Below are 72,089 nucleotides of genomic sequence, written 5' to 3' on the forward strand. Positions count from 1 at the left end.
GGATGCAGACTTTTACCGTCGATTCGAATGATCAAAGTGTTTTGGACCTTATTATAAGACGCTTCGAGAAGAAGTAACAATGTTTACAAAAAACATTTTAACGAACTCGTACCAACCTGATATAGTTCAACCCAATATTGCTTGTCAATTAATTCCCTCAGACAAAAATCCAGGTATTTTTGTCATAGGAATAGAGGAAGTGTTACAAAGGATTATTGGTAAATTTTAAGCCAACACTGTCAATAAGAAATCAAAAAAGCAGCTAGACCACTGCAAACTTACGCAGGACACCGTTTAGGAGCAGAAGCTGCAATACCAGCCATACAAGAGATATTTCATCAAGAAGGTACAGATCGGATTTTGTTGATTGATGCCAAGAACGCATTTAACTGTCTAATTCACTTTTTTCACAACACAATATGCAGATAACTTGTCCAATTTTACCCATTTAGTATTTAGTCAATATTTACCATAAACCCGTAAAACTATTCATCTACGGCGGAGAACACACAAGGTGACCCCCTCACTATGCTATGATACCATCTTAGCACTGTGACACTCATAAATGCATTGAAACTAGTAGAGCCTGAAGTGAAACAAGTATGATTAGCCGACGATGCCACAGCTGCAGGAAAACTGAAGTCGTTAAAAAAGTGGTATAAATGCTTAGAGGAAGTTTGAGCTATGCATGGTTATTATGTAAATCAGTCAAAGTGCTTGTTAATTATAAAATCTGATAATCAAGTTGGAAAAGCTAAATTTATATTTGGAAACTTTATAAATAAACTACCCAGTGAAAAAGGCATTTAGGAGCCGCTCTTGGTTTGGAAGCATACAAAAAAGCGTATAGTGAGGATTTAGTGAATAAATGGTCTAATGAACTTAATAACCTCTGCAAAATCGCTAAGACACAAACACAAACAGCTCATGCAGAATTTGTAACATCAGTTGAAAAATTATTATCAGAAAATTTTTTGCGTGTGTTGTTTGAAACTGAGTGTTCCATTATTAAAAAGAACAGGGAGTTATCGGCTCTGAATCCATCAGAGAGAGGGCTTAGATTTTGAAATTTATAGATAAATATATATAATCTTTTCGTCAATATAAATTTTTTTACAAAGTTGTTAACGTTAAAAGTTGACTGAAGTAAGCAGAAGACGATGGTGTGATCATCTTGCCCCGTTAATTTTAGTTATATTTTACAATAAATATCAATAAAATATAAAATAAAAACAAATTATAATATATTTATACCACAAATATAATATAATATATATATATATATATATATATATATATATATATATATATATATATATATATATATATATAAAACTTGTTTAATGAAAATAGCCTAGTAAATGTATCTTTATAAATATAAATACAAGTAAATGCATTTTTATAACTATAACCATAAAAATTTCCAGCTAATGTGTAAATGAGAAAATTTCGATACGTGTAAAAGTTTTAAAAATAAGAGACTGTATCAGTAATGTTGAGGTCAAGTAACTATTGTTTAACAACGCATTTAAAATAGTGAATCGAGTTTATCGTTTTAATATCATTTGTAAGAAATGAGTTCCACATTTGTGGTGCTTTTCTAGTCATTGAGAGTTTGAATTGTCTTAAAAACACTTTTGGAATATAGAAGTTCTGTATAGAATGTTTTGTTTCGTATTTGCGATCAATAAGTTGGAAGTAATTTTGGAATTTTTTTTGAACCAAATTATTTTTTAATTTAAACATAAACTGAAGGATGCTAAAGATAGTTATAGTTTTGTTCATAAATATAAGGAACTCTCAGCTCTTTCATTATTTGTTTAGTACTAGCATATTGTTAATTAATGGTAATATGCTATGTTGATAAAAAATATTTATAAAACGTTTAACTTTATTATCAATTTTATATCTAAAAGGTTTATACCGAAGTTCCCCGTTAAGTATATATGTTATTTCTTACAGTTTCTAAATATTATTCTAAATAATTTATTTCTAATTATATTACCGCTAGGTGGTCTATATATTATATTGTGATTTGTGTACATTTTTCTTATTACTATTCAGTTCTAAGATTAATGATATTCTGCACTATGACGGCTAAGACTTTCTGCTATTTTAAATTGCAGTTTTTTGTGGATAATAAACATATTCTGCCGCCCATTCCTTTATCTCTGGTTTGGTTAATTGGTTTTGACACTCTCAATTGAAGATTCGAATTATTAGAATCTTCATATTGACATCAAGTTTATATAAGGCATATTACCTTAAATTCATAGTTTATTTTTTGTAATATAGATATAAGATCTCAATTTTTTTTTCTGACTTCTAATGTTTAAAGTTAATGACGTAATTAATGGTTGCGTTAACCCATATCGGGTTAACGATATGGGTTAACGCAACCACTATTACTTCCTCAACATTACAGTAACAAAACTCAATATCAATATCCTCAAAAAGATTTATATCAGGATCATTATTTTTATTCATTAACTGAAATTAACAACTTTTAATAAATTTAATAACTGAAGCCAAAAAACAACACGCTGCTTCCAAGAAAATAACCAAGTTGCAAGTAGAATTTATACTTGATTAGTTAAAATTCATGAAAGAAAAAGATGATTTTGGTAAAACGGTTTTAGAAATAAAAAACAAAAACAGACATGGATAAATCAAAAAAAAAAAAAAATTAAAACAATATACGCTTCCAGAAAATAATACAAGGCTTCCAGAAAATCTTAAATTACTGGTTGAGCAGGCCTGGTTGATAAAGGCACCAGCAGCTGGTGAAACACTTTACCAATTAAAGGACAAAATCTAGATCTGAAAAAGGAAGAGTTTAAGGACGCACTTAGATTGAGATACAATGTGGCACTTGCTAATTTACCATCCTACTGTGTTTGTGGAGAAAAATTAGACAAGTTACACGAAATTTCATGCAAAAAAGGTGGCTTTGTGTGATACAGAGACTTTTTAACTATTTGGTCAACTAAAGCTTATACTGATGTTCAAGCAGAGCCGCATTTAATTCCGTTGACAAATGAAAAATTTCATGCCAAAACTGCCAATGCAAGCGACGAAGCTAGGTTGGATATAAAAATAAAAGGGTTTTAGGGGAAGGGAGAAACTGCATTTATTGATGTTAGAGTAACGCACGTAAATTCCAAGTCTTCCAAAAACCAACTAACAAAACAGATATTCCGAAGTTACAAAAAAGCGAAAAAACGTGAACTCTTAGAACAAGTTCTAGAAGTTGAACACGGTACTTGTAATAAATTGTGTAAATTTGGTGAAATAAATGGTGACACTGATTCAATTAATAACAGACTTTTGGGTCATAGTGTATTGGTAAATAACACAACGATCTTTCAATGCTATTATTGATGCTGGTGCCTATAAGTGCTTAATTTGTCATTATAAACATTTTCAATTTCATGTTCCAGAAAACTTTTTATATTGATCTATAACCTTGTATTGTGGAGTAACAGTTACAAATTATGTATTCTCATTTACATATTACAATTCCTTATTTACAATTTATGTATTCTTAATTACATATTGCGATTTCTCATTTACATGCTGTATTTCTCAACTACATTTTGTGATTTCTAAATTTCATGTTGTTTTTCTCAATTACATATTACCATATCTAAATTAAATATTGTATTCCTCAATTACATATTGCGATTTCGTAATTACAGGTTTTATGTTCTAAATTACATGTCAATGTTACACCCCTTCTTACAATTTTTTTTTTTGTGGTCATTAAGGTGCTCCCAGAAAGTCCTTATGGTCTTATACAAGGTTTACTACTACGGTCTTTATATTACATTTTAATGCTAAATCTGTATTTACACATCGTCATTATTTACACAATGTGTAAATAAAGACTCTCAGATTTAGCTATTTATGCAAATGATTATGAATTAGTATATCACACTTATTTGAACAATTTTATTGAAGTATTTGTTTTTCAAAAAGCTAGAAAAACTTATTTTATTCTGATTCCCTTTTAAACTATTAAATGTATTTCCTTTGTATGCTTAATTCCTATACTATAACTCCTATTGTCCTTACTGTTATATACTTTGCTGACCAGGGCATAATTAAACGATCTAGTCTTTAAATTATGACAGAAGTCAAAAGTTTTTAAATAAGTTCATTTTTGAATGAGAAATAATTATAGATATTTATTTTTCAGATTTTGTTTTATTAAAAAATAATAATTAGCAAATTTCGTATTTACGTTGAGTATTTGACGTATCGTAATATAAAAATGGAAAACCCTGACCGCTGATAAAAATTTTTAAATTAAAACTCTCAAAAATTACGATCGCTTGTCAAGATAAAATAAAAGTTTTTAATAAATTTGTTATTTAGCTGAAATAAACATTGCAGTTTAGTAATATAATCTGTTCTGATAGGTCAGTAGCAGTTTTTCTTAATTACAAGCTCTTTCTTGAAAATTTTTATTTTGACAAGTATAATTCAGTTTGACGAAAATAATATTCAGTTAATAGGTATAATAGTATAATTTAGTATAATACATCAGAAATTTAATCTAAAGTGGATTATGTTAATTTACAAAAAAAAAAAAATATATATATATATACACACAAAAAACAAACACTTTAACTAGCGTCTATTTAACGCTATAAATCTTAAGATTCCAAAATGGTATTAAAAAAAAGCTTTAAAATTTATTAAAAATAAAGAAAAGTTTTGTTAAATATTAGGATTATTAGAAAAATATTAGAAAAACCTGGCACAAAAAAATTTATAGAGCTAAAAAAAATAAAAATAAAAATTTAGTCAAAAACGTATGTTTGAAAATAATAGACCTGTCAAATCATGTAAAATCTAAATTTTAGAACTCGAATAGTTTATAAATCACCTTAATACACCGAGTTAGTAGAAAACTACTATTAAATATTTTTTGTTTACATAAGCAATTAAACTCTATTACTAAATATTATTAAATGTTTACTATGCAATCGGGTTTAACAAAGAAATAGTAATCTTGAATTGCATTCGTTCTTAATAAATATTTTAAAAAATCTTAGAGGTGATAGTAGCATCAATTTGTTTAAACGTAGCTTATTATTGCGAATGTTTACTTTACATTTGAACACACAAAGAGAGTTTAAAGGTTTTTTGTTTGGTTTTTAGAAAGGGGTTGTCCATAAGTTGTATCACACTCTAGGGGGAGGAAAAGTTTTTGATTTTGTGACGACTCGTACGGGACTTGTTACTAAAGATGTTTTGACGAGGGAAGGGAGGGTGTCAAAAACGGTCTATAATTTATGGATGCCCCAATGCCCTTTATTGTTTTATTCCGGTTTGTTTCACTTTTAGCCGGATTAAAAAACCTTTTTGGACCACAAGAGAACAAGAAAAATAAAAATAAAAAACAAATTCTTTTAGTTGATTAAGGTGATTGTTTAGCAATATGGCCGAATCTTCAGACTCTTTACAGAAAGAAAGAAAAATGACGTCTGGGCCTAACTTTTCAGCTTCTGTTGTAAGAAAGTCAGCAGCCGCTGCCAACATACCACCTGCAAATAGTTCAATGAAGGTACTATTCTTAGATTCATTTTATTAATATACTGTGGTTGTTGCTGTGAAGTATTATTATTTAAATATTAAGGCTTTATTGTAGATATGTGTTTTAATCCAAAAAAAAATTCTGTTTTTAACATTATTTAATCTATTATGATTATGTAGCTTGAATTATATCTTTATTATAATAGGGACCTTAAAATCAATTTTCAGTAAATACATCAGAAAAATTAGGATAAAATAATTGTCTTTACATGTTCTGATTTTTGCTTATTTAGATGATGTCATTTGAAAATAAACAACGACGCCCTAATCGTATTCATAGACGTTCTGTATCCGTATCATCAACAGACAGTTACAGTTCAGGTTTTATGACTTTTTTAATTTTTTCTCAATTCAAATTTATCATTTTATTAATGGAACACATTTCTTGGAAATAAATTTTATTTTATTTTGAAAAAAATGTCCATTAAATATCCAACATTTTGCTCATTACACTTCTGACATGCTCTTTATAGGTAGTGAACCATCACCTGTCATGTTTCTTCGTTTACGATTTTTTAATTTATTCAAAATTTGTCTTAAAAGTTCGATTGTTAAACAAGATGTATGGGAAGTAGCACCATCTTGCGGCTACCATTCCTCTGGCATGTCCCTAGCAAATTCCTGCACTACCTTTATATTATAAGGAAGGAGTTTTAGAATCCTTTGAATCCTCTGGAGTGAAGGTCAAAATACTCCAAACTCTTGGCACCATCATCATCTTCTTCCAGGCTTTCACCTACCTGCTGAGTATTTTCCTGTGTCCCCCCTGAGCATGGTCTCCCAGCTTGTAAGAAATATTAACAGATCTGTAACTTTGAAACCACCGGACCATCGTTTGTTTTTATGATAATGTATATATATATATATATATATATATATATATATATATATACACACACACACATATACACACGCACACACATGTGTTCATGTGTATATATCTATATGTGTGTATGTATGTGTGTATATAAATTAGTAGAAAATCACTTAACGAAAACTTTTTATTTAACACTGTGTTTCATCAATAAAGACTCATCAGAAACAAATGATCAAATTAATAAAACTTTAATTTATGCCAAAAATTAAATTAAAGGAAGTCATAAATGTCTTACATACTATAAATTTTCACATTTGTGGAATATGCTGATATGGTATAAAAGGAATTCTTTAGAATTGATTACCTCTGCGTTTTAAAAAAAATATTTATTAAAGGGGGGATTTAATGTAATTATTATTTGAGCTCACTTATTTTTATAGTTTTTTAGGAGAAACTTGTTTTGATGTCTGCATTTAGAAATCATTTTCTATTTTTTGTTTAATAAACATTCTTGGTTTGCATGTGTAATTTTTCTTGTTGGCATAGTATGTATTTTTTGGAAATTTTGTTATATGCAGATACTGTTTTAAGGGTAGACCAATTCAGTATAAAATCATCAATATTTTTATCTTTTAATTCCCATATGTATTTTGACAGCATGTTGTCTTTTGAATACTTTTTATTTTTAAAGGATTGCTTATGGTTGGCAAAACGTTTTTTCCATTCACCCTCTGTTAAGCTAATATATTATTTATCAGGTACATTCTTGGAGGAAACAACACATTTATATACCACGTTTTTTGATAATTTCCACTCATTGGACAATTGCTTTTTTGTTTACAATTAAGTTTTCTGTTGTTTTTTCATTTAGGATTTTTTTTTGTTTAACAAAGTATTATTGTGACCTTTTATAATTCTTTCCATATTTTTTGTGCAACTGTAGCTAACTTTAATTGTATTTCGATTAAAAATTTTATGTAATTTATTAGAGGGCAGGAAATTCTCATTGACCAATTTTAAAAACACTTTTCCTATGTTAGTGGAAACATTTTTGCTATATGTCAAATTGAATAAATGTACAGTCATTTTTATTTTGGATTATGGAGAACCAAATTATAACCAGTGGTATTTTTCCACTGTTGTAAATTTAATTTATTTCTCAGAATGTTATTAATTTTGTCCAATTTAATTTTGCTTACATGTTTAATCTCACTTTTTGAGGGAACCAATAACCTACAAGGAAGTTTGTTTTGAAAATTTAGAGGAAAATTTTTAGGGGCTTTCTCTAAAGAACTAGTAATATTGTCGCGTAAAATTTTTTCATGGTTTTCTGTTTTAAGTTGGTAAATGTTATTTTTTTTATCAGCAAAAACCAAAATATTAGGATTTGATTTAATTTTTTTTAAATCTAACTTTAATTCTGTTTGAAATTTATTTTTTATAGGACGAAACTTTATTGTTTTAATTAAATGCAATAGGTCATTTTTAAAATTTTCCACATCAGGTATAAAAGGTGGAGTGTTTTTTGTTTTAATTCTATAATTATCATTATCTTGGTTATTATTAAATACATCATATGTGTTTGTTTTTGGTTTTAAGAAAAAATAGGCTTTCCAACAAGTTCTTTTAATAAAATGCTCAACTTTTTCAATCAAAGAAATAGTATAACTTTTTTTTATCTAGTATAGGTAGGTTGTTCAAAGTAAGTGAAATTATTAGTTTCCATATTTACACGAAGTGGTAAAATATAATTAAGAGTACTCAACAAATGTTAATAAGGAGCCAAATATATATATAGAGTATGTAAAATGGACTTAATTTTGTCTTGTTATATGTCCAAGAGCTGTTTTTTACATAGAGCATTAAGAGCCATTATATATATATATATATATATATATATATATATATATATATATATATATATATATATATATATATATATATATATATATATCTCAGAATTGGTATATATATATCTCAGAATTGGTAGATCCACTATTGCCAACAATACAGTTTTTAGATTAGCCAACACTAGACGAAAGAATGAAAAAATGAGTTTTTTCTAGAAAAAAGTCACTCCCAGAAAAGAATTTAGGCAATTTAATATTTCAAAAAAGCAAAAAAATAATAAAATAACAAAAATAAGAAAAATTAGGAAAAAGAAAAGAAGCCCAAGAAAACCATTTAATTTGTGGTTGACATTTGTATATGTAATTTATAAATAATATTTAAAAGGATTTAGATGATAAATAATATTAAATTTTAAAGAATATAAATTTTTTGCATGAAAATTTAAATTTTTAGCAAGTTATTCAGATGCAAGTTATTCATCAGATGATGAGGATGGTGGTTTAAATCCAAGAGAAAAAGAACAGGTAAAAAGCATTTTACTTTGTGGCTAAGTTACATATACTTAGATACACGCTACTAATATAGTCTACAGTTCTATTAGTATTCTTTTTATATATTCAGACACCTGTAGAAAAAAAAGTTAAAAAATAGTTAAAAAAAAAAGATTGTTTTGAACTGTAGCCTATCAAAAACATAATACCTTTTGTGTCCTTGCTTGAAAAAAATAACTTATGTGTGTAAAAACTCCTTGCCTAAATTTAATTTGACATATATATATATATATATATATATATATATATATATATATATATATATATATATATATATATATATATATATATATATATATATATATATATATTTTTAAAAAAAAAAAAATTAAAAAAAAAAAACAAACAACAGAAATAATATGAGAGTATAATCTATATAAATAATGTGTGCATTTGTATAACCATTATGTTTTATGTTTTTTTTGATTCAGGCCCAAGCTGCAAAAGAAATTTTTTTTTTGTACTTCTTAGGTTATTTTTTAAAGTTTCTTACTTTTTTAGCATTTTTTACTTTTGAAGAGACTTTTAAGTATAATAAATTCGTTTCATAAAATTAGAAAAAGAAAAGTTCAAATCATATTTACATTCTTACAATTATATAGATATATAGAAGTTATAGCTTATGCAAGTTAAAAGGGTTTTAATAATTACATTTCAATCAAATAGTTTTATTATTTTTAACTAGAAAATTGGACAGTTTGAATCATTTTACCCAATCTTAAGAATTTTTGGAGAATTCCTCTACTTTACGCTTGTATTTTGAAAACTAAAAACATTGCAAAGTATCTTTTATACTATCTTATTTAACATTTTTTTAAAATTAAAATTAAAAAAAAAATCTGTTCTATTCAAAGTGTGTCTATTTTGAAAAATAAAGCTGCTATCATTTTAAAAACACTACATTTAGTCTAACTCCAGTGGACATTTGAATTTTTGCAAAATCAAAAAGATTTTGACAAAGAGAAACTGAAATAATAGAACAATTTTTTAAGTTTGATTTTAATTTAATATATATTTTTTTGAACTGCTTACTTGGTCACACAACTTTTTTATACTAAGGTTTAGTAACTACTAAAAGTACTACAAAATCTACAAAATTTAGGACTTCTTATGTGCTTAATGGTCATTAATAATGGATCCATTCACTGCTTTTATGTCACTGGACATCCAATCCCTGTCATAAAATAATCAAGCTCAGAAGACGCAACCTAAATTGTAAAATGAATTTAGTGCTTTGAGTTTTGTTTGCCAAGATGAGATCAATGGTTACACTCTGGCGTTGCAGATTAAGGTTGATGGTGATGATTTAATGGTTTTGTCACTTAATACTACAGAAGTGGATTTAATTGTCTATGTATTTTCACCAATGTTATTTTTATGACCAGGCTTTTTTAGACCCTTTAGTACCTAATTTTTAGGGCAACCGAGCTAGGGTTGCAAACTTAAGGTGTGGGCAGACGTAGGTAGTGTAAAGTGACTACCAGAGAGAAAGCCTGTTACTTTTAAATGTTTTATTAAAAGTACTCAACTTGTTTTAGCAGCTGCTGCGTCAACTTATTTTTTTTTTAAGATCATCAGAAATCAGAACTCTTCTTTTAAATTCAGATATACAATATTTTAAATTCTTAAAGATTAGAGGATTTTATCAAATGCTTTATGCTTTATTAAATCTCCAAGTCAGTGTACACTATGTCAACTCGATAATTGTCTTGCATGGCTTTTGTAAAAATGTGCAGAGTTTCTAACGCAACCTTTTTTTAAAATAAAACCGTGTTGGGATTTTAACAAAATCTTGTTTTCACTACAGCAACTCATAATTGCTTTAGGTATAAGATTTTTTAGTACTTTACTTTCAATAGATTTTAACTAAACTCCTCTGTAATTCAAAACTTCTAATTTACTGTATTTCCTAAAAATAGTAGTCATTTTAGCCATTCTCCATATATCAGGAATTTCACCACTTTTCAGTGAAAGATAATAGATAATAGTTAATAGAATCGCAAAATCTTTTGCACATTCTTCGAGAATTCTAAGATGAATGTTGTCATATCCTATTGATTTTTTTAAATTCAGTTTATCAATGCATTCTTCAACAATTTCTTCAGTTATTAACAGCACTTTTACTGTGTTGCGAAATGCTTCTGTTTGTTGGTTAAAATCTGGAAGAGGACTAGAATCTAAGGGCTAGCTCTTCAAATACTGAGTAAAAGTTTAACATAAAGGTTTAATATAATGCATGTCTTATTATTATCAATAATAGTTCTATTTTTTTTGTCTTGTAGAACGCAAGTTGTTGATCTTGCTGTTTGCTTTGGATGCATATGCGAAATATTTTTACATTTGGCTTTTTCCACTAGCTGTTCCTCAAAGTTGTGTGTTTCTCTTTTTACAATTGCTTTATTGCTTTTATAAGCTATTTTATATTTAGATTTAATATTATTTTTTTGTGCACTTTTTCCTAGCAGAGATATATTTTGCTCACATCCATTTCTTAGCCTATATTTTACCTCTGGCCTAATCCTTGGATCATTTTTTTCACAGTACTTCATCAGTTTTTGTGGAATGAATTTGCTGCTAGCTTTTTCATAATTGGTAATTAGTAATTTGTAACATGCATTGACTGATACATCTTTAAATAATTTAACCTAATTGACAAATGAACAAATGACAAGTTCTAAATGCCTTTTAACATGGATATGCCAAGTTACATCCTAAATATGGACATGAAGTATGGTTGCCATAGTTTTAAAAATAAATGTCAATTTGTTTTTTATTTTATTATTTTGGCATGTAATTAAGTATTTTAAAAATTGAAAATTTTTGGGCTTTAATTTTTTTGGCTACGATTGTTCCCCATGATTCCTAATTCCTTCCTGAAAGTATATTTCATTCAAATTACTTGTTTTTTTAAAAGGGTATAAAAGTCTCAAAAGACAAGAAATTTTGTTTTGATTTTATTATCTCTAATAAAACTAGACTTTTTGCGTTTTGTTGCAGAAAGTATTTATTTAGATTTAAATCTTTAAAATTCTTATTTTTTGATATTTTATAAAGTTCTTATTTTTTGATATTTACATATTACATTAAGTCGAACTCCAGTGGACAGTCAGATTTTTGCATACGTAATATCAAATTGTCAGATTTTGGGCGAAGAGAAATTGAAATAGCAGAACAAGGTCCAATTTATTAATTTTTTTTTTGTGTTTTTTCTTTCCTTTTACTAATTTAATTTTTTGTCAAGTATTTATTTCATTATAGAAATGCCTGGAATTGTGCTTTTAAGAAAGAGAAATCATAATGAAAAGCCTCTAGAAGGAGCTCGTATTGTTGGTTGCACACATATTACTGCTCAAGCAGCAGTGAGTATTTGTTGTAAAAAATCCTTAAACTTTTTCAGTGTTTTTATTAGTTTAACTGTATATGCAAAATTAACATATACTGTAAGAAAGCACCCTACTCTCCTGCTACCTTGTAACCATCCTACTCTCTGTATGCTCCCTACTCTCTCTTTTTATGTATTAAGATACATCTCTGTTAGTGCTTATTCAATCATTTATTTTAACTTGATTTTACTCAGCTAACTTGGTTTGACTTATTTGTCTAATTTGATTTTACTTGAGTCATTTGCTAACTGGTAGTGGTGTAATGATAGTGTGTTTGCTCTGCCAAGGTGCACAGTTTAAACTCAGCTATTTTTCTGGTATCAAACTCAACTTATTTTCCCATGCAGCGACCTTGTATGTAAAGAATTGTAAGTCAGGACTATAGGGTTTAAAGAGAGCTTTAGTAACAATGAATTAAAATAATGAGAAAAAAGAAGCCCTAATGTCTAGTTCCCATAGTTTTAGTTGAATTTATCTCCTCCCAAGGGTTTATGTTTTGTTAGAATATTTCCCAGGGGAAATATTCTAACAAAAAATATATAATTGAATATATTCAAACAATAGTACTAACATGGTTTCTTATTTTTTTGTTCAAAAAAATAAGAAACCATGTTATATAAGTAAATTATGCAGATATATGTTATATGTGTAAAGTATCCAGCGCACAACCCTATAAAACAGTTCTATAGAAGCAGTAGTGGTTTAGCAGTTTGAGCTCTTTTTCGAAGAAACAGGTCATAAGATTAACCCATATTACATGCTTGGTAGTTCCATTCTAAAATTATTCCTCCTTAAAGATTTTTTTTCAAAAAAAAAATCTTGAGTGGAAAATGAGAGGGAAATGAAAAATAAAGAAAATAAAACTTCTCCCTAGTGGTGTCATTAACTTATTCAAAAAGTTGGACAGTTACAGTTTTCTGAAAAAAATTTTGACGCAAAAATATTAATTTTATGTTTACTTTAAATAAACATTTTAACAATAAATTTTCAAATCAAAATAAAATGCCTAATACTATTAAGGTCTACTTTTCATTGTCTTGTTGGCACCACATTGAACATTGTAAAAAATATAGTAGATAAATTGCAGTAAAGTATATATGACTTTACGATCTTTTTTTTTTTTTTTTTTTTAATTTTTTTGTTAATTCACCTCCCCAAGGCTCAGAAGGCCACTACAGACAAGAAGGCTACTTAATTGTGGTTATAACTGTCTCTCAACTTTATAACTCCGAAACACAAAACATGACAAACAAGGCCGCTGCGCGGAGAAACAAGTTGATCACAGTATTACCAGGGACGTGGTGGGGATCGAACTCAGAACCTCTTGCTTAGGAAGCGAGTGCTCTACCACTACACCACTACCGCAGTAGTAGTGTAGTGGTAGAGCGTATATAGTAGTGAGAATCCATGAGAGACATAGATTCATAGAAGATGAAAAGCATAAGTAACCTCACAATCGAAATAAGATAATCTCAGTTCTTAGGTTGAAGCATAAGTCAAAAGTTCTAAAGTTGTAACATAAGTCAAGGAGTCTCTGATAAAAAAAAAATGTTTTTTATATTTTACATATTTATATGCACTTTAAATATTTGTACTGCACAACTGTAAAGCAGCTTTTTCTGTCTAGAATTGCATTTCAGAGTGTAGCATGAAAAAAAGAAATTTTTAGACTACAACAATCTTTGCATGACAAAAAAATGTTTTTTTAAATCTTGTGGGAAATTATTATTTTTAAAATTAAATATTTTGAGTAATTTTTTTTTTTTAGGTTTTAATAGAAACACTTTCTGCACTGGGTGCACAAGTTAGATGGTGTGCTTGTAATATATATTCCACGCAGGTGAGTGGCTTTGTACATTTTAACAAAATGTCAATAGGTTTGTGTCATGTTGCTGCTTATAGCAACACAGTTACAATAATAACAACTATTGCAAATAATTGTTTATTGCAACGCAGTTATTGTTATTGTAGCACAGTTTTTATTGCTATTGTTATTAAGTTGATTTTGCAATACAGTTTTTATAACTGCAAATTAGTTACTTTTATTTCATCACAGTTGTTGTTAATGCTGTGCAATTACTTTTATTGTTATTCTTGCAACACAAGCTCAAAAAATTTTTAACTCAACATTTTTAAATAACATAAAACACAATTTTACATGGAAAAAAGTTATTACATTAAAGTTACGCTTGTTTTTGTTTTTTATTTCAGTTTTATTGTTTTAGAATGAAGTAGCAGCTGCGCTCGCTGAAGCAGGTAAGGGCTTTTTGATTTTAATTTTGATAAAGTTTGCATAGATTTTGGATATTGAGGCATGAATATTAAGGGCAAAAAAAAAATCATTTTTTTTTATGTTCATGCTAGTATGGAGAAAGTAACTTACAAAAAAAAATTAATAAAAAATAAAAAAAAACATTCAAAATCTTTAGCTTTTGCCATACTCATTAATACTTCAAGTTGCTGCACATCAAATTTACTTTATAAAAAGATCTTTTATTAAATTAACTGTAATTAGTTCTTTTTGCATAAATTTTTTTATTTTCTAGATATTGGAGCCTATTATATACATTCATTGTTTACAGAATTGTTTTTTCAAATGCAAAAAATTTACATAATGCTTTATTATTTGACATAATTTAAGAATAAAACTGTAAGAAACTGCCAAAAAAACAGAATTTATTTTTTTTAATTTTGTTTATGAACTAATTAAATATATATTTTTTGTTTACTATCAACATTCTAGAATTTTTTTTTTAAACAAGTTATAATAATACAAAATAAAGTAATAAAAATAGAAATAAATAATAGAAATAAAGTTTTTTAAAAATGTTACCAAACTTTCCAATGAACTTTCTTTTTTATATCATTTTGTTTTGTATTATATTTGTTTTATCTTTAAACTAAGCTTTATTTACTGCATCAAAAGGTTTCGTCTTTCTAACTTTTTTATTTTATTTGAATGATAAAAATTTCTGTCTGATAATGAGGTTTTTATACAGATATTTCAGCCTATAATTTTTAGCAGTGTAACATGTTAAAACATTTATTACTAGAAGTCTTTACATGGAATTATGCTAAAAATAAATATTCGTTAACAAATTTATTTACATGGAAAAATGTTAAAAAAAAATAGTTATTACCAGAAGTTTTTACATGGAAAAATGATAAAAACAAAGCATTTATTACCCAGAAGTCTTTACATGGAAAAATGTTAAAAACAAAGCATTTATTACCCAGAAGTCTTTACTTGGAAAAATATTGAAAAATATTGCTCTTTTTTTTTTAAACCACCAGTATAAAAATTTCAAGTATGAATGTTTGAGCTTCAATTTATGAACTTTATTCTTTTTATACAAGGTATAATTTTAGGTAAAGTACACATTATGATTATTTAATGTAATAATGAATAAATTATGAAGATAAAAAGAGATGAATTGTAAATTTAAAATTTTTTGTCAATAAAATAAACTTCATCAATAATGGCAGTTTACATTTTATAACACGTTTTGGAAAGTGTTTTTCTTTTAATCTTTTGTAGATTTGCAACTTTATAAGTTAAATTAAAAAAGTTAAAATTAATGGAATTGGCTTTTACAAACTTTTTATGTTTTCTAATAAATATTTAAATGAATTTTTAAGAATTTTTATTATTTCAACATGTTTACCTAATAAAAATTTTATAAAGCTCAATGAATTAACAATAAGTTAATTTAGTTAATATAATAAAGTGCAAAATTTGGTCTAATAATTCTAATGGGCACAGTCAAATAAGTAAATGGTATAGTTTAAAATAGCAAACATTAAACTTTATTAATAATAGTTTATTAAAATTAATTTATAAAAAATTTAATAAAAAGAAAATTTACAAAAACTAACAGTCTATTCAGGATATTTGAAATATGTTCAAAAATTCTTAATAGAACAAAGCATGTTTGCTGGATTTATCTCATTTAGTACCAGTGGTATCATTTATACTTGTAGCCAATCTGTGACTAATGATGCATTTTTTGCTCTGGTTAAATCAGTCTATAGTACATACATATCATTTCTGTAATGTTTCTGAATGAATGAGACCAATTACTTGATTATACTTTTTTTTTTTAATTTTTGGTGAAATAATGAGCCAAACAAGAACACTCAGTGCATTTTTTGCTCTTCTTCTAATGCTTGACATCATCAAGTTTTTAAGTTATTTGAACAATACTAGTCATTATCAGTTTGGAGCAAATTTGAAGTTTAAAAGCTTAATTTGAAATTTAAAAATTACAAATTTAAGTATACATTTTAAAATTAATTGGTATTAATTGCATGCTCCCTTTAAGTTCCAACTCTAATAGTGGTTACTTGCAACGTTGTTGGAAGAGAAGATAATTAAAAAAAAAAAAATTAAAGTTTTCTTTTTGCATGTTTTGTTTGGCTTTTTGTTTGTTTATAGCATAAAATTGGCTTTTCTATATTCTTCAATATTTTTTGGTCTTGTGGCTACAATTATTCTCCGGATGGTTTTTGTAACTACAAATGTACTTTTTTGCGACTACAAATGTACTTTTTTGCTACTTTTCTAGGAGAAAGATTGCTTTTAGATTTTATATATTTTTTGGATTATTAGTTAGATAGTTTGTTTCTTGACATTTGCTGTTTCTTGATTTCATATATGATGTTAACAATCTGTAACAACCTTCAATTAACAAGTGGTTTGCCATCAGCGTGTATATTATCAATGAAAAATGTAAAAATTTGTTTTCATTGTAATAAAGGTAAAAATCAATATTTAATCACAAGAATGTAAAATAGTTGTATAAAAAGTTTTTAATAAGGATTTTATTTTGGATAGATCTTATTGGGTAATGTTAATTTAATGTCCACAGTTATTGGATAATGTTAATTTAATGTCCACAGTTATTGGATAATGTTAATTTAATGTCCACAGTTATTGGTAATAATAGGTATTACTCCAGCGAACACAAAAATACTTCTCCAGACCACACATATAAAAAGAAAAAAGCCTAATTTGAGAACATAGAATTGGTACAGCTTGCAATTAATCCTAAAGGTATAACTATACCAGTAACCAAGCTATCTGGGTATTCAGTTAACAAGAAAGGTTAAAAAAGATTGTGTTAAAAATATTATGATTTGATACATGAACAATATCCTGATGATAATTATGTTTTTTAGGCCAGACTTATCATTAGCTTATTATGCCAAAAATGTTATTGAAATTTAATTGAGATTTAGTGAAAATGACAATTATTTTCTTATAAATCCTGCCATCTGTCCTCAGATAAGACTTTTTTAAGGTTCAGCCTACAATGGAAAGTGGAAAGTTAGAAATGTTCAAAATTTAGTAGAAAAAATAAAGCCTTGTTTGACAAAAGTCACCTTCTAGGTAGTACACAGTTTGTGAGCTCGATACATAAAAGATTAAGTGCAGTTTATTTTAAAGCATTATCAGAAAAGAATTGATTAATTTTAATTAGTCCAGCAAAGTAAACCTAATTTAATTTAAAAAACCAAGACTAAAAAAGGAAAGCATGTTTGTTCTTGTTTCTTAACATTTTGTTGTAGTTCCTTTCCTGAGGGAACACCCATTATAAATGTTTTTTTATTTTGATGTCAACATAATTGGTTTTTGTTATTATTAAGGTTATCCAATTTTTGCATGGAAAGGTGAATCTGAAGAAGATTTTTGGTGGTGTATCGAAAAATGCATAACATATCCAGCCTGGACACCAAATTTGGTAATTTTTTAATACTAGTTTTATTTATTTTAAATTGTTACTTAAATTTTATTTTAGAAAAAAGTAAAAAAAATAAAGTCAACCAATAACATTTTTTTTTGCTTATGAATTAATAGTAGGAAATAAAATAAAATAAGGATAATTGATCATTTTGGATTTGCTCATTTAATAGGCACAATGTGTTACATTTTTTATATAAAATAATAATTTTTTTCAAATTAACAATTTTAAATAAAAATATATTTTATATAGATTAAATTTTTACTTTTTGACTGTATGTATAATGAGAAGTCAAAATTTTTATTGCCTCCTGAATATATAATCTGATTTGCTTCAATTTTTTTCAGAAATTCTCTAATGATAATTGAAAATAAAGCCCAAACCCTCAATTGGTATATCTATTAAAGCCCCTATTTTTATTTCATTAGTAAATTTTCATGCTGAATTTAGAATGCTCTATAAGATTCAGCTCTATTTATTCAAAATAAAAAGTAACCAACACTAATGATTAGTCCACAACATATGTGATTGGTTGATTGGATTGTTTTTTCTTAATGTTTTAAAATACTTCTAGCTTAGAATTTCAGTTATCTGATTATAAGTAGAGATGGGCCGATTCTGAAAAATACCGATTCCGATTCTCTGTTGCGATTCCGATTCTTTACCGACTCCAATTCTTTTGCGATTCTTATTATTTTAATTAAAACTGGTAGTTAAATTAACAATTTAACCATTATATCATATTAATTTAATACTTATGCAGATTTTAAAAGTGAAAACACCAAAATTAGTTATACTGGTACAGGTGAAACAGGACCAAAGACACCAAGGCCCAGGGGCATGCCCCTTTTTAAAAAAATTGACCTATAAATAGACTTTTTTTTTTCGAAATAAGGGAGCGTTCCCCCTCTATGCTAGTTTTTTCATGTTAAGAAATTTGGATTTCCTCCAGTATTCAAAGACATCCTCGTGACTTGCAAGTAGAGGTTCTTTCAAGTACACTGCTACTTCATCTGACATTGTGCAATGCGCAGTATAAATCTAAAACATTAAAACAATTTATAGGCTTGCAATATTTAAAGTACAATACTAATATAGAAGCACAATACTTACTACAGATTTTGTGTTGATTAATTAGTTATATAATGACCAGACAGCACCTGGAGCAGGTGTGGTAGGTTCTTGATTTTCAGCAGCTTTAATTTCATGACCCTCGTCTATGTCCAATGCATTTAACTCGCCAATTAATAAAGTAACAGCTTTCTCAGCCATTGTCCTGCTCCTAAAAATCTTGTTTTTAAATCTGGGATCTATTATTGCTGCAAAAGCATACATAGGTTCGTTCTCGCAGTCTCTGCAACGTTGATGCAAAGATTGACACAGAGATTCTTTAAAATTTCTGTAGTCCTTGATGCGATCAATTGACATGTTAACTGCATTTTTTATTGGGATAACTTCTGATGTGGTCACTTTTGATGAACTTGCAGTAAGCGTGAAATCTTCAAACTTTTTTAAAGCAGCAACGAGAGGAACCAAACTATCCCATTCTCCAGTTGACAACTCCTTGTTTTGTCGAGTAGCTTTTGGGAAATGTGGCATTACCAACAGAATCGCATCTTTTTGTTCAATTAAATGGTTCAGCATGTGGAAGGTGCTATTCCATCTAGTTGGCTCATCTTGAATAATGCTGTGTTTAGGCAGTCCCAGAATCTCCTGAGATTGTCTCAAAAGTTTGTATGACTTAACCGAATGTTTAAAATGTCCTACTATTCTTCTTCAGGTAGCAGTTAGTAAAGATATGCGTTCATTGTCGAGACAGCCGTCTTTCACAACCAACTGAAGTGTATGGGCAAAACAAAGAATATTTGTAAACTTCCCGACTTCCATAGCAGAAACAATATTTCTGGCATTATCTCTTACTACTACATTGAGTTTTTCAAGTAGTCCCCAACGCTCAAGTGATTCATTCATAAAGTTAACAAGATTGGTTGCGGTGTGAGACTCATAAGGAAAAGGTACAAGACAAATGTGAATTTGTTTCATATCTTCTGTGAGGAAATGTGCTGTTAGGCTCATGTAATCAACATTGGCTGTTGAGCTCCGCATGTCTGTAGCTATACTAACATGATTAGCTTTTTTTGCCAAGAACTGAATTTTACGTGATACCTTCTGATAAATGCTAGGAATTTCAATAGTCGAGAAGTATTTTCTGCTTGGTATCGTATACCTTGGCTCCAAAAACTGTAGTAACCTCTTGAAACCGGGATTTTCTACTATACTAATAGGTTGGTTATTTGTGCATATTATTTCAGCAATAAGCCTTGTAATTTTTATTGCCTTTGGATCTGTAGATGTGAGAGGCCTGGTCTTTGCAAACACTTGGTGTATTGTTGGTTGTTTAGTAGATGAAGATCTAGGCTTCATTTTTATAGAACTAATTGTGGAAGAAGAGCTTCTAGTATTGATCTCCCCATCCTCAGACTTAGGGTTGAGACTTTTGAATGGGGATGCGAGTGTATTAGATCGAGGTTCCCTTGACATAGGAGTTTCAAAAGCAGGGTTAGGACTGGATTTACAAGATGGTCCTGCGGTAGAGCTATCCTTGCATATATTAAAATCGATAATGCTACCTTTATCATATTTATGAAAAGTTTTTAAATGCTTTAGCATGTTCAATGTTGTGTATGACTGACAAACTCTGCCACCACCCCTGGATATAACAGTTTTGCAAAAGTTGCATATTGCAGAGTTAGTGTCATTTGAATTGATCACAAAATAGTCCCATACCTCTCTTTTTTTACGTTTCGACATGATAATGACACTATATATATACGATTATATTCTGAAATTAAAACTGCATTTATAATAATACAAAATAATAATACTAACAATAATAATTATTATAATAAAACAAGCAAATAAGATTTTTATGATAATACTTACCGTCAGTAAATTGATTAAAATTGAAAAAAATAAATCAATTGAAATTTAGAGTATAAACTTTTACTTTTATTTTCAACGTTTACTGTTGTTAAGGTTTTCCTTCACAGTTACTTAACTTCAACAATGATATTAAATGCGAAAGTGAAGATTTAACGTAAATTAAACAAAAAAAAATCTCAACGGCAAAGAGTGTATATATTAAGTTAAATTATCAAGGGAGTAATAATAAAAGAAGTGAAGTCGTTAAAAAGTCTTTTAAAAAAGAATCGGAATCGTTAAAAAAAGTTGAGAATCGCGATTCTTACGATTCCTTGAGAATCGGAATCAGCCTATCTCTAATTATAACAATCACATATTAACCATGGTTTCTACCTAATTGTTGAAATTAAATATTCTGATTAAAATATTTACAAAATAAGTTTTTAATTTAATTTAAAAATTCGATTTTATCATATCACCAGAGTGTCTTTCCAATGCATTCATTAAATGCTTCAAAAAGAAAAAAAAAAAAAATGGTTGTATTTTTATAAGACAGTTTATCTTGGGCCTTAAAATTGGCTTTTGTTTTGCTAATCACTTGTTTATTTATGGTAAATCTCTTTCCCTGGAAAATTTTTTCCTTTTTGAAAAATGGTAATAATCGTTAGAAACAATATCCAGAGAATATTGTTGAGAAACAAAAAAACAATATGTTAAATTTTAAAGCTATTAATTCAATTCTGATGGTAGAAAATGAAAAGTTATAAGGTAACTTAGTTACAATTGTTTAAAAATGAAAATTTATCAGGTTGCTAAGTACATTCTTTAATTAAAATAATTTATAGTATGTCTTTATAAAGTAACATTTTATTGTTTATGTGACTTATTTTTTTTATTAGATTTTAGATGATGGTGGAGATGCAACACACTTGATGCTTAAAAAGTATCCTTCTATTTTTAATCAGTTAAAAGGAATTGTCGAAGAAAGTGTTACTGGTGTTCATAGGTAAGGTTCTAGAATTTTTTTTTAACCTGACTTGTTAATTAGTTATTTGAAAATTTTTTTTGGCTTGGCTTCAACTTTTTTGTTTGTCTGAGTTGTTATTTGCAACATCTGTAAGTCTCATATCATCTGCAACATTTTGTGTAAAACAAAAATCCAATTTTTTTGTAAATCAAAACTCTACTCTTTAATCCGTATTTATTTGAGTCAATAAATGAAAGACATCATTAAATCATAGGTAAACAATATTTTCATTTAGTATATGCATTTTATTTGATATATACATGTGATATTATTACCTGATATTATTATATTTATATTATATTATAATTTTATAATTAAAGTATTTTTTTAATATATTTATATTGATATTATTATTAATTTATGTTTATCATTACCATTAAAACTTTTCTTTTTGACATTTAGTCTCTAATTATCTTATAAAATTAAATTACATAATAAATTTGATGATACATGGTTGGAGCAAATAATGTTTAATGAATCAAGTGAGATTAATACCCTGTTAACACTGATAATAAAACACATTTTATTTTAATAGTGTTATGTCGCTACATTGACTAAAGGTTAGGACAACAATATTTATTTTCATTATTCTGTTCGGATTTAATTCATCGTCATAAAACTTTATGTGTGCAAATTGTATCAAGACTGACCTTCTAAAATAATCAGTGGCATGTTAATACCCTTTTGTACTTTTTTTTTTTTACAACTTATATTTACTTCTACCCAATTATTTTTTGTATTAAATTATTTTAAATTTAACAACTTAGAATTTATTTTTAACTATATTAATATGGTATATAGTCGACATACAAATTCATTCCCAACAAGGCAATATTAAGCTAGGGACTAAACAGAAAATGAAACAGAAAATTTTTTTTTTTCCTTAAACCGCTGAGACATGTGTTTATATCAAAGAGAACGATAAAAAAAAAAAAATGTTTGGGCTGAATTTTTTTAAATTTGATTAAAACAAAAGAATAAATGCATACCAAGAAAAACTAACTTTTTTTTTAGTTGAAACATGCCTTCTCTGTTTTGTACAAGGCCAAACATGTCTCAGTGGTCTGGGATCCCTTTAAATTTAAAAATTAGATTTTTAACTTTGAATTAAGGAAAAATTTTAAAATAGGGAAATTTAAGAATGGAAGAGAATTGCAAACTGCAAATTTCAATAAATGAGTAAAAACCACTGCCTTATATTATGCTAGGCCTTGACATTTGTTTGTAAAAACTGAAGGCTGAATAAACTTTCATTTTTACTTTTACTGATATGTTTTTATATAAGGTAGGGTTTAATGATAGTCTATGTTTTATTGATATGTTTTTATATAAGATAGGGTGTAATGGTAGTCTAAATTCAACTTTAATTACTTTTATTGATATGTTTTCATAAGGTGTAATGGTAGTTGCCTAATAAAAATCTCTAATAAAGACGGAAATATAAAAGGAAAACAAAATAATTGTTAAAAGATATTTATATTTTTTGTATTTCAAATTTCATTAAGAATATTAATTAAATAATATCAATAACAAGTAGAACCATAACAATGTGTATATCTATATATTGAAAAAATAACTGTATTTTTTTCTTTTTATTGCCTACAGGAACATAACAAAAAAAGGTAACAATGAAATTCACCAACTATAAAAAACACCAACAAAAATTGATTCATGCAAAAAAAAAGTTTTATCAATATATCTCAACAGAGTAAATATTTACAAATCCAAACATATTCAGAGACATAAAGGCTACAGAGGAAATAAAAAACATAACAGGAAAATAGCATGATAAATTAAAAAACTAATTTTTACATAAATTATGATTGCTTTGGTATTTTTGTTTTTGATTCTTTGCTACTGCTGGGAGTGCTGGGAGATTTGTACATTATTCTTTAGCAAATTATTAGAATATATTCTGCATTGTTTTTTTGTGATTTTAATTTTATATTTAGCTGCTATGAACTGAAACTGAGTAACACAAAATGTTCTCCATAAAGGGCCAGTAGCACTTTGAAAAAAATAAAAAGCGAAATATTGATTATTGGACAAGAGTATCAGAAAGAATTTCAAGTCCGCCTCTGTTCAGGCTATTCAGATAACTTCCATATTTATAATAATAATTGGTAGTGTCATCATTAATTTTTATTTCGCTTTTTTGTACATAGCCAGCTATGTAAACTATAGCCACTAATGGAGATTTAATAACTGAGCTTTCAAGAGCATGTATATTATCCAGCAGTTCTTTTTCATCAATAGAAATATCTCTACAAAATGTCACAAGTATGACCATCTATACCATCAACAGGAATGTCAAGTTGTAATATCAATTTAGTATGTTGAATATGCTTTTTTTTAATTACAGGTTTAGCATTTATAAAGTAAGTACCTACAGATCCTTTTCAAAGCTTAAAAAAAGCTTTTTCAAGTAGATCTGTTTAAAATCATCCTTATAAGACATACTTTGCTCCATTACTCAACATAGTTTCTACGAGATCAATTAAGTCATAACATGTATGCGCTATTGCATTGCTAGTATCTAACCTAAGTTGTTTTACATGCTTACCTGTAGGTTTCATAAAATTTGATAGTTCAGCCAAATCTCGTAGCAGCAGTAACTCTTGATCACCAACTGTTTGGATTTCTCTACATATTGGATTTCTAAACTGAATGCCAGCACCAGGTGCTTTGACATTAACAAAATTAAAAAAAAATAATTTGTTTTTCAATAAATACAGCAGTACCTTCAAATGCTTTAATTTCAATCTCTGGATGCGTTCTTATGGCGTCTACTGTTTCTTCCCAAAAAACAGGCAAACAAAACTTTACAGATTGTCTCTCTATTGGTTTCGGATAAGCTGATTTAGGTGTAAGTTTAGAGAGTTTAAAAAGACTATTGCACTCAGTTTTATATAAAGTTTCCAAATCACTCCACTTAGCCAAATAGTATACTTGGCAGCTTGTAGTCAACACACAAACGATCATATAAACTTCATCGCATAGCAAAATACTCATATACTCTACATATAATATCTGGAGTATATAAAACTTCACCTACATTAACTTTTCTCATAGCATTAAGGTTCTCAAATAGAATATTTGACGGATGCGAACTTTCTTTATTTATTAAAAATCAAACTGCTTCTAATAAAGCTGATTTTGTTTTTATTAATTTTAATTTGTTTACAGTTAAAGATGAAATATTACAAGTTGTGCCATCATGAATAATCATCGAAAATTTATAAAAGAAATAATGGAACACTAAGTTTGTACATTTTTAATTGTATGTGTAAACTTTTTTTATTAAGCTGGAAAACAATAACATCGTTATTATCACTTAACAAAGATTGAATATCATCAAATAAAAGTTTATCCTCTTTTAGAAAATCATTGAACTCATCTGGTAGAATGTTTTGAAAACTGCTTGAAGTTACAGTTTCTTTTAACTTTTCTTGCTGGTGTGCGTAAACAATTAGGCGGAATATTTTTAAAAACAGATGGTGGGTTTAAAGGTCGTTGCTTTCCATATTTGCTTTCAAAAGGTGCATTATCCGGTCAATGCAGTCAACATACTGTTGTATAATCTGAAACAATAAAATCTGTTCTTGGGATAGCATTGCTCCATCTTTTTCTCTCCTCTGGGTTCTTTGGGAATTTATAAATTTATATTTTTGTTGTTGCGTGATAATTTAACTTGCAAAGAGGTACACAGCATTTTAAAGGTATCTTAATTAGTAAAATATCTTATTGTTAGTTAGAGAATATTATATTACCTTACAATGTCAACTTTTATGTCTTGAAGTTGTGCTATCTAATTTATAAACCAGTTGTGAATTCAGGCTGGCATAGAATCTTTTATTCCCTCTCAATGATTCTAGGTCAAGCCTTTCTCTTCTCCATGGTTTTCCCCACATTATGCTGCTGCAATTTCCAATCAAAACTGTTACTTCCATATCTATCAGCAAAACAGTTGTCCAGAAAACAGGTCTCAAGTCATGAAGTCTTGTATTTCATCTCACAAATTAGTCCCTCGTGACTTCTGGAGAACCTTTAACAGTATCAATAGTAAGGGCAAATTGGTTATTCCACCTCACATGTATGGTTCAGACTTTGTTGCCTCAACTAAAGACAAAGCTGAATTGTTTGCTAAGAACTTTTTATTAACATCATCTCTTGATTCCACTAGTTGTGTTCAACCTGATATAGCCATCAAACAGGTTGATCCATTGCTTGACATTCGTAACACTCCAGCTTCTGTATGTAAAGTGATTTCCTGCTTAGACTCTTCTACAGCTTGTAGTCCGGACAACATACCTGTTATAGTCTTGCAGAAGTGTTCTCCGGAGCTGTCGTCTATAATTTCAAAACTATTTAACAAGTGCTTAACAGAGTCTTGTTTTCCAGCCTTCTGGAAAGCGGCATCTGTTATTCCTATTTTCAAAAATTCTAGAGAGCGATCTTATTCATCTAACTACCATCCCATTAGTCTTCTTCCTATCATAAGCAAGGTTTTTGAATCTTTAATTAACAAACAACTAATCTCTCATCTTGAATCTAAAAACTCACTTTCTGATCATCAATGTGGATTTCGATCTTCTTGTTCTACAGCTGATTTGCTAACAGTCATAACAGATAGGTTTTATCGTGCATTAGATAAAGAGGGAGAGGTTAAGGCTATTGCTCTTGACATTTCTAAAGCTTTTGATAAAGTTTGGCATGCTGGTCTTCTCCATAAGCTTTCTTCTTACGGTGTATCTGGTAACATCTTTAAGGTTATTAAATCCTTCCTTTCCAATTGTAGTATAAAGTTTCTCCATTGCAAAATTAGCATCGCTAAGGTTGCATCTCTTTATTTTGCTCGATACTTTCTTACATCGGATTCTATTCTTTATTTCTATAAATCTCAAATCCATCCTTGTATGGAATACTGTTGCCATATCTAGGATGGATCTTGGAATGATGCTCTTTTGCTTTTAGACAAGGTGCGAAAATACATTGTAAACATAGTTGAATCTGCTCTTGCAGCCAACCTCTAACCATTATCATATCGTTGTAATGTTGCTTCTTTTTCTCTTTTCTGCAAATACTTTAATGGACACTGCTCTAAAGGGCTAGCGTCTCTTGTACCATCTACTAAAATTCATTCTTGTGTTTCTCGTTATTCAATTAAGTCTCATCCTTTTTCTGTGACTGTTCCTAAGTGCTCCAAAAACTCTTTTTCCTCTAGTTTTTTCCTCAAACATCAGTTCTTTGGAATTCGCTTCCTTCATCTTGCTTTCCTGATTCATATAATTTGCAATCTTTCAAGTCGTCTGTCAATCGTTATCTTGCTCTACAATTTTCATCTTTTCTCTTCCAGTAACTTTCAACTCTAATAGTGGTTGCTTGCAGCCTTATTGGAAGCAAAGATTAAAAAAAAAAAAAAAAAATGTAAAAGATTTATTAAAAAAAGGCCAATGCAATTTTTCATTTAAAGTTAAAAGATGAGAATGTAAACACAGTATTAGAAAGCGGCTTTCGTAATGTCAAGGCCTGTTATTATAGAAGGCTGTGGTAAAAACTAAAACTGAATAAATGAGTAAACTAAATCTAAATCATGAATAATGAGAATTAATTTTCATGGTTAAAACAAATGGTTTGAACATTAGCTAATTATCTAATATTGTATTTTGCATTATGTATTTAATACAAAATGCAAAATACTGTTTGTTGCGGTAATATAGTATATGTTCGAGATTTTTTTAACTGCTCAGAAAGGTTTCAAAAGTATAATACAATTAATTATGGTCTTGTAAAGACAATGCAAAAAATAATCGTAAAATCAAACCTTAAAGAACTCCTGTTGGTAAATGTAGAAAAATCAATAAAAATTGTAGTGTTTCAATTTAGTTTTGTGTTCCAGTATTGGTTAAAATTAAAAAAAGCAACAATGTTGATTAAAATTAAAAGTAGCAAATGTACAAAATGGAGAAACCATGTAGTGCAATGAAACATACAATTGATTTGGCAATAAAGAATAAAAAATTTGTATAAATTTATACAAATGGTTATATGTATAATGATAAAAAAATTGGATGTAAAAGGTGATATGATGTTAGGGAAGTATATGATGATGAAATTTGATTTAAAAGTATACCAAGATGATAGTGATGATAGTGAGAAATATAGCAAGATGATAGTAAGCTAAAAGATTGAACTACCTAAAAAAGTATGAAGAAAAAACAAATACCAATAATGTTAAAACTAGAACCATTAGTGTTAAATGACTCAAGCATTAATGAGTAAGTATTAAATTTGCAATTTGCTGTTAATGAAGCCAAACCTATACCAAGCAGTCCCTGATGTGATCCATATAAAAAATATTTCAATAGAAAAATCACCAGTGGGTAACACTAGTGCTAATACTGTTAAGTGTTGTGTTACCCACTGTGCAGGGAAACTCTACTCTAGTAGAGTTTCCCTGCACAGAGTCTATCCGCGTGGTCACAATAAAGGCATTAACTTAACTTTCCTTTTTTGAGCTTTCAACTTAAAGTTAGCAAAGTTGTTTTTTCAAATTATGCTATTGCTATCATTTACATTGGTAGTTACAATTATTATTAATAAAATTACAATTACTATTGTAATATAATTTTAATATTATTATTAAATAAATTACTATTGATTAAATTAATGTAATTTAAATAAATTCTACTGATTTAGTTTAGATATTTTAACTTTTTTTGTAATAAGATTTTTTACAAAGAAGTTAAAAAACCTCTGCAAGAGATTTATTATGTTACTTAAATTGAATTTCTCCTACTCAAAGACCCTTTTATGATTTATGCTCACAGCATCTCCTGTAGGTTACTTCTGTAACAACACAGCATCTTCTGTAACATTAGAAACGGAAAAGGGTAGATTATCTTATAAAAAAAGGTAATGCAAAACAATTGGGTTACAAAAAGGGGTTATGTAACAAAGCAGGTGTTTTACATAAAAACTTAAATTTTTAATATTACCTCCCCCGTTCCCCCAAGGCTTGTTTTAACATTTTTTATGCATTACTTAGTTCTGGTAGTCATAGTTTTTTAATTTAATATAATTTTCAAATTTAAATTTGCATAGTTTTTTAAATAATTCTTTAAAGTTGCTTTATTTTTTTAAAAGATTTATAATTTTATAGATTGTATCAATTATCTAAAGCACAAACATTGTCGATCCCAGCCATGAATGTTAACGATTCAGTGACTAAGGTTGTTGTTGTTTTTTTTTGTAGAAACTTATAAACTTTCTGTCTTGCTCCTTTTTTTTTTCTTTATAGAGAAGGCATATTTTAATTTTTTTTCCACTTAGACAAAGTTTGATAACCTGTATTGCTGTCGTGAATCTATACTAGACAGGTAAAAAAAATACTTTATTGTCATTTTTTTAAATCTATTTTTATAGAAAACAGGGGATGGAAAGAATGAGGGATAGAAAGGCTTCTTAACTATGGTATAGGCAACTTATCAACAGAAAACCCTCACATAAAACCCCCAACTTAACTTTTGGTTAGAGTAGCCAGGAGGGTCTTGGATAATAACCTTCCTTGTGATTGCATTGCAATAAAAATACTTAAATCTGATTGGTGAACAGGTTAACAGCAAGAAGGGCATCTGCTCCCTAAAAATGACATCAACTCTTAATTACATAAGAAAATAGTAATAATAACCCCTATCCATATCTTTCAAGTGTGATATAAAATTGAAAATTGTTTTCATAAGAAATGTATCTTTGGCATTTTATTTTTATTTTTATTTGTTGATATCGTTTTTTTGTTAATTTTTTAAATTTGTTATTAGTTTAAAGCGCACTACAGATGTCATGTTTGGTGGAAAACAAGTTTTGATTTGTGGGTATGGTGAGGTTGGTAAAGGTTGCTGTCAAGCTCTAAAAGGTCTTGGTGCTGTTGTTTATGTCACTGAAGTTGATCCTATATGTGCACTTCAAGCATGGTTATGAGATTTCATATTTAGTTTTTATACACAAGTAGTTTTTAAATTGATGAACATCTTTCTGGTGTTTATCAAATGTCTCATTTGTCTTATAAATCTAGTCTTCTAAGAAATTTTGCTCAGAACTTTACTTACAGAACATGTTACTTAAGAAGATTTGGCAATTTTTAGTATGGATGGTTTTCGTGTAGTTCGCATTGAAGAGTCCATTAAGATAATTGATATTCTAATAACATGCACCGGTTAGTGTTTTTTTATTATAAATCTATTGGAATGTTATTTTATTAGTGGGTTGTTAGGGTGTCCCAAAAAACAACTTTTTTTAAAAATGTCTGTTTCCACCTTCTAAATGTGTTCTATATAATAAAATAATACTAGAATTTATAAATTTTTGAATTTTTTTATTTTTATGAGTCTCTCAAGACCCTTGATCAGATGGGTCCCTAATATTATCAAAAAAAAAGTTCTTTAAAGTTATATTATGTTGGTTCTCAGAAGAAGCAAAATTATATATTAAGTTTTAAGAATAATCATCATTTTATAAGAAATTATTATTTTAAATTTCTTATAAAATGATGAATATTTTTAAAACTTAATATATAATTTTATAAAAATTTAGAAAAAAAAACTTTAATAAAATTAAAATTTTATTAAAGTCTTTTTTTCTAAATTTTTATAAAATGATTATTTTTGAAACTTTTATATAGTTTTATAAAATAAAAGTTGTTTTTTTGGACACCCTAGGGGTTGCTAATTAAAAAAACACATAAATTATGCGTGTATATATATATATATATATATATATATATATATATATATATATATATATATATATATATATATATATATATATATATATATATACACATCAGGGCTCGAATTAAACGTATCGCGATCCCGAATCGCAATTACTTTTTGCACCTTCGCAATTAGTTTTTTCTTAAAATTTGTTTTTTTGTGATCTTTGTTTTTTTCGTGATTATTCTTTTTTTATTTTAGAAGATTGATACTCTATTCGCGAATATTTAGTGTTCTTTTACAGTATAAAACTGCAGTGACTTCTGCAACGATAATCTTTTTTTTAAAGCAGAACATAAAGTAAAAGAAAGAAAAATAAAAGATTTAGAAAATCAATTAGCAAAAATGTTCAAATGCAGGAAAAAAGACAGACTGTTTATGGAAGGAAAAATTTATAAAAAAACAAACGATTAAATACCTATTTGAATCAAGAAATAAAAGATTTTGATTAAAAAAAGAAATAAAAGTTAATTGATTGAAAAGTCACTTTCTTAACTCGAATTCTCAAGGGCTTTATTCCGATTTAGCTCATTCATTATGAACAAAATTCATGATATTTTTATAAGTTTATTTTGCAAAGAAAAGTGGAAAGCAATATAGACTCTAAATAGTTATTAAAAAAAAACTCTAAAGTTTGTTAGTACACTTGCTAATTTTAAATTAATAGCAATAAATGGATGCAAATAAGGACCACAGATGCAGATTATCTACAGTTAAAAAGTGGGGAAAACATTTTAATTGTGAGTTAGAATATGATTTAAATGGAAATGAAGTTATAAGATTAAGATGCAGTTTATGTAAACAATTTGAAAAACGGATAAGTCAAACAAAAGTCAAACAAATTGTCAAAAAAAAATCAAACAAATCAAAAAGTCAAACAAAAGTCAAACAAAAGATTCACTGGCATCGCACTTAAGCACAGTGCACAACATAAAGACGCCACGCGAATTCATCAACAAACAACTTTAGGTTCAGTTTCATTATCTAACCATGTTATTCATAAAACTCCATTTGGGCATGGTTTACGTAAAATGGCCGTAAAAGATGCTGGCACGGAAAAAGTTTAATATTGCGTATTACTTGGCAAAACTTAAATCAAAAATCAAAAGAAGTATTAGATTGTAAAAGATTCTATTATTTAGACACATTTTTTTCTTTCGCTTTATTTTATTGAATGAAAAAAGTGAACGCTAACTTTTATTAAAAAATATATTGAATGAAAAAGCAATAGATAGAAATATCATGGGAATTTAATAAGGTTACTTAGATCAGAAAACTTACTTAATAAGAATTTAATTATCATTCTTGTTTGTGATTGTGCGGTATTTCGTGAAAATACTAAGTTTTAACATTTTATCACGATAATGTTTTCGTCATTTTTAATAGTTTTTTATAACTGTTTTAAATTTATAGATTGTTTTGTTAGAGTTTTAAATAATTTTTTTTACTGCTAAAAATTTATAGAAAATTAAATATTCTAGTTTTTTAAACAGTTTAAAATATGTAAATAAAATAAAAAATGAAATAATTAATTAAAAGAAGATTATATCAAGTTCATTGAATTTACAAAAATACAGCCGTTAGATTTAATGCAATTTAGTAATAGTAATAATGTAAATTATAACTAAAGCTACATTACAACCGCTGAACGTAAATGTTATGACATCTTATGCAAAAATGAGACTTATTATATATGTTATTACAAATAAGTTTAAATAAATAATGCCCCCTTCCCTCCAGCGGGAGTGGAGGAGGGGTTATGAGCAACAAAAAAATCGCGATTAGATTTTTTTTACGTTAATTCGAGCCCTGCACATATATATATATATATATATATATCAGGCTTTGTTTTGAAGTGTTATGCAGCTCGCAATTTACATATGTGTTAAGCTATTTTACATACGCCTAAAGGGATTTAATAAACAAAGTTAATAAATTAACTTAATTTTTTTATTTGTTACTTGCTAAACATTTTAAAAATAAAAAATCGTTTTTAGTTGCAAAGTTAAAAGAAAAAAACAATAGAAAGAAAATGAGCATTCCATAATAGCATTTCTACATTGTTTTTGTTGAATCTGCACCCAATTAGATGTTTCCCACATGGTATAGCATTTCTACATAATAGCTTATAATATCCCTTCTTGTTGAGAGTTCCATTTACTTTTACAAGATTACCAACCTAATTAGAAGCAAAATAGCCCCACACCATTACTGAATTTCTACCATGTTTGAAAGTAGTCTGTATACACTATGAATGGAATTTTTAAGTGGCTATTTGTCTCAAATAGATTCTTCACTTTGTTCCAAAAACAACAACTTTGGATTTGTCTGTCCACAACACATTTGGCCAGTCAATTTCTGTCCATCTTTTATGAGCTAGATATAAATTGCTTTTCAAATAACTACTCTACCATTAAAGCCAACACTTTTCAAGCTACACCGTACCTTTTTGAAATAATTTTATTATGAGCGGCATTAAAGTTTGATGTTATTTCTTTGTCTGTTAATTGTCCATTTTGTTTACATTAGAGTATAATTGACTTGTCTTCAGCCTTTGAAGGCTGAAAAGACATTCCTACAAAACTTTGCAGGGGCGCCCACTTCTTTTCCTATTTATATTTGTACTAGTATATTTAAATTGATGAATAGTATCACTCACTGTTGATTGCAGTAGATTGACCATCATTTGCCAAAGTGACAATTGTCGAGTGATAAATTAAATTTCTTTGACAATTTATAACATTTTCTAACTTTTTAATTTCTAAAAATAATCAAAATGTATATTTATATATTAAGACGAAAAGAATATATATATTAAATTTAATTCATCCATCAATAAAAAATACTTAGTAAACTAATTTATTAATTCAATTTATTATATTGCTATTGAGAAAAACCAATAAAATTAAATTTTTTCCAAAAAATACAAAATTTGCAATTAAGTATGTTTGAGAAAGTTTATAATAAAACAATAAAGAAAACATATTTTGTATTAATCATTTCAAAAACACGAGAATTTTTAGTTTTATTTGCAACTCTGAACTCTAAACTTTGAAATACGAGCATTTAATAAGGTCGGTGCACAAAGCAACAGGTTGAGTACTTCTTAACTACTTCTAAAGGTACTTCTTAAGGCATAGGATGGATTCAAACCTTGAATCTCTGGATTATGAGCTTTATATTAGGATTGTGAGCTACATTTTTAGTAAGAATATCAGCAAACCTCACTATTTAAAAATAAATTTGATTTAAATGACACACACACATACACACACAGATATATATATATATATAAATATATATATATATATATATATATATATATATATATATATATATATATATATATATATATATATATATATATATATAGTTCTATAGTTTGTTGGCTTTAGGAAGAGCGGAAGGAAAAAAGTGATTCTTACGCCAACACATACGTCACTTTTAATTACTTTTGACTTTCGTCCAACATTTCCGTGTTGGACGAAAGTAAAAACCATTAATTTAATTACAAATTAATCGTTTTTTAAAAAAACCACAAAAACGCAAATTTAATTGACCAGAATGTTTTTAAAAACATTCTGAATGTTTCTATAACATTTTGAATGTTTTTAACAATATAAACAATGTTTTTATTTTTATTTTTTTTAATAAAATGTTTTTATTTTTATTTTTTTTAATAAAATGTTTTTATTTTTATTTTTTTTACTGTAAATCATGCGCGGAGTGTTGCTACATCGACTATCTTATAGCCTGACTCGCAAGGGAGTGCTGCTACATCGACTGACAAATAGCCTGACTCGCAAGGGAGTGCTGCTACATCGACTGACAAATAGCCTGACTCGCAAGGGAGTGCTGCTACATCGACTGACAAATAGCCTGACCCGCAAGGGAGTGCTGCTACATCGACTGAGGGTTTGGTTGGGGCAGGCAGTCTATCATTATTAAAAAAAAAAAATTCCGGTCTTGCATTTTAATTTTTACTTTTTGTCAACAAAATATCGAAAAAACTTTCGGACAACATCTAAGGGTTCTATATATATATATATATATATGTATATGTGTGTATATATATATATGTATATGTGTGTATATATATATATATATATATATATATATATATATATATATATATATATATATATATATATATATATATATATATATATATATATATATATACAGGCCTTGTGATAAAGATAATCGTCAAGCGTGTTATATCGCGCTTGTAAAATTAGAATATGTTTTCATCGGGCGTGATTATGTGCGCTCGAGATAATGTCGGCGAGCGCGATCATGAAAATTGCTAAAGGCGATACTCATAAAAAGCTTTTTTTTTTTTTATATCTTTTTTTATTTGTTACATAATTCTTACGTCAAAAAATGTTTGAATTAGTATCACATTTATGAAACTACTTCGACGAAAGAGATTTTTATACTTCCAAACTTCTTGTGTATTGTCAGATCGCGATTTTATTTTTAACTATTTATGTTATAAAAAAATAATATCAAACAAAAACGCAACTTCTTATTGATTTAGTATTGAAGTATAATTTAGTGACTTAGTTTTGCTTCGTTGTTTTGATATATGTATTTCAAAATGTACTCTGTAAACTTAATTAACAGTTAATGGTTTTTATATTTCTTGATATTTTTTATTCAAATTAATTATTTAATTTTTTTCTAAAATTTCTTTTTTAAATTACGTTTTTTTATCTTAAAAATATAACACAAGAATAATTTGAAATAATAATAAATAAGAATAATAACTTTTCATTTAATAAATATTGACATCGTTACTTAGTTTTCTTTTCGAATGTCTTTAATATGAACATTCTAAACTACAGAATCGTTTTAAATTTGAGTTAAAATCAATAATAATTAATAAAAAATCTATACTATGAACAAAAACTAATTTTAAAATATACTCTATTATTAATATTTATTTTTATTATAAACGATTTGTGGAATATTACAAACAATAAATCAAATAAATTTTTCTTGATATTTTCACAAGATTAAAAATACTCTGCAGTTTTAATTTTCTTATAATGGTTTTCTAATTTTCTATTCTTATTTTATTTGTGCATTTTTGTATTCACATTGTGTTTCCACGTGCACATTCCATTATTGAAATCAGTGACGATAACGACTTTATAGTGCAAAAGAGAACGACGTTGTGCTTTTTATATTTTATATCAGTTGTTTGATAACAGAATATCTTTAATAAAAATCTTATTTAAATATTTTATGAAAATAAAAAAATAATCTTGAACTATTGGACGAGCGTTATTTTATACGCTTGTTATAAGCTAAACGAGCGTTGTTTATCGCGCCTAGAACGTTTGAAAATACCGTTTACGGGCGCATTTTACGAGCGGAGCGCGATCGCGCTCGCTTCATCACAAGCCCTGTATATATATATATATATATATATATATATATATATATATATATATATATATATATATATATATATATATATATATATATATATGTATATATATATATATATATGTATATATATATATATATATATATATATATATATATATATATATATATATATATATATATATATATATATATATATATATATATATATATATACATACAGCACCTGCTCAAATTATTAGACTCAAACTCAATTTTCAACTTTTTGTCTTTTTTGTTTTTAAAAAGTGCACTAGGAGCAATCACAACTTAATTTTTTGTAATATATCTATATATTGATATATACAAAGTTATGATATACAGGAAACTTTGTGTACTTTGTGTTGAGTCTTTTTGATTTTAAAAGAGCTTTAGTACGCCTTGGCATACTATTTATTCACTTTGAGGTTAATGCTTTAACATCTGGATGTCAACACCATACTTCAATCAGTAGTTCTTTGAGATTCTGTTTACTAGTTGTTATGTAAATACTGACTTTACGTTTGGCAAGCTCCCATAGAACTTTAATAGGGTTTATACCTGGGGAATTGCCAGGCCAATCAAGAAGCTGGATGTTCTCATTAGCAAGAAATGTCTTTATGGATTTTGCAGTATGGCATGGAGCACTTAGCACTTAGCAAGTCACTTTTGGAGCACTTAGGAACAGTCACAGAAAAGGGATGAGACTTAATTGAATGACGAGTAATGAGATGGGTGCTTTACAGTATTTACAATTCATTCTGGTTTGTGTTGTTCTCCTGGTCTGCGGCGCACTAATGTTGCTTTGTCTTCCAAAGTCTCAAAGGTAGATTCATCGCTGAATACAACCTGAATAAAGCAGTTGATATTGACATTTGATAATTTTTCAAATATTTGTAAATTTAATCGGGGTAATATATTTATTCAGAAATATCTTTTTGGAAATTTGTAACAAGAAAATATAATTTGTTTAAGTGTATAGAGAGAAAAAATAGAAAATTTACCTTATTCCAGTCATCTTGAGAAAAAGAAGAGTATTTCTTAGCCCTAGCAAGACGTTTTTTAATCATCACAGGCGTAAGTTTCGGCTTTTTCAGTGGTTTTCTACACTTAAATCCTAACTCGTAACTTTACCTTCTTAATAATGCAAGTGAAATGTTGATGCCTTGGTCTTTGAAAATGCTTTTCAGTTTTATTGTTGGCATCTTGCAATTTTGTTCAATAACTTTTTTGATTTTTCTGTCATCTCTAGCAATTGCTATTCTTTTTCGACCACAGTGACCTTTTCTCTGTGGTTCTAATTTGACCTCTATTTTGAGTTTGGAACTTATTCTTCTGACTGTAGCCTGCAAGACTTCGACTATTTTTGCAATACTTCTTTGGGTGCCATCTTTTTCTTGCAGAAGAGCAGCTGCTTTAGCTAATTTATGTGGGGAAGCATCACTTTACCCATTGTTATATATATATATATATATATATATATATATATATATATATATATATATATATATATATATATATATTGTCATGTATATTGTTATATACAATGACCTTGTTTCTATGTTTTATGGTAAGACCTTTGTTTGAAATTTTTTTTGCTGACCTGATGCCAACCTCTAAAAGATTGAGGTCAGCAAATTATTGTCAACCTAATTTTTTCTAACTCCGAGGGTTTTATATATATATATATAACAATTTTTTTTTAACTTTTTGACAAAATGTTTCATCAATATTATTTGACATCATCAGGTATAAAAAATTAGTTATAATTTCTGTATATAAACAATTTTTTTGGCTGCATTAAAAATTTAATAGTTTTTACAATAGTTACCATAGTTATATTTTATAAAATAAAGAATTACCATAAAATTTTACAAAAGATTATACAAAAGGTGTGAAGTAATTAATAACAAACAAAATAGGAAATAAAAAATAAGATAATTGAGAAATTATATTGTTATAGTAATAGTGTATGGTTTTAATTGTGTATTAAGAAGGCGTTTTTCCATTTCAATATGGATACCTTCCTTAATTTTGAGCTCATAGTTGGAGGAAGCTCTGTCAATAAAGGAAAAGCAATCTAGATTTGTTGAGTTTTTGTATTTTTGTGATGAATTGAGGTGTTTGTAAATATGGGAGGCCTTATCTAAATTTAAATGTTCTAAAATCCTTGTTATTTAGTGTCTGGTGGTTTCACCAATGTATCCAGTATTACATGTATGTTCCAGCTGTAATGCTGGATACATTGGTGAAACCACTAGACCATACACAACAAGAATTTCAGAACATTTAATTTAAAAATGGTACTCTTAGCATTTGAAATATTAAGAACTGCTATAATTTTTTTTAATGAAAAAAAAAGCACACTTATCAACTGAGTAACTGAGACAAAGGAAATAGAAGTATTGCATTATTAATTCTCTAGACAAAAATGATTAAAATGAAACTAATCAGTTAGGGTTTAAGGTAGAATGAGGGTAAGGGTTTTTTAAAAGTTCAAATTTGTAATTTTGTTATACTTGATTCACGTAATCTGTATCAAGTATAACAAAATTATCTAGACTGAGCAATGGTAACCCACAGAGAAATTAGAATTAGCTATCAAAAAAATTATTATATCAAGGATATAATCATTTTTTTCAGAACATATATAAAAAGTAATAGTCAACAATAATTTTATTGTAAAAGTATAGCTTAACACAAATATTAAACAAAATAATAAACAATAACAATTAAAATAAACAAACAAAAATAAACAAAATGATAGGGAATAATAAGATTAAAAAAAGAATGCTTTTGTGTAAACATAATTAATGTAGTGATAGTAATAAACCTCTCCTCAAAACTTACTATTGCAAACTTGTAAATAGATGTAAAGTTTTTTTTAATATTATAAGTAAAATTAAGTAAGTCTACTGATATATAAGTAAGTCTACTGATAGATAATTAAGTCTACTGATGTTAATATTATGTTTAAGTAAGCCTAGCACTAAAAAAAAAAAAAATTAATGTCAACTTGATAGCCAAACATATGGGACACCTAAATAAATATTAATTGAATAAAATAATAGTAATAAATTAAATAATAACAAAATAAAAATAAATAATAATTAAATAAAAATAATAACAAATAGTAAATTAGTAAATTTTTTTAACAAGACAAGTAGAAGCGTAGTAACAATAAGTAAAAAAAAAAATATCATAAAAAAAATATAATCATTTAATAATTAACAACTAAAAACTACTAAAACTAAATTAAAAAGTAACTAAAAAAGTTAAATAAAATTTAAACAAAAATCAAATAAACAATTATGAATTAGCAGTTGAAAAGTTTATATATAAAATTAAAAAATAAATAGATTTAAAAATGTATAAAAAAGACATAGTTGTAATAAAATAAGAATTTTAAGATAATTTTATGTTGTGCAACAAGGTGTGCAATAAACACTTAAAGCAACAAATACTCATAGAAACACTGTATCTTTAAACAAATTTTAACACTGCATGAAGTTTTATTTGGTTAAAGTTAGCAGTTATAAACCTGACCTTTTTGATTGATGGCCATCAGTATTGTAAGGATTTTTCTGTTCAATTTTGATGGAATCTTAACAAATTTGATCATTTTTTTTTTTACAGGTAATAAGCATGTTGTTCGAAGAGAACACTTGGATAGACTTAAAAATGGGTGCATTGTTTGTAACATGGGACATTCAAACACTGAAATTGATGTTGTAAGACATGTTCTGTTAGTTTTGTTAGTTAACAATATATGGATTTACTAAAAAAACAACTTTTTTTTAATTTTAAAATAGCTAACTCTGTTGTTAGGATTCTTAATCAATTTATTTGTTTTTTACTTTATCCAGCAGTTTTATCATTAAAAAAATCATATTTTAAATATCTTTTTTTATTTTAATACATATTGTATGCAATATTTAAATATAAGAATTTTTCTTTTATTCAAAGTGTTTAATTTAAATAAAATGTTTAATTTAAATAAAATTTCAATTTTTATTAAATTGATAAGTGTTTAAAAAATTAGTTTTAAAAGAAGTTGTAAACATATAGAATATATATTCTGTGGAGTAACCATGAATAAACATTGTGTCATGCCTCAAAATTTGAGGATGAAAATTTCTTACTTGATTAATGACTATGTGATCAAATATTTTATTGAAAGGTTGGAACTTAAAAAGTTTTTACTTAAAAAAACTTTAAAGTTTGTTCAATAAGTTTTTTTGAATACTTTCTGCAGCATTGCAGTTTTTTTAGCAAGTTCATTTGCAAAAATGTACATATTCTTCGTAGTTTTGTTGAAAATTTTTTTAATGAGTTAATATGCACATACAAACAATATGTATTTTTTTAATGTTGTAATTAGTATGTATTAGTATGAAATATGTTTAGCATTACTTTCCTTAAATCCATTTAGGAATTTAAGTGTTATAGCAAATTCTTTGTAAATAAGTTCATATAACATGTATATATATAATAAAGGAACTTATTACTAATAGAGAAACAGAGAGCCATAGACTAAAATTTGTTATTTGAGTCTTTAATAGAAACATAAAAGTTTAATATTACATGGAATTTTAAAAGAAAATATCGTTTAACTTATCAATTTTCTATTTTTCTAGTTTTCTGTTAAAATTTAAAATTGATAAAATAAAGCTCTATTAAAAAGTTCCAACTTGACAAAGTTACTACAACTGTTACAACAACAAAGTTACTACAACTGACAAAAGCACCAACTTGACAAAGTTACTACAATAATTGGCTGTTTTGTATTTTTTTGTTTTGTTTCAAAGCAATATGTTATTGTACCACTATTGTTTATCATTTAAGTTTGAAAAAAAACTTAAAACATTTAAATATTGAAAGCTGTCTTTAAAATGATATTTGATACTTTTTGTTGTATTAAACTTACAACTGATAGTTTATAAGAAAATATTATTTGTGTGAGCAAAGTTATATTTTTTATTGTTTAATTTTTTGTTATGTATTATCAAAGTAATGGTATATTTAATTTTTAATTTTTGTAAATGGGAATTTTAGTAAATTTATTCTCATGGGAGTCATGTTGTTTTGCTATACTACATAAAATAATTTTCTTACTAAAAAAAAAAGATTGTAACTTTATTTTTGAGAAATTAGTAAAATTTAGTACAACTTGTTTTAAGACATACTTTATACACAGCCAAATATGTTACATACTTTAGCCAGGTGTGTTGCATAAGTAGGCTAAAACTTAGAGTCAATCTGTTATGATCAAAATTTGTAGTTCATCTATAAATTCCAACCTATGTAAACATTGCTGGTTTAAGATTTAAGATCCAAGATATATTGATAAAAAAATGTTGATATGATTTATGAATCTAACTCTTTAAATAAATTTAGTTTTGAAAAATATGAAAGTTTTGTTATCTATTATTATTTATTTTTGTATACTTTACTCTTTTTATCAAGTCAATAAGTATAGATAACAATTTGCACATAAAGTTGCATAAAGAAAGTTGTCTAATACCTCATAGTTTTAGAATATTTAACAACTTTTAGCTCATGTTAATTTTTTTAAAAATAATTTGGTGTCTTATATGCACAACCATGTTGAAGGGAGTTCTTATTAATTATTCATGAGCATTTGAAACTAATGTTTTTTTAAAAAAGTCTAAAGGTTATCTTCTATATTCTTCTTAAGAATTTATGCTTTGCACTAATTTAATTTGTTGTCAGAATCATTTGTATCTTTTGTATTAACGTTTTTTTACCAATGTTACTGTTAAAGAGGTTTGTATCTGATCTAGTTGGTTCAATAAAATCATTAAAATTGTTAACAGAAGGGGAAATAATGTGGGCAATTAATGCTATCTTTTTTTTAATAATGATCTATAGCGTTAAAAATATCACAGCGGACAGTGGGGGGATGCAGGCTGCTACAAATTGAAAAATTATTGGCTTCAACTTTAATTTAACAAAGTAAAATAAAATTTTACAATATATAATAAGAAAATCCCAAAATATTAGTCTTGTTTAATTTGTAGTTCCAAAGATATCATTGTTCAAAGTATTTAATATTTTAATATTTAGATAAAAGAAATTAGTTTTGTATCATTGAAGGTGTTTTTTGGTACATTCTGCTAAGGTGATATAATCAAATGAAGAGTTGGTTATTATATATTGTTTGAAAGCTAATCAAATCTACTTTTTAATTACAATAAAAATAGTTTCGTAACTCTTATAAATTTTTGAAAATCAGCCATCTAATAAAAATTATTGTTACAAAAGCAATCAAAGTCAATTTTGATGAAGCCGGAAAAAAAGTTCAAAACATCTTCATTTTGAAAAAAAGTTAAAGTTTAATATGTCCTTAGTCAACTGCAAAAAAAATAGCTGCCCCAAAAAAAGATAAAAAAAAAAGATAAAAAAATATTGTACTATTAGATAACATGACATTTACTCATTTTCTAGGTATATTTTAAAATGTTAAAGTTTTTTTATGAAAATAAAGATATAAAGAATCAGATTAACAAGTTTCTATTGAAATTTTGTAACAAATTACTTTATTAAATTGCAATATTAAAGACTTTAATAAACTCAACAAGTCAATTCACTAAATAACCATTGTTTGTTTGCTATATTTATTGTCTGATAATGGTGACATTCTTTTCATGCATAAAACTTCTTTTTTTAACTTTCCAGAAATGATAAAGAGTCCTCAAACTTTTCTGCTAATAATAAAATATCACAAAACTGACTATAATGTTGATAGATAATATTTTCAGTCAAATATGTTGATTCAAACCTTGAATTGTTGCATATAGCTTCATATATACTGTCATACATTTTGAATAACTTGTCTTGCTTTAACTTTGCTATTCTTTTCAAAGTTCCTCCTACCCTATTAATCAATTTTTTCTGTAGGCTTTAAAATTCCACCTGAAAGTTGAAATATTAAAAGTCATTTGAACACATTGGAAATTTCATTATTAAATGGTTTTTAAATTAAGAAGTTGGGCCGTTCCCAAAATGTTAATTTGTGTAATTTTTTGTTTTATTTTATTCTGATTCACTCCTAACAAGGCTTCAAGCAATCAATATTAAGTTGGGAGTTACTAGAAAAAAAAGAAGAGAGTTATAGTGCAAGAAACTGTTGACAAAAGACATGAAAAGTTGTTGGCTGTATGATTCAGGATAACATGAAGATGGTAGAGAGTCCCAAAGGTTTGAAGGGCAGGGGAAAAAACTAGACGGATAAAAGTTTTTAGAGTATGCAGTGATAGATACAGTAAACAAATGAGACTTTGCTTTATGACAAGTCAAGCAAGAATGAGTTTTAGTTGATGGAACTAGAGACGATAGCTCCTTTGAGCAGCAACCTTGATAGTATTTGTAGAATATTTTGAATATGTAGTATGGTTGCATATTAATGATTACAAATGTTATGCATTCCTCGAAGGAATATAATAATGTATATAAATGATATGAAAAGTTAGTTATATGAAAAGGTATGTACATGAAAGACATAAAACTATTTAACCTTTAATATTTTTTCAAGGAAAACACTCATGGATTTTTTGCTGTGATCATTTTTATTAGTTATATAAGCAAACATATTTGTAAAATCTATAGTATATACTGCAACACAGAAGATTGTTATTTTGCACTTTAAACTTGTTCTTGATCAATACAGCTATAGGTTTAGGCTTAAATCAAAGTGTTATTAGTTTAACATAAGGTATCATTTTCAAAAACTCTGTTTTTGTTGCATACTAAGACTGTTTGATTAATCCTTTCTGTAGACATTTCGTAACTTCGTCTTAGTATCAATTTATGTAACTAACTTCAACACATTCTTCGTTTTGCTCCTCTGCTGGTGGTTACATTTGATTGGAAGAGCAATCAGTACTTAAACTACATGAGAGTAGGAGGCAATCTGGCAATTTTCATTTGTTTACCAAGTTTATGTTATTAGGCTCATAAAAAAGTTTAAGAATTTGATATTAAAATTTTTATGGATTAGACAGCAGCAGTTTTTAATAGGCGTCTCTGAATATCTGAATATTTCAGTTGGACAGTGCACAAAATTTGGAAAATTTTATTTTGCTTCTGAATTTTGTGCATACATGGCATAACATTCTCTTAGAATAAATAACAAGTAACGCTTTTGTAATTTATTCACCATCAATCTTTAGATAAATCTTTCTTATTTGGGCTCTTTATTTCTATCTTTATTTCACGTATCTTTTTATTCCATTTTATTCTATCTTATTTCTGTTATTTTTACTGCTAACTGTTTTAATGACATGATCTGCTTTTTGTGGTTAGTTTCTATGGTCAGTTGAACACAATTATCAGCACTACTTCCATTTAATTAGAAAAAGAACAAGGAGTACCAATAATTTGTTGAGATTTTAAAAGATCTTTGTGTTTACACTGTCTTAATTTAATAAGTTACTTTTTTTTAAATTGTTGCTCTGGTGTTGAATGTTAGAGACGAATATTTTTTTGTTCTTTTTCTATTTTTTTTTATTCAGTTTTCTTTCTCTGTAATCTTTACAATGTTGTTTGTGTGATTTAGAGATTGTTTTTCTATTTATATAATACCTGTATTATCATGTATGTTATTATGTATTATCATATCTGTATTACCAGTTGCTTTGGAGTGGCTTCCAGAATGGTGGAAGTTTTTTGATAAGCTGAAAAGTTTGAAGAAAAAGTTAAAAAAAACAAAAAAAAAAACTATAAATACACATTTATATAAATTATTTAGGTGATATTTATAAAAATTATATAAGTAATATTTATACAAGTTATTCAAGTAATATTTATAACATATATTTTAGTTTAAGTTTTTTGAATTAAAATCTTCCTAATTGATGCATTTAAACAAATAAGCAACTGTTATGTCATGGCCCTGAATAAAAAGAAATACTATTTTACTTTTTTTCAGACAATAATTTTGTAAAAATATTTGGAGCAGAGCATTCATTTTAACAAAATTAAATGAACTAAAATTATTTCAATACAGACAAAGCATCAGTAATTTTAATAAAAACAACAATTAGGGTTATAAGTCTTGATTTAGACAGCTTCTTTTTAAATCCATAAATATTTTTTTATTATTTAAACAAGTCTAAAGAAATCATTTAAGCCGTAAGATAAAAGAAGTAAAAAACTTTAATATTACCACTTATTAAGTTTGAATCACAATTACGTAAAAAAGTTAGCATAGCAATTACATTTGGATGACTTAGCGTCAAACCAGCCTATACAACGAATATGTTGAAATGAGATAATTTGAAGCAAAGTTTAAAAGTCTTTAACAAAGCTACTAAACTGAAAAAATTTAAAGTAATTGCAGTTCATTGCACTTAAAAATTTTAATTATAGTATTTTGGTGTTTGCAAAGAAACAATACATAAATCATTTTTTAATATAAACTAATTTTTTTTAACTTTGTTGTATAGGCTGGTTTGGCGCTTAACCATCCATTTGATATTTGCGCTATTTACAAACTTAAGAAATAACAAAGAAAATGTTATTTTTATTAACCTAACTTATCCATCAAAAAAAATGTTCAGTAAAAGAGAAGAAAAAAGATGTTGTAGGTGCATAAAAAAGAAATCATAAAACAGCATAATAAAAAAATTATTAGTTATCATTTTGCAAAAGCAAGAATATTTATTTAGACAATTTCTCATAACACACAATAAAAAAATAATTACCTAATTAAAAAAAAAAAATAACAAAAAACAAAAAAAAATTGTTAGCTAAAAAATCATACACATTAATTTTAATTTATATTAGCGCCACTTTTGATATTTAAAATTTTTTTGTTTGTTTTGTTAAAATGATTTTATTAACAAAATTTTATCAAAAAGATGAAAAAACATTATTACAAACTTAAACATTACAAAATCTTATAGAGTATTTTTTTTAATAAAAAAAAAAACAACTTTTATGGATATAACTCTTTTGTTAATTTTTTGCTTGAATTTATGCTTGAAACAATTTAGTTCTTGTAATGTCTTTGTTTATATTTATAAGTTTTATTTTGGGAAAAATAATAGTTTAGAAAAATATTTTATCAACTTTATATAAATAACAGAATGTGCGATATCAAAAAGTAAAAACAGAAATTTCGTTATAATTAAGAAAGTATTTTGATCAAAAAAGTTATTTAAATTAAAAATAAATTTTTTTTTTTTTTCCTTCCTTTTTTTCTATTTTTTACAAGAAATAAAATTCCTATTAAAATATTTAACTTTTTTGTCTTTAGGCAAGTGAAAGCGCATCAGTATATATTTATTAATAAGCTTGAGTTTTTTTTATAGCAACAAGTAATATATATTTTTTTCCTATTCCTTTTGCATTAATAATATAAGAAACTTAAAACCCTCAAACTTAACTTTGATTTTTTCTGTATCCACATCTCTGTCTTGTTTTGCCTTCTAACCATAGTTTTCAGGTAAAATCGCTTGGATCAAAAATGGATAACAGCTGTCAAGATTTTATTTGTTCAAACATTTTGTCAGTTCGACTTTAAACAAACTAAATCTTTAATAAATACCTGTTTCAAAGTTTTTTTAATGTTATTTTTTTTACGTTCAAATAACTTCATGGATGTAGAGATGCTACAAATAAAATAAATGATAAACTCAAGCTTTTTAGTGTATTAAGAAATGTCACTCTGAAAAATATTTTTTTATGATGGCTGCAAAAACTGGAGTATCAATAGCAGAAAAAACATTAAACAACATTAGAATCAAAATTATTGTTATTTTACTTGCTTAATTAAGCCAAGGATTTCTGCTTTTTTTGGACAAGACAATTACAGGCCTAAAAATCTAAATTAAATGTTTATACTCAATATCAATAACTTTATGTATTGTTTCATCTTACAGTCAGCAGTACACAACATTTACTGTACATGCTAGACTATTTTTTGCACAAAGTTCTGGAATATCAGACAAGAAAACTTAGTTAATATAATTGTGCGGAAAATTTTTTTTTTAATTACAGGGTTCTAAAGTGCTTTTTTAAAAAACCAAAAAATAAATACAAGAATTAAATTAAAAGCTTTAAAGAACCTTTTTTTTCATCATCATATTGGAACTGAGCAATGAAAACCATTTTTTTTTAAAATAATTTAACTAATAAAAAAATCCCAAAACTAGACCATCTTTTGTTGTACTTTTTCTAAGATTAATAAAAAGTATATTTTCAGGGAAGTTTGAGAACACCTGATTTAACGTGGGAAAAGGTTCGCACTCAAGTTGATCATATTGTTTGGCCTGATGGAAAAAGAATCACTCTGCTGGCAGAGGCAAAATTTCTATAAAATTAAAGTTTGATTTTTTTTTCCTTATAGAAATTGTATTATTTTTTTATTTTTTAAATTGGTTTTTAGGGTCGTTTGGTAAACTTAAGTTGTTCTAGTGTTCCTTCTTTTGTGCTATCTATCACAGCCACCACACAAGCAGTTGCACTTATTGAACTCTTCCGTGCTCCAGTTGGGCGTTATCAAAATGACGTATATCTGCTTCCGAAAAAAATGGGTTTGTATTTTGGTTCAACTTATGTTTTTCAACTAATTTTTTACAAACATGCCAAGCAACTCTTATTTTTAATGTTTTTATCCATTGACTTATATATAGCATGTTTGATTTCTCTAGATGAATACGTAGCTGCACTCCATCTCCCATCATTTGATGCTCATTTAACAGAGCTTACAGATGACCAAGTAAAATACTCAGGCGTTAGTAAAACAGGACCATTCAAACCGCACTATTACCGGTATTAGGCTTTTTATTTTAATTTATTTCAAATTAGCTAAAGCACCTGGTGCTGCCCATAGTTTTTGTTTGTTTAAAAGCCTATTACAAAGTTAGATTGAAAGAATACCTCCATGTACATATTTATTTTACAAAAAGTAAGAAAAAACTAAAAGCGTCGAAGCAACATTTTTTTTTTACACCAACACAGATGTCTATAAATTCTTATTACAAAATTTAAAGATATTGTTTGAATTTGTACAAAATTAGACAGAACTTTCAACTTACTTAAAATTTGATTTCTGTAAAGCATTTTTTTTTACTACAGGTAAAGATAAAAAACTTTTTTGCTGTGAGCAAGCAACATATAGTTGTTCATGAGAAAAGTATAGACATTTCAGTAAGTTTCAGTTGCTGTCCTTGAGGCTTATTGATTGACATAGCAAATGCAAGCAGATAAGGAATTAGGAATATTTGAAATTAAAATGTATTTTAGTATGATCTGGGAATGAAAAAGTCTTTTTTTACAAATCCAAGATGAATGATAGCTTTAATTATGTGAGGAAAGAGGCTTGATACAAATTCACTTTAGTGAAGTCACCTGCCAAAACAAAAACCATTCCACCTCATCAGTGACTCATTTTCTTGTTTTTAAGCGTCTTTTTTAGAGTATCAAAATCACTATGATGGAACATGACATACTCAAAAAATGATATTGAATTGCTGAAGGACAAAAAGTCTGGATAGGCAAATTTTGTAATACCTAGCTAGCATTTACTCTAATTGTGTCTTGACAAGTTAACATATGCATTGTTTTTGTGAAGAAATTGTCATATCTTTAATTATATGTCAGGTATGCTAGAGTATCTCTGTTCAGCTTTCAGCTTTTGAATCTCCTATGTTTAAATAAATCTTTGTGCCTCTTTTGAATACTGGAATGAGGAACTTGTCTTTCTATTTTAAATACTGGAAAAACGTCTTTCTTGAATTTCCTGACTAGCACCAAAGGAAGTCATCTGAAAGCAGAAGTTGTAGGGGAGACCGGGGCTAGTTGCAACAAAATTTTAAAAATTACATTCATCTCCTATAACTTTAGTATTTTTTGAAATTTTTTATAAAATTTCATAAAATCTTATTGATATATCAATCCAACATAGATTAATATAAAAATTTTATAATTATAATGAGGGAATATAGTATTTTCATTGAGCTGCAATACTTTTATTATGATAGACTTCATATATACCTGACTTTTTTAGAAAACTGATAATTACACTCAAAGACTGAAAAGACTTCAAAGACTGAAAATTAAATAGTGAGGATTATCATTTAAACTAATTAAAATATTTAACTCCTAAGTGTTTTTGAAAAAAAAGCGTTCTCAGTTAATATACAATAAGAAAGTTGATAAAACAGCAAGAGAAGTTTTTAGAATATTTAAGTTCTGTTTTTTCTGTTTCTAGGATAAAAAAACACAACATTTTATTAAAAAAAAAGTTTGAATGTAAAAAAAATTACATTAACTACATTTCAATTTAACTTTAATGTTTTTTTTGTTGTTGTAGAAATATTAGGTTTTCTCTTTCTAAACTAATTTCTTTTTCAGCTTTTCATAAGTTGTTCTTTTACTGGAGTATCTGTAAGAATTTTTGCATGCTTCCTTAGTGAGTATTTCTTTGCTAGGTTGTGCTTTTGATAGGGTTTTACAATCTCTGGGAAAAATTCTAATGATACATCTGAGATTGATGTTGATATCAATACCTGCTTTAGATTGAGTTGCTGAATGATCAGATCACAAACGATGAAGCAAAATCTGCATTTTAAAATATATCCTCATCATATGGGAATATTCTTGCCACTCTGAAACCAGAAGTTATGTTTTGTTGTAAAAGAGAATGCTGTAAAACTATTTTTGCAATTCCTGGTAAATCATGTACACTATACTGTTTTTCCTGGGCTATTTTTTATCCATAAGTTTTGTGCATTAGCTATGCATTTTTTGAAATACAGATCTATCTAGTTGTTGCAACTAATGTGAGCAATGAGGAGGGAGGAAAGCAAAACTATACCATTATTTTTACACAGTTATTAATTGAGTAGATAAATGAGATTCATGGTTGTCTAAAAGTAATAGCACAGGGCTTTATTTTGTTGGCTTGGCATGTCAAATAAAGTGGTTTAAGTAAGTAACAAAACAATCCTCATTCATTCAGCCTAATCAATTCAAAGCACCAATGCAATCATTTGGTCTATCATGAATAAAGTGATCAAAGAATTTCTTTCTTGAAAAAAAACAAACATTGGAGCCACCCTATTGCTACATGCATTTACAGCTAATAATATTGTTACTAGTGTCCCTCATTCTTGAGAAGTTAATGGTCCAACACTATGTCTAATACCTTTACAAGCAATTATATTGTTTGGCTTTTGCACAGTGGTGATACCTGTCTCATCAACATTGTAAATATTAGATGCAGAAAAATGATGTCTATCTAAAACATCTGATAATTTTTGAAAAGATCCACCTACATTAGCATGATTAAAACTAGTTGCAAGCTTTCATGATTCATATGGTGATAATCCAAAATAAATATCGGAAGTTATTGATATATATGAAGCAATAGCTCTTTTTTGTTCAAAAGTAAAAACATGGCGTGACTGGCAAAACCTGGAATAGTCAGTAGCATTCCCATATTAACAGCTTTTTTTTACTTTATTTATGCAACATACTTTTTTGCTGATGCTTGGATCAATATTTCTTTTCCTTCAAGAACAAGATTTTTTTAATTTACCCTTGCTTTATTATGGTCATATACCTTTAAGTTTTTAGTAAACCCCAAAAAAACTTCCAAAATGAAAACTTGAATTTTATATCCAATAAAAGAAATTATCAACAACTTTTGAAATTGAAATTTTTAATCTTTTTACTGTAAGTTTTTTGACATTTTATAGTTATAGTTATATTATGTAAAAAAAAAACAACGTATGAAACCCATTTTTTAAACTTTATTGTTGCAACTTACCTATGTTGCAACTAGCCTCAGTCTCCCCTATTTTCTAATGTCTTGAAAATGTTTTAACGCTGTAGTAGTTCCCAAAAATCAGGGGAAAAAGATGATGTTGTTAAAAGTTAGGAAAATCAGGGAACTTTTTACTATTTTAGTTTAATATTTTAAAATGTTTTACAGTAAATTCAGCTGAAATGCAAAACATGCCATGTTTAATTTAACTTATGAAATATGTGTTAGATAGCTGTGACAAGTCACATAAAGGGGGAAAACATGCTCAGAAGTCAAAGCCAGTTTTTTGCTACATCAAACCTGCACAACCTACATCCAAAAAGCAAGCAGTTCTTTTAGTTGATCAATCTGATAAAACTTGTGCAGAAATCTATTCTGTTTTGCATGCAGTACAAAACAATTTCTCATTAAAATATTAAGAAATCTCCTTTTTATACTGATTATATTTAATTTGAGTGAATATTAAAAAAATGGCAAAGTTCTTCCTAAAAGTAAGCAACCAAAATGTATGAATTATGAGATTTCTTAGAAGGAACTAATGATGAATTAACTTTTACTTAGTTGATCTTTTTTGATTGCATTGCTAGTTTGTTGCAGAAAATCATAATGACATATCAGACAAATGCCCCAATGATTCCATTTCTCTTTGACAAATTGTTTTCAACTGCTAAAAGCTTATTGGGTTTAATAGTCAAACAAGATATTTTAAGCAGCATCGCCAATTGGAGGCAACTTTTAAAGTTTTAATTTGATTTCACTAAGTAGGAGAACTTTATACCATTAATATCAATGAAAATTGGGTTTGCTATAGAGCATAACATGGAAATAAGAAACAAGAATGTGTTATCTCAAGATGTGATCAATAGATTCATGAGAGATTGTTGGCTTATTGTCAATAGAATTCTTGGAAATAGTTTAGATTTAATTTAAACTATTAATTATATATATATATATATATATATATATATATATATATATATATATATATATATATATATATATATATATATATAAATTCTAATGATAATAAGCTGATAATATTCGGAAAAAGTTTAAATCGTTCTTATTTTCTGAAAGCAAAACTAATTGCATTAGTCCAAGTCAATCTTATCGAGAAAAAAAACTAATCTTCTTTAAGAGATATAATCTGTATCTAAATCTAATTCTTTCCTGACATCTTTTAAAATGAATGTGATCTTGCTTTCACACAATAATCGAAGTTGTTAAAAGAAAATTTTAAAAATTAAAAACTTTCACACTGGAAATCGTTTAGACCAATTTTATTTTGAAACCATTAAAGTCGGTATAAAGTACAAGGTTGATTACTTTTACGTCAAAGTTAAGCATTAGTTGCTGCAGTTAAGCATTAGTAGATGGGCTTCAGTATAAACAGGTAATGAAAACATGAAAGAAATCTTACTTTTCTCTCGTCAAACTATCAAGGATATCATCCTATCTAAGTTATCTAAGAAGGCTCATCAAGTAGAAATCAACAATGAAATGATAAAGGCTGTTTGTAATGCCTCGTTGAAATATAAAATCTATCTAGAGGAAAATAGAACGTTGCAAACAAAAGAAAAAGAAAACAATGTGACAATCCTGTTGAATCAAGTAATATCAGGACTTGAGGATCCAAAAAAAGTTTTGAGTGAAGTATGTAAAAATACAATGAGGAATTTCTTGCATTCACTAAAGCAACTGGCAATAAGATATGTCACAAATGAAACTTCTTCTTACAAAAAGAAACGACCGTTTGCGAAAGTGTGAGGAACATGAAATAGAAATAAAGGAACTTGACGAGGCCTTGGTTATACTGTATTAAAAAAATGTCAATAAAAAATAACTGTTTCTAACTTTTAATGATTAAAATTTTTTAACATTGGAAACTTTTAAACATTTTACAGTATTACTCAGAGTATTACTAGAGTTTTGTTTTCGTGTTATCTCTAAGTTTAGTTTTTATATTTATTTGAAAAAAATTGCGTGTTTGGGAGTTAAAGTCGATGTTTCAATTTTTAAGTTTTCGTATAACAAATTACCGCAAAAATATTGCAAAAAATGTCGCAGCATAACAATTTGGTTTGGAAAATAAAAATCTATTAAGACTTCATTTTCATACGATATGAAAGTAGGCATCCATAATGTACGCACGCAGTAAAACCATTGATTTAGGACCTCTTCGTTTCCTTTTGTATGCAGCTGTATAATTTCAAAGCATACAGTATACTTTTCAAAGCATACAGTTATTAAAATATAATCTTAATACATTATTAGTTTCAAAACTAAATTGTTGATGGTAAGCTGTGACATTGTTAATGTTTTTGTTGTAAATTCTAATACGTATTTCACATGCTTACACTTTATTTGTTATTATTGGATTACATATGATAGTTATTTTGCCCTGCTGAGCTTAATTGCAGTAAGTGACAAGGTTTTCGAGAAAATATTATCTAAAGTATACAATTAAAAACAAATTATAACTTAGTATACAAGGAGTTTGTATACTAAGTTGTATACTTTATTAAATGCATACAAGGAGTTTGAATACTAAATTTTATACAATAAAGTAAATGACTTAGTTTACAAACTCCTGCAAATGGCCTTATTCTGATTATTTATTTATTATTATAAATTGTATACTTTAGATCGTATTTTCTTAAAATCTAAATTTTGTCATTTATTGCAATTTGCTTAGCAAAGCAGTATGGGCTTTAAGTAGTTCATGTTAACATAGCTGTTATTATTTTAATATATTTTTTTATTTAGATATTAAATGGGTGATAGTGATTGTTTGACTTCTCTCATTGCAAACATCAATAGAACTATAAAGACTATGGATGGCTATCCTCATTCGCTAAATAATCTAGATAAAAATTTAGTATAGTAGCTGGTTTGCGTATATTCTAGAAAAACGAAAACTTACAGAATTTATATCAGTAAAAATTAAGTTATTTATAAAATTGCATCATAGCTATTTTCGCTGTTGTCTTTCTTAATGTGCCTATAACGACGATATGCAACTTTTTTTTATATATATTTGATTTTCTAAACTAATGTTTTATAATTTTGAAAAATTGAAAAGCAATATTTTTATACAAATAATGCTTTTATAATTAAAAACACAGCTATAAATTACCTCCCTTTGCATCCCTGTTACTGACATACGGTAAAAAGGCGATTAGAAAAGGTGATCTATGCTAAAAACAATCCATTTCGATTATATATTAAAATTTTTATAGTATACAAAAAGAACTTCAAGAAATATTTGTGAAATTTCACTTTCTACATGAAACTGAATTTTTTGGTTTAATTTAACAACGACAATAAAATATTTATTGTCGTTGTTAAATTAAACCAAATAAAAAAGTTAAAATATATATTAATTAAAATAAATTTTATTAATATATATTTTAACTTCTTTGATCGTCGCAATATTATCATTCGAAAAAGGAAATTATTTATAGCTAATTCCAAAATACAAAAAAAAACAATATCAAAATAAGATATTTAAACTTCTGAAAATGTTCACTCTTGTGCTTTAATAGATTAATTAATTAAAAATATTTAATAAAAATTGATATAATATATAATTTAAATTTTATGGACATTTGTAGAAATAAACTCCATTAACACACACCTACAGAAAAAAATAAATTGGGTGTGTATATAAGGTTATGGCTAATTAAAAAATTTATATGAGAGATTAGCAGTCCGATAAGAAAAATCGTTCATAATTTTCAACAATTGTAGTATTTTATGAATCTACTAAGAAAATTACTATCCTTTAGTTACATTAAGTTGAGAAATGACTTTAATAATTTGCAGGTAATTATCTAAATGCAATTGTAGCTAAATAGGTGAAGTGTTTCAAAATGATTGATTGAGGATACGCATAATGTCACGTTTTGATTTATGGTTTGCCAATCTAGAGTAGGTTTTTCTTTTGATACATCAAAGCTTTAGTCAAAGACTTTTTTTTTATTATTCTATAATCAATACGAATTCGCCATATAGAAAATATATAAAGAAACTATTCAGAAAATATTAGGGCTGATCAAATAATGAACTAATTCAATTATTTAAGTAACAAATAATTTTTGGAAAAATTATTTGAATAATTCAAATAATATATATAAAGTTCAAATAATTATGGGATCAATATTAACATTTGTTTTTAGTACATGATAAAAACTAAAGACTAATCTCTTTATTTATATATAATATCTTGTTAACCAATATAACAAAATATTATATAGAATAATAAGAAATAAAAAATAAGAAATTGGCTTTTTGCTTTTGCCATGCACATAAAATCTATTTCTGGTTAAATCTGATCTCAAAAAACACAATGTATTAATCATTCCATCACTTGATGATGTTCTAAAGTTTAGTAATGAAAAAGCCAGCCGCGCTGAAGCATCTTTCATTTTCCACAGATGAAGGTGGCAAAGTAGAAACGGCTGAATTTAACTTTTCCAATTTTAATCCTATCAGTTTTCAATCCTTTTGGTCAATCATTAAACGCTTCAAACAATGCAAATTCTTTTTCGATAAAAAATAACATATTGTTAGCTGCTGAAACCACAATAGTGGCAGATAAATATTCATAAAGTTCATCAATTTTCTGCTTCTTTAGCAACAATTCCTTAGATTCTGGAGCAGCACTCTTGTTGTTTGAATCAATTGATGGGCTATTTTCAATTGAAATTATATCTTTCAAAAAAGGTCTATGTATAGATCTTTTGCTATCTTTCAAAGATCCTTCTTTTTTGGACAATAAAGGATTGAGCTTTCAGTCATTTTGTTATAACAATTTGGATTGTCTAAATAAAGTCCACTAATACCAGAATTTCTTCTTTCATTGGTTCTTTCTAACACAGCAGTATAAAGATCTTTACCAACAGCACTCTTTTTTTTATTTAGTTTTGAAAGAGTAAATTCAAAAACCTTTTGCACTTGTAAAGATGTCAACATCTCTCTTACAAAGAGCAGTAGCTTCAATCTTTTTTTTTTTTACTACTTCATTACGTTACAATTCTATTACATAATATAATGCAAAGTATAAAATATATAACATAACATAAGAATTCGTAATTTAGCAATTATAACAAAATATAACGTTAAATTAATAAATAATGCTTTTTATCATAAAAAGTAACACTGTTTTTTTTTTTTATAAAAACTATTGTTACTTCAAATATAAACATGTTGTTGTAAAGGAGACTCGTGGAAGACTATGAAGTCTTATCGTCGAGTGCCTCTTTAAATAGTTCAATAAATCTAATTAATTTTTATATATAGTTAAAAATGGTTAAACAATATACAGTCAGTGATAATCATAAATATTTTAGTATAAATTAGAGTTGTTAACCGGAATATTTCGTACAATTCCGGAAAAATAAAATTCTTTCGAAAGGATATTTAGAATCAGGAATTTTTTTTTCGTACCGAATTTTACGAAATAAAAAAAACCGTCGATGTTCATTTCGCAAATGCTACTTATGAAATGAAGCCTTTCGCAAGTTGAATCACGAAATAAAACTATTTTGCTACATAAGAAAGTAGTGCTTACGGAACTCGCACTTGCGAAACGAGCTCTTTTGCTAAACGACGTTTCGAAGTCTATAAAAAACTTTTGTTGGTCAAAGGGATATAATTGTGAAGATAAAATTTTTATATACCAAAATGTTTATAAAAAAATTTTATTTTCAGTATTGCAACATATAAATATTTTAAGGTTTTATTTTTTAAAATAATGATGAAAAACCAAATTTCTTTCGAAACGAAGCTCTTTCGCACCGCAACTAGCGAAACAGTTCTTATCGGAAAAAAACTTACGAAACGCGGCATAATAAATATATTTAATTACGTTTTATGAATCAAATACGTATAATTAACTAAGTAATTAAAATGCTAATTTTTTATATGTTATTGATAGTTTCAGTTTTAAACTTCTATAAAGGAATCAAGACTTTCTTAAAATACACTTTTTAGAATGTCATTTAATGAATAAGAATTAAATAATGAAGATAACTTGAACAACGTTAACATACGAATGCAATTGCGAGATCGGGAAACAATTCCTTTGTTGAAATCAAAAAAAGACCTAATTTAAGTGATGAATGCTAAAACTTAATTATATAATAAAATGCCTAAGGACAGCTCTTACTTGTTTTCAAATAGTATAATTTTATGTTTAGTCAGTTTCAATTTTTTTATTTTTGAGGTGCTCTGTTATATGCTCCTTTGCCTTTATTACCTCAATAACAACAAGTAAATTAAAAAAAAATTTAAACACATCCTTTTCAATGATTTTTTCTTAAATGTTTTCTTTAATAAATAAAAAAAGTAAAGGTGGGATGGTGGGAAGGGCATTTGTTGTCCCTTGTACCATTGGCCCTGGAAAATGCTTTGATTTTCAATATCCCAACGTTATTGGGACTATACAACTGCTGAAAGTTTTAAAGCTTAAGCTGTTTCGGAGAGAAGTAAAAAATTAGTTGCGAGATTTTGTAGCAAAAGAACGGGTACGTACAATACAACTCTTCCCTGGGTCTTTGCGCCTGGAAAAAATTTTAACATAGAAGCTCACCAGGACTATGGAAGCGCTGAAAGATTCAGAGCTGTAGCTAGTCTGAGAGGTAGTGATAAGTTAGTTGCAAGATTCAGTATGAACTGACAACGGTTAAACAACACTTAAAGTTCAATTAAAATTTGTAATGGAACCAAATATTTTACTAAGTTTTTATATATGAGAATATAAATAGTAAACCTCCAATTCTGCTAAGCCAAATGCAATAAACAACTGAGTGGGAAGTTAACCAAAGTCAGTCAGATGTCATATTTTCTGTGATGCTGCCAATTGATACTTTAATGTCATATAATACATCATCACAAACATCATTTTTATTTCCTATTTGGTTGACTTCATCTAAAATTTCAAACAGGTCATTGCATTAATGACATACAGAATCATTTAAAATAGTACATGATTGCAAATCAATGATTTCAGAATCAGAAAGGGCAAATTGAGTTGATTGTGTTGTAGTTTCATTTCCCAAATATCTTGCTTTGTGCATTTATTATGATCAATAAATGCCACAATTACAAGTTAACTTTTTGCATCACTATTTTTTATACATTTCAAAAAATTTTCAATTTCATCTAGAATTTCTGTCTCGGTATTTCAAAAACTCTTCCGGTTGACCAGGTGCAATTGATTCTGCAAATTTTCTTCTGAAGGTTTCTTCCATATGTTTATAGTTCTATTGCATTTGTTGCTTTATGGATTTATTGATAAGCTCAAGTTTTTTTTTAAATGAAATTTAATTGGACTTGTTCCAAGACATGCTGTGATATTTTCTCTGATTTCATTTGAAGTATTAAGTTCTTCATGATTTTGAAAAACTCATCTAGTATAAAATCAATATCAGTAGCTATTGATGTAGATTCGTGTTCAGTTTTTATTTTTGTTTCTTTTTTCCTTGTTTCGGAATAGTATTCTTTTCGATGACAATTGCATTTAATTGGACCGATTAGAAAGTATTAATTATAATGGGAAGATATTTGAAGTGTCATAGATATTGGTGCGAGTCACCATAATGTTGCTTTCTTCCTTGTTTATGTTTTGTGATTAGGGTGCATATATTTTTTTCCTTGTTTCCATCCTATTCCTAATGTGTAGCGATGATATGCACGTATTTTCTCTGTATTGGTTAAATTTCTGTTTAAACAATTTTCAATTAGAGATTTTTGGTTCCAATCGCCAGCTAGCTCATAACTCTTTTAGACCTTAAAATAGATTCATTATTTTACAACTTTTATTTTGATTCAAAAACTAATTAATAAAAACTAATTGTTAGGGTTTACAAGTTACAGTTACAAAACTATTTAATCACGAGTTTTTACAAATGTAGGATAATGTAAGTTTGCCTTTAGGCTTGTAAGATGTGGTTGCATATTTTTAGTAAGTTTTGTTTTATACATTTCATCTACATTTTGGGGAGGTTGTATGTTAGGTCCACAATTATTCCGTTCAATAAATATGAATAGAGTAACAAGGAAACATACTGCATTAAAGCGCTTTTAAATAAAAATTCAAGTACCTAGAAAATATTTTTACTATTTATATGTTATTTTTAAGTTTTAACTTTTTTTTCAAAGTTATTGGATTACTTAATGCTTTAATTTCTGCATTTTCAGGTACTATTTTGTTACGTAGGTACAGTCCTCGGTAGGATATAGAGAACCATGATAGTTTTGCTTTTTTTAGGCAATGTGTAGCTGCTTGTTGCTCTTGTGATATATCTAATAGAGTTATTTTGAAAAAACTGAAAAATGCGATGGTACTTCTCCAAGGTTCTATTTGAGCATAAATATTTTAATAGATGTTGATTTATAAACATTTAGTGCGTTCAAGGTTTTCACCAAGGGCTTAGCATGGGTGAGTTTATTTTTATTATAAACTAAATTTAATCGATATTTTGACTTATATAAATTATATTCCATTTAGATTTGCTATACGCTTTATAAAAACTGAACTAAGAAAAATGTCTAATTAAATTTTCTTATGATTTTGCTTCTTATTTTGTCCCCGAAAAAAATGTTCCAAAAAGCGATATGATTTAGGAAAAAAATATCTAAATATAAATAAAGGAAAATTTAGGCCAAACTTTTGAGTGTTAATTATTCATTATGAGATAAAAAGCAATAAAAAAAAATGTCGGAGAGTTTTAAAAAAAATGTGAAAATCTAGAGTTAAATAACCAGAATTCAATATTTTGGAAAATTCAAATAATTCAATGTAAAATCTGCCCGTTTAGAGCTCCACAAATTTTCAAGAATTGCTTTAAACATGAGATCTATATGCTTATGACTTTCCAAAGATTTAATTTTTAAAAATTTTACAAAGCAGAAATTAAAGGAAAGTGTAAATATATAATACCGTGCATAAGGTTTTGCAACATTAGCAAGATGAATTGAGCACATTTTTTTCCACCAAACAGTTTAATTTAAATTGTTTAGGTCAAAAAACAAGAAATCTTACTAAATAAAATTTTTTGCAAGTTTTGAAATAATTATATAATAACCTTTATATAATAAAGAGTTAAATTTTAGCTATTCACATCTTAAACTGTTTTCATTAATCTAACTAAATTCATTAATCCTTATGGAAAAATTATTTAAAACAAAACCATTTTTAAAACTTATTATTTTCGCTTTATTTATAGAAATCTTCTTTTATTATAATACCCAATTTTCCCCTTTTATTAGAATACCCAAGGCTGCCCTTTTATTATAATACGCAGTTCTCCACTTTTATTATAATATCCAAATCTCCCCTTTTATTTAACACCCAATTCTCCGCTTTTATTATATGACCCAATTTTTCTCCTTTGTTATAACCCTTAATTCTTCATCTCTTCTAATTAATACCCAATATTTTCTTTTATTATAATACCCAATTCTATCCTTTTTATTATGATACCCATTTTTCCCTTATTTTATATTACCCAATTTCGCTCTTTTATTGCAATGGCCTATATTCACAATCTTTATGTAGTTTCCCTACTCATTGTAGTGTGCACAGCATCATAAAGTCACATATTGAGAAAGTTGATAATTTTTTGTTTTTCTAGTTAATTAAAATGTTGCCGTTCCAAATCTGTTTGTAATAAAAACTCCTGACTCGTAGTTCAATTTATAAAGAGCCCAAAAGAAAACCTATAAAAGATATTTTTTTCAGAAAAAACATTTTTTATTTATTTTATTTTGTTTTTCTTTTGTTTTCTATTTGTTTTTTAGGAATAACGTTGATAAAAAAAAATCATGCATTTTTTGAATAATTATAAGGGAAAGTAATTTTGGGGCAGCGCTCAGTGGGCCGGATATTAGACTTATGGTGGACAAAATTATTTTGATAACTTTTTTTTTACTAAAGTCCTTTAAATGTCTAAATAAACACATTATAATAAAAAATATTCGCTTTTACTATAAATTTTAGTTAAATTATTGAATATACTGAAAATAATAGTAAAAGCTTTAAAAAACGCGGGTTTGTAATTTTTTATATTTGAGTTCTCTTAAAATGCTTATGAGGTTTTAATTATATTTCATGATGAAATATAAATTCTATAGATTAATTATGGTAGTAATTAGTAAAATTCTAGTCTAAAGAATAACATTTTTTAAATCTATTACCCCCAAATTCTGAATAACATTATTTTAAGTTTTTTTATACTATATAGAAAAAAGGCTACTTGTAGGAAAAAGAAAACAAAGCTTGTACTAATTTATATATTACAAATCATTCAATTACGGAGCTGATTCTTTCAACAACTCTAGAACTTCACTGGGAAATTTATGCAAACTTTGATTGTTATTTAACTTTAGTTTTCTAAGAGATGTTATAATGGGATCACTGGATACAAGAAGCCAATTAATCAAATCTTGGTTTGTATCTTTTCCTGAAGTCTTTCTCCTAAAATATTCCCGAAAGTTCTTGAAGTCTTTATTTCGCGCCTCAAGAGCATCTTCAGACATTATTCCGATTAGTAGAAATTGTCTTTCAATTATAGCATGACCATGAACCAAAGTTTTGTGGACAGATTGTGACATATAGTACCATGAATAATTGGATATAGAAAGTTTTAGAGCGGTTATGCAAAAAACTTTAAACTTTATAGTATCTATTTCATATCCTGATGACAAAGTGACTAAAATAATATAAAAATAATATATAAGAGTTTCATCAATTTTTAATATCTCGGCGGTTAATTTATAGTTGGCAAAAGCTCTGCGGGAAGTATTTCCGTCGTTACTAGTACCTTAAAAATTAGAAAATTATATCTTATATTTAATATATTATATGGATATATAATATATATTTTATATAATACAAAATTTGACTTACCCGAACCTCCACTTTTCGGAAAATCCACAACCAATCCTAATTTGTTCATAAAATCGGTCTGAATTCGGCACTTTACTTGCTCTACCGCTAATTTATCAGCTACGGCTCTAGCCTGCCATTTTCCGGTTTCCTTTTTATATCCAACATGAAGTATTAGTTCAAAAAAGTTTATCCAAGCGTGTAAACTAGATAAACCATATTTAAACTCTAAATTATTGGTGTCTAAATTCATAACTTTCTCCAAGTTATTCATGTTTTTTGGAGATAAACCTCAAACTGGACAACACTGTGTCGAGTTTGTCATAGTTGATAAAATTGTTTGAATTTTACCATCTACCATGGTCAGCTCAATAAAACATTTTACAGCTAATTCTTTCCCAGCAAAAGTAATGTTAATAACATCACAGTTCTCAATTTCGGAATCAATAGTTTTTTTTTCTTCTTCCACAACATTCTTAGTTTACTTTTGAAAAGAAAATCTAACGGGTCGACAATATGCAGTTGATGACGGCTTTTTGTTTCTCCACACTACTACGTTTTTATTAATATAAAATCCGCTGAGTTCTAATGGTACTATGCAAGTCATAAATAAACACTCTTCATTTTTTAGATTTCGTTCAATGTTTTCATTATGGCTAACCTGCTTGTAAACGCTTTGCCCTGTAGCACCATCAACCCAGCTTTGCATCTAAATGTCAGTTTAGTTAGTTCTTCTAACATTATTATTAGCACAGGAGCTTGTACGTCACACAGTCTTTCAAGAGTGTGCATAAGAAGGTCTTTTAGCGGTATGTTTACAGCATACTCATCTACATAAACGTTTTTGGGATAACATTTAGATTTTGAAAACCGTATATCATTATATAAAGGATAAATGTGGCAGCTTTTTTCTTCTGCGCCATTTCTTAAAAGCTGGTATGTTGATTTTGATAAACCACCATCAACAACCAATGCTAGACCTTCATCCGGTGTGTACTTCATAAGATTTTTAACTGGTTTTTCATCTGAAATTTCGGCAATTTTTCTAGCAGTCTCGTACTTAAACTCATTTCTAAATTTTAATTTTGTTGCATGAAGTAATTCAGAGCCAGATGAACTGTTAATAACATTGTTAAGCTTTCTCTTTTTTGTTTTGTTGCATGAGTTTTTAAAAGAGCAACAAGGTCTTCCAACGTCATTAACTGCAGAATTTAGCGTAATGTACGTAAACTGAAAATCCTGAGCTAACCATTTTTCATTGCTTTTCTCAAAGTAATTTGCATCATTATTTGCAGCTATCCACTTTTTACGATATACTTTTATAAAGTTTTTACACTCACAATCATTTAGTGTAATATCTACTGAAGATAGGAGAGTTAATACTGATGAAAAAAAAGATTTATCATTAGGAAGTAGTTTGTTTTGTCTTATAAGTGTGTGAATCTCACCAATTTTCATATTATAACTAAAGTAAAAAACAAAAAAAGTATTATTCAAACAGTACAATGTGCATTGAAATGTATTGGAGAAAAATAACATCTGTTGTTGTTTGGTTGAATAAAAAACATGACGTTTCAAATAAGTATTTCGATTTCAAGCGAATAATACGATTTGAAACTCGTATTTTTAAAGTGTCAAATAAACTCAAAATGGGAAATAATGGGCGATGTATACAGTTCTAATAGGTTATAGACATGTAGCATTTACTAGCTCAAGCACTCGATATATGTTCTCGTAGGTTCCCTAACTTATCTGACACTTTTTGTACGAAATAAAAGTATTAAATGTTATAAACTTACCTTGTTATAATAAAGCCAGTTTACAAATGTTTTATAAACAATGATTTTTTCTATTTATTTTTTTCATAAAGCTATACAATTTAATAGTTAAAATAAATAAACTAATTGCGCATACACGTATTTTTTTAAAAGTTACTGTTAACAAAAGATATACACAAAAATAAAAAAAACTCGCGCTTTTTTAAAAAAATTAATAAAATTATTATACATGGAACCGCAATTGATTTTTGTGGTTTTGAAAGATACTATTAAACTCAAACAAATGTTTTAATTAGTCAGTAGAGTATTGCGATTATGCTTTATAATATGATTTTTGAAATAATAAACTTTCATTTTTGAGGTTTTGTCCACCACCTGGCCCACTGTAGAGCGTTTCGGAATGCGCGCTTACGGATTAGTTTCGAAACCATTCATTAAACTGTTATACAAAAAAATATTTTTATTATTTAAATAAAAAAATGTTGTTAAATGATTCTTTAATAGTTTTTACATATATATCTATATATCTATATATCTATATATATATATATATATATATATATATATATATATATATATATATATATATATATATATATATATATATATATATATATTAATAGTTTTTACATATATATCTATATATCTATATATCTATATATATATGTATATATATATATATATATATATATATATATATATATATATATATATATATATATATATATATATATATATATATATATATATATATATATATTTACATATATATATATATATATTTAAACAATTTTAAAATGTAAATTAGGATGGGAGGGGAGGGGGGAAATTGCTGAAACAGAATATAAGGGTGCCTAACGCAGCTATAATCTAAATTAAAAAAAACTGAAACTTTGAGTTAGTTTTGACGGAAAGGACAACATATATATATATATATATATATATATATATATATATATATATATATATATATATTATATATATATATATATATATATATATATATATATATATATATATATATATATATATATATATATATATATATATATATATATATATATAGGGGAGATGGGGGCGCATTGATCGCCGGGGCAGTATGATCTTTTGGCTTTTACTCGTTCATTTTTGCCTTACTAGAAGTGAGGTTGCAATTTAATTAACCATTATGCTTCCCTAATTGATTATTCGTAATATTTTTTCATAAGGTTATCAGCGTCAAAAAAAAATAAAGAAAATATTGTTTTTCGTCATAAAAAGTGATTTTTTTAAATCGTACCATAATTCAAATATATTTTTATTTAGATGTCTGTATGGGTTAACAACAATTTTATTTTAAATTTGTAAGTGTTAGGTGTATAATATAATATATAATTTTTATTTGGCTGCAATTTATACAGTAGATATTGCTACCAATATGTTACCTATACCTATTGGGGTACATTGATCTTTGACTATGCGGGGCCCATTGATCGGAGGATCAAAGTGCCCCATAGAAGACGAAGTGCCCCATGTTTTTGTTTATAAGCAATACAGTTAAACGAATGGAATTGTATTTATAATTAAAAAAAAACTATATATAAACAAACATCAGCTTTTAGCATTTCATTTTTTAAATCTACTTATGTTATAAGCTAGTAATAATAATACTATTATTTTATAATATCAAAAGAATAATATTTAACATAATAATTAAAAAATATTTAACATAGTATTATTATGTTAAATATTAGCATTTATTAAAAACATGTTTTTATTGATATATTTTTTTACAGATCTTAAAATGGAAATAGAATTAAAAAAACAAATAAAGTTGCTATACCAAGTGAAACAATGAAAGTAGCTGTTAATAAAGTTTTAGAAGGAACACAACTGAATGTTGTAGCACGTCAGTTTAACATAGATATAATGACTTTAAAAAGATATTGTCGTAAAAAGAGGCTTAATCCAAATGAAGCTTTCAAGCCTAACTACAACAATAGACAAGTTTTTACAGCAGAAGATGAAAAAAGTTTATCAAGTTATTTACTAATTGCATCAAAAATGAACTATAGCCTTTTAACTAGGTCAACGCAATTATTGGCATATGAATTTGCTTTAAAAAACAATAAGATATGCCCATCATCATGGATCAAAAATAAAATTGCAGGCATTGATTGGTTGCAAGGTTTTATGAAAAGACAACCAGAGTTGTCTCTACGAACACCTGAAGCAACGAGCTCCTAGCAACCAGACAATCTCTAATGGACTTATTATAAAAGGATAAAAATAGACTTCGACAAAGCACTAATTGCAACAATTTTAATTACAACTATCAAAAATGAATTGTCTATAAAAAATGTTTGTCTTTCTAGACAATCATTTTAAAAACGGACACTAAATGAACAATCTCGATTTTTTGATGAGGTATAGAAGATCTATTTAATATATAATTTGGACTTATAACGAGTAATTAAATTTTCACTGCAGCATCGTTTCAAAAACTGAAAACGAGCACAAAATTAAAAATACAATTTTTCTAACAGAAGTTCATTTTTTAATTTTTTGTACAGCGTGTGCTGTTGATTAAAAAGTTAATGTCTATTTAAAAACCTCAAAATGGACTATTTTGTGCTCAATTGAAGTTCATTAATTACTCAGTTCAGTTGTTTTTCAATTCTCAGTAAATTTGCGTGAAAATTTATTTTTAAAATGCCCTCTCCAGTTTGGGATTACTTCAAAAAAGTTGAAGGTAAGTTTATCATTTAAAAAATTTTCCTTAGTCACTAAAATCTTTATCACCTTCAATAAAATTATTTTAAAAATATGTGATCAAGGAGTTGTCCTTTATAAAATGTAGATTAGTAAGTAGAAGATTCCAATAGGTGTTAAAATTTATTTAGGTTTGTGAATAAAACAATAGTGAAAAAGAAAAATGTTTTTTACTTTCATTTTATTGATGAATATGTACGCAAGTTTTAAACAATATTTAATCATGGGCAATGATCGTCATTTGGAGTTTTGATGTCATTTCAATATTTTTTTAATATTATAAATTTACTACATAACAATCTTCAAATAATACGGTAATGAAAGATTTCTGGTTTTATGAAATCAAGTAAATTTAGACAAAACCATAGACACCAAATAGACAAAAAATTATGCTTTGTAGACTTATGAAGTGAAAATTATTTTTTAACTGAGCAATCTTAGGACACCATCAAAAATTTGATAGACACAACAAGGACAAAAAATTAAACATTTGTTGTGTCCATTACAACATACAGAATTGTCTATGTCTGTGTTGTAAGTCTATCCATAGACTAGTCTGGTTACTACGAGCTCCGCTCGATCAACAGCTTTTAACAAACACACTGTAAGAGAGTTTTTTCAAAATCTTAAAACGGTAAGAAATCGATATAAATATAATTCTAACTGTATATATAATGTTGATGAAACTGGTTTAACAACCGTTCAAAAGCCGGTAAAGGTTTTAGCTGGTAGAGGAAGCAAACAAGTTGGAAGAATCACATCTGCAGAACAAGGAACATTGGTAACTGCATGTTGTGCCTCTAATGCTATTGGAAATTCCATTCCTCCATTATTTATTTTTCCTAGGGTAAAGTTTCATGATTACATGATTAAGGAAGGACCTCCTGGATGTGTGGGATTTGCAAATCCTTCTGGTTGGATGAACTCAGAAATTTTCATAGAATGGATTAAACATTTTGTTAAATATTCAAACTGTTCTCAGGAATCTCCAGTTTTGTTACAGTCATGAAAGTCATATTTCTGTTAAAGGCTTGGAGCTTGCAATTCAACACGGAATTACAATGATAAGTTTTCCTCCCCATTGCAGCCATAAATTGCAGCCATTAGATAGAACTGTTTTTGGACCATTGAAAAGGTTTTACAATTCTGCATGTGATAATTGGATGGTTTCAAACCCAAGACCAATGACCATTTATGATATTGTTTCAATAGTTCGAGAACCGTATACAAAAGCTTTCTCACCATCTAATATACAGACAGGATTTAGAGTAGCTGGCATTGAGCCATTCAATTCTGAAATTTTCAAAGATGACGAATATTTACCATCATCAGTTACAGATAGAGCTGCTCCAGATACAGTTACTATCACTCCTGTCAACAACATGGAATCTGATATGATACCAGCACATGTTAATCACATAGAGTCTGAAATAACTATAGTAAATATTGAAACAAGTATTTTAAACAAAGTGTCAACAAGTGTTGCTTCTATAATCTCACCTGAGGTTTTAAAACCTTACCCAAAAGCATCTGCCAGAAAAAAAAAGTTAAAAGTAGGCAGTTAAAAACAAGGATCTTGACTGATACTCCTGTCAGAAATGAAATTCGTTTGTCAAAAGAAAAGAAAATTTTGAAGCAAACCAAAAATCAACAAAAAGTCTCCACAAAAGATAAGAAAGAAACTAAGAATTACTTGCTTAGGAATAAAAAACAATGTAAACCAAAAGCTGCTTCACAACTTGACTTTCACAAATGATGAAATATTCTTAATCAAAATATTGTACTTTTAACAAGTTTTGTAAACTTAAAAGTTGTATTCTTATTTCAGTCTTTATATTTCAGTTCTTATAAATTTCAAGTTGTTGTAAAGTTTTAAACGTATATAAAGCGGGTAGCTTATAGCTGCTGTGATTTATACATTTTTTAATTAAAAATTAGACTAGTGGGTTTAACTGCTATATTTAAAAAATAATTAAAAAATATAGATGTATTATATGTTATACAATATTACCCTTTGACTAAATTATTTACAAGATTTAGTTATATAAGTGTTAAACGTTTAGATAATATTACGCATATAAGATCAATGTGCCCCAAGTCGGAGATCATAGTACCCCATAGTTTGGGGTACATTGATCTTTTGAGAGGGTTGTTTAAAAGTTAAAATTATTCATGTTTATCATTTTTTTAAATCAAAATATTTATATATTCCAAAAACCAGATAGTTCTACATGTGTTTCGTAGTTAATAAGTTTTTACATCTCTTTCGGGTTCTGCGCAATTTTCAAAACACTGCTACGGCGATCAATGCGCCCCCATCTCCCCTATATATATATATATATATATATACATATATATTTATATATATACATATATATATATACATATATATACATATATATACATATATATATATATATATATATATATATACAGATATATATATACATATATGACGAGGAGGCTACTTATTTGTGGTTATAACCCTCTCTCAACTCTATAACTCCGAAACACAAACCTTGACGAACAAGGCCGCTGTGCGGAGAAACGAGTTGAGCGCGGTACTACCAGGAACGTGGTGGGACTCGATCTCGGAACCTCTCGTTTATGAAGCTAGCGCTTTCTCCTTTATACATCAAAATTTGGAACTTCTCGTTCAAACAAAGGTTACAAACTCTTGATGATGGATTATATGGTTTGCATTTTATAACAATCTTCCATCTGACAAAAGTTGGGAAGTTTTTTTCTTTTAATTTCCATTTTTCTTTTGATAGCTCTGTATCATTCTTGCACCTAACTGCATTAAAAGATTTTAAGTGATTTGCATACCAAACTTTAAAAGATGTTTCGCTAAGTTCAAAACACACTTTTTCTTTATATTTCGGATTATTTGAATAGATGGTGGCCTGATAAACAATGTTGTTGGAAAGGCAATGGTTGTTCATTGAACATTTGGTTTTGTCAATGCAGTTGCATTTCATTTCATTAGTTTTTGCCTCCTTATGTAAAATGCTTATATTGTGAGAGTTGATAATGGATTTTATGTTTGGCATGCAGGAATAACTTATTTTGATTATGTTTCTATTAAATATTTTACGAAGTCGGTGGTTAAATGGAAAGTGGAGGTCAATGAGGTTCAAAAAACATTTACTTATTTTTGTAACAACATTTGCACTTAAAGGAGGATTATACCAAATTATCTTGCGTTTATGGTTGCCGTTTGTTGATTTTATACTTGGATGGTATGCAAGTACGCAATTGTTATCCGATTTTTTAAAGGCTTTTTGATAAGGAGGAATAATTTCTTTAAAAATCGATTCACTTGACGATGCTGCTGATAATCTTAATTCAATAGTCTTAGGAATATATATATATATATATATATATATATATATATATATATATATATATATATATATATATATATATATATATATATATATATATATATATACATATATATATGTACATATATATATATATATATATATATATATATATATATATATTATATATATATATATATATACATATATATATGTACATATATATATATATATATATATATATATATATATATATATATATATATATATATATATATATATATATATATATATATATATATATATATATATATATATATATATATATATATATATATATACATATTTATATACAATGACCTAGAAAGGTTAAGAAAGTTACGCAGCTAAAATTTAAATAGAAAAAACTGAAACTTTAAGTTAGTTTGAGGGAAAGGACAACGCTCCCTCCGCAACATGTCCCTATATCAGTGTTTAAATGCATTAATATTTATCAAGTACCGAATTTGGTTCACTTTCGACTTTCGGTTGTTTATTTATTTCGGTTGTATTTTTGCTTGTATAGACCTGGTGAGCTTCTATGTTAAAACTGTTTCCAGGGGCAAAGACCCGGGAAAGGGTTGTATTGTACGTACCCGCTTTTTTGCTGCAAAATCTTGCAACTGAATTTTTACTGCTCTCCAAAATAGCTAGAGCTTTAAATCTTTCAGCGGTTGTATAGTCCCAATAACGTTGGGATGTTGAAAATTGCTGGGAGGGGAGGATCAAATTTAAAGCGTACGTACTTTATGGAGTAGTTAATTTTTAAGATTGATTACTTAAATTATGTCTTTTTTTGATTTCAACAAAAGCATTGTTTTCCAATCACGCAATTTTATTCGTAAAAAACCGTCTCTTTTTTTCCATTAAATTACTGACTCAGGGACTAATTAACTGCTCTCTCACAACTTCGGGTAAGGAATGAATATAAAGAAAGGAACAGGAGAATAACAGCCTTTGAGCTAAACTAACGACTAGTTCACAGTAAAAATTAGTTCGATAATGACCTCTTTTTTTTTAACCGACTCATTCAAAACAACTCAATTTTTGCAATAAAAAACTCTTTCATTAAAATTTAAGATTTGGTTATTTAATGTTAACATGTTAGTAAAAGTCTAATTATTTTTTTAAATTATTATTAATACAATTATTAAGTTATTAAGATAATTACTTCGTTATTAAGATAATTATTGGACAAGTATAATAATAAGTGCTGCTAAAATCAATGTATAAAAATCGTTTATATTATTAATAGTTAATTGAAAGTTGAAATTAATATTTCTGCATAGTATTAAACTTTATAAAATTAAGTATACTCAAAAGCATGGGATGTAACCGGTTTCTTCGTTCATCTTGTATAATTCCTGCCACACTAAATAAACTTTCGGATGCAACTGAAGTTGCACTTAAGCACAAAATCATTTTCCAAGCTAGCGTTATGAGTTTATAGGTGTCACCTTCTGTTTGATAAAAAGACGTACACCCATTTTCTTATATAGCTAATTTGTTTCTCTCATTAACTATCATTAAATGTCCATCATACTTTTCGAACTCCAAGTTTATTTGATGAATTTGATCCACAAGCAGATTTGTACTTGGTTTTATGAAAAATATATCCGTTAATTGTGAAATAGAAGTAATATTTTTATGTCTTAGTGCATTTCCATTATTCGCATTATTTAACAATTGGTTTGATGGAATTGATAGTGTTAAATGAATGGCATCTTGCGATAACAAACTAACTTGTTGCATCAGCGGTGTAATATTTTTTTAACAAAATCTTTTTCTCGAATTATTAAATCAAGACGTTAGGTTATACCTTCTACAAATTCAAATTTTTTATATTGAAAATCAAGATAAGTAGCTGCCACAAAAAATCATCAGTTAAAATATAATTTAGGCGACTTTTTAAAGAATTTAGTAACTGAAATTTTAATGCTTCTATTAGATCTGTAGAGAATTCCATATTAGTTATTTTACTATTCAATAAACTGTAAATAGCTGGAAATAATAAAGAAACTGTAGGATAATTTCGAACACTTAAGCTTATTGTCAAATCTTTTAGTGATTCAAACAATTTGCAAAAATCATTTATTATTGTAAACTCGTCATCTGAAGACACATATTGAAATATGCATTCAGCACCATTTTCATATTTCATAGATAATAAAAGATCTTTATTTGAAAAAAATGAATCAAGCATATCATATGTTGAATTCCATCTTGTTTTAACATCTTGCACTAATTATATCTTTACGTCATATTGTAATATATGTTGTTTCTCTTTAAGTCTTTTCGTCAATCCTATATTTTATTTGTTATCAATATATATATATATATATATATATATATATATATATATACATATATATATATATATATATATAGATATATATATATATCCCCTATTGGATATATATATATATATATATAT

General features: G+C 27.1%; 1 protein-coding gene across 2 annotated transcripts; it reads left to right on the forward strand.

The window, feature by feature from the left end:
* The first annotated feature begins 5,382 nt into the window (after window positions 1-5,382).
* LOC100198914 (S-adenosylhomocysteine hydrolase-like protein 1) lies at window positions 5,383-53,842 on the forward strand. 2 transcript variants are annotated; one of them, XM_065818374.1, is made up of 18 exons: window positions 5,386-5,572; window positions 5,835-5,922; window positions 8,723-8,793; window positions 11,909-11,996; window positions 12,079-12,179; window positions 13,972-14,043; window positions 14,429-14,459; window positions 17,850-17,944; window positions 21,766-21,872; window positions 29,056-29,125; window positions 29,226-29,272; window positions 29,714-29,866; window positions 30,038-30,108; window positions 39,713-39,807; window positions 47,304-47,402; window positions 47,487-47,634; window positions 47,752-47,872; window positions 53,637-53,842. In XM_065818374.1, exons 1-18 carry the CDS (start codon window positions 5,447-5,449, stop codon window positions 53,641-53,643), a joined length of 1,590 nt encoding a protein of 529 aa, XP_065674446.1. In that variant the 5' UTR covers window positions 5,386-5,446; the 3' UTR covers window positions 53,644-53,842. The 2 variants fall into 2 exon arrangements, with proteins under 2 accessions (XP_065674447.1, XP_065674446.1); XM_065818375.1 differs by lacking the exons at window positions 11,909-11,996; window positions 12,079-12,179 and having other exon boundaries at window positions 5,383-5,572.
* Window positions 53,843-72,089: the final 18,247 nt, after the last annotated feature.

Source organism: Hydra vulgaris, chromosome 14 (genome assembly GCF_038396675.1).
Source record: "Hydra vulgaris chromosome 14, alternate assembly HydraT2T_AEP".
Lineage (NCBI taxonomy): Eukaryota > Metazoa > Cnidaria > Hydrozoa > Anthoathecata > Hydridae > Hydra > Hydra vulgaris.

What these genes read in the sequence shown, in the direction of transcription:
- LOC100198914 (XM_065818374.1), top strand. Translation starts at nt 5,447, where the DNA reads ATGGCCGAATCTTCAGACTCTTTACAGAAAGAAAGAAAAATGACGTCT. An exon ending in CTGCAAATAGTTCAATGAAG is followed by an intron (nt 5,573 to 5,834) that starts GTACTATTCTTA and finishes TTGCTTATTTAG; the next exon opens with ATGATGTCATTTGAAAATAA. An exon ending in ATATTACTGCTCAAGCAGCA is followed by an intron (nt 12,180 to 13,971) that starts GTGAGTATTTGT and finishes TTTTTTTTTTAG; the next exon opens with GTTTTAATAGAAACACTTTC.